This window comes from Lynx rufus, unplaced genomic scaffold (genome assembly GCF_022079265.1).
Source record: "Lynx rufus isolate CCGP_SWC_20201006 ecotype Redwood Valley unplaced genomic scaffold, mLynRuf1.p SCAF_36, whole genome shotgun sequence".
Classification (NCBI taxonomy): domain Eukaryota; kingdom Metazoa; phylum Chordata; class Mammalia; order Carnivora; family Felidae; genus Lynx; species Lynx rufus.
The window spans coordinates 3,683,005-3,752,570 of record NW_025814852.1 but is presented as its reverse complement, the minus strand read 5'-3'; the positions used below and the strand labels follow the sequence as shown (position 1 = coordinate 3,752,570).

The 69,566-nt window shown below is 61.0% G+C and overlaps 1 protein-coding gene across 1 annotated transcript; it reads right to left on the bottom strand.

The window, feature by feature from the left end:
* Positions 1-19,300: 19,300 nt before the first annotated feature.
* On the bottom strand, positions 19,301-63,421 carry LOC124522446 (histo-blood group ABO system transferase-like). Its single transcript, XM_047093893.1, has 3 exons — positions 63,387-63,421; positions 62,781-62,915; positions 19,301-19,988 (listed from the first exon to the last, which is right to left on the bottom strand). Exons 1-3 carry the CDS (start codon positions 63,419-63,421, stop codon positions 19,301-19,303), a joined length of 858 nt encoding a protein of 285 aa, XP_046949849.1.
* Positions 63,422-69,566: the final 6,145 nt, after the last annotated feature.

Here is a 69,566-nt window from a genome sequence, read left to right as displayed (position 1 = left end):
CAGCGCTGACCTTCCTCCACGTGGGACCTGCTGACCTCCTGGATCATCTTCACCTCCTCCGCAAACAACGCTGAGTGTTCCCAGAAGGGGGACAGCGGGCAGGGGCCAAGGAGGGGCTTCCGGAATCCTGTGCCCTGGGGGACTCTGGGACAGCCTTCCAGGTGGCCCTTTGTGTCCTGCAGGCACCAGGCCACGATTCCACCTCATCTCTCAGGGAATGCACCAACCCATCTAGAAGGCCCGTTACGTCCCCATGTCACAGATGGGGACACCGAGGCTAATAGCACAGCCTGGGTCACTAGTAAGATGACCTGGGTCAGGAAGCCCATCTCCTTGACTTTGGATTGTCCTACCCGCAGGCGTGCATCTTGGCGTCCTGGGGCTCGGGGTCCCTCTTCCTGGGGGACCCCACCACCCCCCGAGGGCCCCCAAGGAACTCAGGGGAGCAGAGCTGACCAACCTGCCTGGGGCCCCACATGGGGCTGGGGAAGGGTCGACCGGGGCTCTGTGGGCTCTCCCAGTACTGGGCCAGCCGGTCCCCTGCAGGATGAGGACTTCTTGCTGGGGATCGGCTGGGGCCTCTGCTTCCTCACGTGGATACCTAGGCTGCCAGTCCCCAGACCAGAAACCTGCCCGGCTGAAGGTGACCAGGGCTGCCTCCCTCGGGTCTCACTTACCCAAGTCCCACCCCGGGACGGCCCACATCTCTGACGCCTGCTCCCACGGGGGTCGCCTCCCCTTGGACTGGGACGGGTCTGGCCTCCATCCCGGGGAACGCACTGATTTGGAGCATTATTTGGCCCAGAGGCCTGTGAACCGTTCTGGCCCTGGGTCGTGAGGGATGCTCTCCTCTGTGTGGTGTGACCGTCCGGCCTTCTGCATCTCCCGGTTTCTGTTTGGGCCACGGGAGGACCCGCCGTGTCCTGTCTGGCTTCAGGCTGTGGTGTCACAGCACGCACAGGGGTCTCCACCCCGAGACCGTACCCATGGTCACCGAAGGGGCCTCTTTTTTCCCACCTAATCCTTAATCCATTGTGATTTCAATGTCAATGGAGAAAAAGTCTATTACAAACGGCCACAAAGTACAAAAATGAATCTGTCTCGTCTGAAAATTCGGTGCAGACCCAAAGGTATCTCTTGTGAGATTCCACTTGAAGGAAACCTCCAGAGGAGGTAACAGAACATGGAGAGAAAGCAGACTGGGGGTTCCCAGGGGCTGGCGGGGGCACGAATGGGGAATGAGGGCTCCGGATACACAGTGACCCTTGGGGACCGAGATATTCTGCAGCAAAATTCTGTGGCGTGGTTCACGGCGTTGTGAGCATACCCAGTGCTCAGGAATTGCACAATGTAAAATAAATAAAACTTTTTATTGAAGATTAATATAGATTATAACTAATGAACAAATAAAGTAACAGCTATGAAGTAGAAGAGAAAAAGTATAAGGGAGAAGAGGAAGAGATATTCTGGTGGGGGGTCGGGGTCAGGGATTGGAGAATAAATTTGAAATAAAATATAACAAAAATAAAGTAAACACCCCGTGTAGGCCTTCAGGCCCTTGATTTGTGACTGCCATCCATGTGGGAGCAAGGGCGGGGGCAGGGGCGGGAAGAAGGGCGTTGACAGGGGCGGGGACAGGGGCGGGGAGAAGGGCAGTGGCAGGAACAGTGTTGGGATCAGAAGCAGGAAAGGCGGAACCAGGAGAAGCGGGAGCAGAAGCAGGACCCAGCTCACTCTGCTCAGGTGCCCGCTGTCCCTGCACAGGTCCCAGGTCACCTGCTGGCTTTCCGGCCCCTGCAGGAGTCGCTCCAGGCACCACCCCTGCTTGCAGAGCCCCCGAGGCACACGATGCTGTTGGGTTGATCTCTGGAGCTGCACCAGCTTCTGCTCCTGTCCCAGACACTTGAGAAGGAAACAGAGTGATGGTTGCAGCGGCTCCAAGGCCTCAGGGTGAGAGGAGGGAAGGTCGCTCCCTCCACCCAGCGCCAGCCTCTCCAGGGGCCTTTGCAGAGACACAACTCACCCCGGAGCCTCCCCGAGAAGCCACGGCCAGGAACCCACACCAGGACCTCTGCCCCCCTGCAGGCCGCAGCCCGGGGCTCTCAGTCTCTGCTCCTGGCCTCACACCAGCCCCCGGGGGCTCCTCCATTGGTGGTCCGGCACCGCCCTGGCCCCGTGCACCCCCATCGCCCTCCCCCAGCCTTCTCACCCTCGGGCTCTGGCTCCGGGGGCTCCGGGTCCTCATCCCAGGACCGGTGAACCAGGACCCTGTGGAGGGGCCAGGGCGGTGAAGGAGGCCTTCCCAGGCCAACTCCCGGCCCTGCTTCCGGAGACCTCCGTGTGGCCACTCTCTCCCTGGGTCCAGGGTGGCCCTCCTGGGCGACGGGGCACTCGCACAACTCTGTAGGACAGGTGAATCGGGATTCCGACAGTCGCCTCCCGATTTCATCGGTTGATTTCTGTAAAGACAGTGACCCGCGGACGGCCCGGAGACATCACAGCCCCGCCCAGCCATCCTCAGTGTCCTTCCACCCTCCCTCCCCGCCGCTCCCAGTTCGCACACAGACCTGAGTGTGCACAGACCTGCCCCTGGGACACAGTGACATCCACCAGCAGGGCTTGGGATGAACCTTGGGGACGGGAGGGCCACCCCTGCACAACCTGTCCCTCCAAGCCAGCCTTGACAGGGGTGTGAGCCTGACCCGCCCACCAGGCATCTAACCATTTCATCAGCCTGCATGTGCTCAGTTGGGCCTTCCACACACGACCCCTCCTTCCACGCACACACACACACACACACACAGACACACACACGGGAGGGGACGTGGGGCCGCTCAGGTCAGATCAGAGCGGTATCAGGCTGGACTGGATGTCTCTGGGTCTCCTGTGTTACCTTTGGGTCCCTGCGAGCTAGAGACCTGAGGCGTCCTGTGCACGACCTGACCCACTGTCTCCAGGGTCGGGAAGCGTCGCAGCCACGGGCTCCCCTGAGCCGGCAGCCGCGGGACACGGGCACACAACAGGAGAACATGTTCGTCAGGCAAAGGTGTCCCAACGAATGAGCCCAGTCGGGCGCTGTCTCCAGAGTGTGTGTGCCTGGTGACCCGGGTTCCGAGTTCTGTTGGGGTCTGTTACCAGGGAGGTGAGGTCACTTCCTGGGGTCCCCTTACCCGGCTTCCTGCTCCTACAAGAGCCCCTCCCAGGCGGCAAAGGAGTCCCCTCCACCCCATGCCCTGTCCCTACAGTGACACCAACACAGCCCAGACACGTCCCCGCGAGGCCTGGTGCGGCCGGTGCCGCGGCTTTGGGGCCACAGAGCTGGGTTCAGACCTGGGTTTTCCCCCTGACCAGTGCTGGGACCCTGCACTGTGCCTCCCGGGGCCCCCGGTCACCCGTCTGCACAGTGGGGTCCTTGTGGCATCTACTTGTAGGGGCGCCATCAGGGAGCCACCTGTAGACACGTCCCGTGCCTGCTATCCCGTGAGGCTCGTGGGCACACGTGGCCGTAGAAGGACGAGGAAGGGGTCGGCCTGGCACGGAACACACTCACGCGGGCCTGGGTCCTCTCTGGGTCCAGGCACAGCCACCCCTCCTGCCTGGGTCCCAGGCCCAGGGAAGGTGGAGGTGAACTCGTTCACACCCTGTGCCCACCAGACACGCATGCCAGGGGCTCCATTACGTTTGGGCTCGGGTCTCAGAGCCTGGTCTGGGCCTACGTGCTGGGCGGTCCCCACTGTTGCTCCCAGCCTCCCGATTCCTGGTCCTACGTGCCTCTGTCACCCCCTCCCCTCCCGGGTGGATGGCCCATGTGACCGGGTTCTAAGGGCTAGAATATGATGACCGGGTGTCATTTCTGAGCCGATTCATGGAATTTCTGGTTTCCTCTCTCGTGGGTCCATTCTCTGCCTCGGACTCTGTCTCTCTCTTTGTGTCTCATAGGCGCAGGTCCTGTGGGCTCCAGGGTCCAGGTGACAACCCTCCCTTGTGAAGCCTCCCTTGTGGCCCGTGTCCCTCCCCTGGCCCAGTGCTGAGGTCCCTCACGAGGCCTCCTCGCCCCAGCCAGGGTTCTGCCTGGGGAACCACTTCCTAATGAGGACCCGAGGCTCCAACAAGGAGGCTCTTGACCTCGGTGTCCACACCAGGGTCCACTGCTTGGCCACGTGCTGCCAACCCAGGTCCTCGGTCCTCCAGGCCCCCAGGCTGCCCTCCGCTCTGAAGGACCTTGAGGCAGTAGGAAGCATTTTCCCAGCAGGGGAGAACAGAGGGCCAAGGATGAAGATCCCAGGACACAGAGTCGTCTATGAGCCTGTGGGACCCTTGGGACACTGTCTATGCAGCCCAGTTCAGGAGGAGGAGGCTGAGTCCTTCTGTGCCGTAGCCCCGTCCACACTTCCTAGTTCCATGGGCTCAGCGTCGTCGACACAGGACCCCAGGCCCCGTCCTCCCCTAGTTCCTGGCAATCCCCCCGGACACCTTGGGGACCCCCTGACCCTCAGCCGGCATGTCTCCCTCCCCGTGCTGTGGGTCCCGGGCTATTGCCAGGAATCCTGATGTCCCTGCCCCATGGCCCCACTGCCTCCAGCCTTTCTCTTCTTTCCCCCTATTACCCACCCCCTCCCAGTGTGGACTCCCCTCTGATCTCCAGTGGGACAGTCAGAATGTGTGTGTGTGCGTGTGTGTGTGTGTGCACGTGCCTTTCTGGAGATGCCCAGAGGTCACAGCCTCACACGGATGGGGTGCATAGGGACCCCCGAGCATCTCAGGGGCTCTCATTCCCAGGGAGAACCCCATGTGGGGGTAGAGGCTGGCCTAGGATTGGAGACCAGCCCTGCTCCTTGGACTCTGCACACCTCACTTGTCCTAGGACAGTCCTTGCCTCTCCTGACCTCAGTGTCCCCCCTCTCCCTGAGGGTCAGACGGGGAAGTGCATCAGCGTGGCCGTGGCCCAGGCTCGCCCCCGGGGGTAGGTGGATGGGAGGTGCCCCGGGTACACAGGCCTCCCTCTCCAGGGTCAGCCGGGTCTGTGTCATGGCCAGGTATGCCCAGGGACCGGCACTCAACACCTGTGGATGATCCAGAGGTGACGCTGACGTGCATGACTGCAACCGCTCCCCACCTGGCTGGTCCCCCATGTTCCCACCTCTGCCAACTACTCTGGAACCCCAACCTTCCTGAGCCCCAGAACCATGCCCTCCCCATCCAGGCAAGCCTCAGGGTGTGAGGCCAGGTGGGTTGGACATCTGGGGACACGACAGCCAGTGACTACACCCATCCCACCCAGCTGGCCTGGACCGCAGACTCCACCCCGGGGTCCAGGTGCTTGGACCCTGTGGCATGACTTGGCCAGGGCTCCTGGAGGCAGCAGTGGAGGCCGACTCAGGGCAGGGAGAAGTCGGTCCGCCCCTTGCCCTTCTCCTTTCCTCCTTCCGCCTTGTCTTCCTGACAGGACCTTGGACAGAGGGCCGGCCTGTGCCTGGCTGCAGCCCTGGGCGGAGTCAGAGGGTGGGAAGAGGCCCGTGGAGGCCAGGGGGCACCTCCAGGAAAACCCAGTGTCAGGGGGCTACTTTAACTGGCCATCCCCCGGGCACTCAGTGATTTCAGCCCTTTGTATACATGAGCCGTGACCCCGGGACCAGGTCCTGGCCTCTTCCTCACCCCAAGAGGGCCGCATCCTCCCCAGCTGAGGCCCCGTCGGTGGCCGGCCCTCCCTCCAGCCCCGACAAGACCAGCTGCTCCAGAGGCTCTACATCTTTCCCGGATGGAGCCCGAGCAGCCATCAGGGGCCTGGATCCGGGCCCTGGAGCCCCTCAGGGAGGACAGGTGAGACCGGGCAGGAGCCAGGAGAGGGCCGAGTGGAGGCTCCTTGAGGTCATGGCCTCCTGCTCAGCCCAGACCCTGGTGTGTGCTGACCCCTATGGCACCTGGACCCCAGCTGCCGGGCAGGCTCGGGGACAGAGACCACAATGTGGCTCCTGGTAGCTCACAGGTGTCCCTGTGTCCTGTAGCTAGACCTGTCCTACCAGCTGGACTCCCTCCTGGTCGGCCAGCAATATCTGTGGCCAAGAGGAACAGGCCACCGTCAAGGTCTGGGAAGAATGAGTGACCAGGCAGAAGGGGAAGGCTCGCCCTCAGCTCGGGTGGTCCCTGCCGGGATGGCGGGGGCTCCGGAGGTGGTTTTCCAGCTCTCTGCTGACCAGCCCTGTGCCCAGAAACAGCTGCCTCCCTTCTCTGGGCCTCACTCTCCTGCTCTGTGAAATGGGTGATGCAGAGCGATCACTCCCACGGCAGGAACAAGGTGGGACCCCAGGGCCCGGGATGTCCTCCCGATCCTTCCCAGAGACCCCAGGGCCCAGGCTGTCCTCCCGGTCCCTCCCGGAGACCCCAGGGCCCTGGCTGTCCTCCCGGTCCCTCCCGGAGACCCCAGGGCCCGGGCTGTCCTCCCGGTCCCTCCCGGAGACCCCAGGGCCCGGGCTGTCCTCCCCGTCCCTCCCGGGAACCCCAGGGCCCGGGCTGTCCTCCCCGTCCCTCCCGGAGACCCCAGGGCCCTGGCTGTCCTCCTGGTCCCTCCCGGAGACCCCAGGGCCCTGGCTGTCCTCCCGATCCTTCCCAGAGACTCCAGGGCCCTGGCTGTCCTCCCGAACCTTCCCGGAGACCCCAGGGCCCGGGCTGTCCTCCTGGTCCCTCCCAGAGACCCCAGGGCCCGGGCTCTCCTCCTGGTCCTTCCCAGAGACATCAGGTGTCAACCTAGCCTCAGCCTCCACACGCCCCGGGGCAGCCTTGGGCGCTCACGAGCTCTGTGTCTCAGGGTCCGCAAGCACAGCTCCTCACTGCCCCTGTCCCCCCAGCCGGCGGGCGACACCGCATCACCGGTGCCGGCCTGGACGTGAGGATCAGCAGCTTAGACGAGAGCATCCGCCGAACTGGCAGGGGGAACGCCCCTTGGTCCCCTCTCCGAGACCCCTCCGGGTACAGAACTCACTTGAACAACTCCTCTGACAGGAGACCATCTGTGGACCTGACGGGGAATCCAGCCCCGGGAGGAGGCGACGACCTGCTCTGCTCTACAGAGGAGGAGACTGAGGCAACATCATCCTCCCAGGCCGGTGCCTGGGAATCCATGCTTGCCTGGGGGCAAATACCAAGCCCGCGAGCTCCCTCCACATCTAGGATGCCGTGGCTCTGACGACACTGCCTGGTCACGTCCCCTGCACCTGGCAAGCTGCGGTGACCCCCGACTCCTTACCTGACGTCCGAGCCCCGTGTGAACTGGGCCAGATGTCCTCCCCAGGGTGTTCCCCTCCCCCCTCCCTAGTGTTTTCCTCCCCCAAGGAGCCCACCATCCCTGCCCCTCGAGCCCCCTGCTACCACCGCCCCGCTCCATGGCTCCCATCCAGAACACCCTCATCTCTAAGGCTGGCTTCGGAGGTCACCTCCTCGGGGTCCTGTCAAAGCCCAGGCTTCGGGTCAGAGCGACCCGGGCTCACACCCACAGGGGGACCACGTCAGAGTCCTGTGACACGCAAGCTCTATGCCAGCTTCTGGGACCTCGGTGTTCTTTTTGAGATGGGGTCGGCGGCTCCCACCTCCGGTGGGTGTGTGGGGGATGAAAGCAGGGAGGTGAAGGTGTCCAAAGTGGGGAGCTTGTGGGGGGAGGGGCTCTCGGGAAGGCAGGGGGAGGAGATGGGGAAGAAGGAAAGGCGGCCTGACCTCTCCCTGCCCAGACTGGTGTCCACCTCCCCCTCCCCCTGCTCAGCCAGGCGCCCGGATGAACAGTGGAGTGGAGTGTGGGGGCCAGGTCAGCAGGGTGGGGGTCTGTCTCGTTTCCCTCTTGACCCGGGTCTCCATACCCGCTGCGTCCAGCCGCCCTGCCTGGGTGGAGTGGCCGCGGCCCCAGGCCTAAGAGGATATGAGGGTCACTGAGCGGGCGGTGGAGATCGGATACGTGCGACCCCAGGAGTCGTGGGCTCCTGCCGCGAGGTGGTCCCGTGCGCGCAGTCCCATGGTCCCGGCGCACCTGCGCAGGCTCCACCTGCCTCGACCTTTGGTGGGAGCACCTCCCCGCCCCCAAGGCTCTCCCGCCACATCCTGCCCGAAGGTGGGAGCCAGGGGCCACTCTAGCCGGACTGGTGAAGCTCCTCCTCCAAGCGCTCAGGGAACAGTCGGGAAACTGAGGCCAGGAGAGGCAGGGACTGGCCGGGGACCCACCGGGTGAGCAGAGCCTAGAGGGGCTGGGGGAGGTTTCGGGCTCCTAGGCCAGGGCTTCACTTTCCCAGGGGGTTTTCGAGGGAATGAGAGCCTCTAAGATCCTGGAGGACCACTGAACCCATCCCGTGTGGGGTCCTTTCCTCTGGGCATCCCCGAGTGGGCAAAGGGCCACGCAATTGCATGGAAACACAGTCCCCCGCCCCCCAGTAACTAACCACCCGCGTGGGGGTCAAAGGATGAGTGGACCCTGGAGGTGACAGGCGTTGGGGGAGAGACGAGGTGTGGGGCGGGGACATTGTCTCCAGGGAACATGCCCAGGAGGGGAGCCACGCCAGGCCGAAGGCCAGGGGATCCCCAAGATGCCCCCGTGTGTATCACAGGCACCCCCATTCTAGAGAAGCACCCCACTCAGCTCCCGTGGTTGGAGACCTTCGAATGCGCAACGTGTTCTCATGCTGTGTCCTGATATCTCGAGGCCGTGGTCTCAGGAAAGCCCACAGGGAGAGCCTTTTCCCACTTGCAGATGGTGGGTCCGGTCTCACCCCGAAGCCTCTGGTCACGTGCCCGGAGGGACGCAAAGGTGACACCGGGAGGCCCAGGACTGGCCGGTCTAGCCTGACACGGCCCTGATCCGACTGGTGAGTCGCACGAGCCTCCCTGTGTCTGTGAGTGTGTGTGAGGCTGTGTGTGTGTGTAAGGATGGGACGTGGGGGGGAAGCCACCCAGAGCAGGAGCAGGCTGATGGGAGGGTCACGTCCACACCCCAGGTCAAGGGTGACTGGGAGGGACAGGGTGAGTTGTGTAGAGCTACAGGACACAGGGACACACTCTGGTGTCCGTCCCCGAGCCCGGCCGGCAGCTGGGGTCCAGGTGCCCTAGGGGTCGGCACACACCAGGGTCTAGGCTGAGGAGGAGGCCATGACCTCAAGGAGACTCCACTCGGCCCTCTCCTGTGTTCCGTGCCAGGCCCACCCCTTCCTCATCCTCCACGGCCACGTGTGCGCACGAGCCTCATGGGATAGCAGGCACGGGACGTGTCTACAGGTGGCTCCCTGATGGCGCCCCTACCAGTAGATGCCACAAGGACCCCAATGTGCAGACGGGGAGACCGGGGGGCTCCGGGAGGCCCGGGATCTGTGAGGGGTCCCAGCACTGGTCAGGAGGAAAACCCAGGTCTGAACCCAGCTCTGTGGCCCCAAAGCCGTGGCACCAGGCCTCGCGGGGACGTGTCTGGGCTGTGTTGGTGTCACTGTAGGGTCAGGGCATGGGGTGGAGGGGAGCCCTTTGCAGCCTGGGAGGGGCTCTTGTAGGAGCAGGAAGCCGGGTGAGGGGACCCCAGGAAGTGACCTCACCTCCCTGGTCACAGAGCCCAACAGAACTCGGAACCCGGGTCACCAGGCACCCACATTCTGGAGACAGTGCCCGACTGGGCTCATTCGTTGGGACACCTTCGCCTGACCAACATGTTCTCCTGTTGTGTGCCCGTGTCCTGCGGCTGCCGGCTCGGGGGAGCCTGTGGCCGCGACGCTTCCCGACCCTGGAGACAGTGGGTCAGGTCGTGCACAGGACGCCTCAGGTCTCTAGCTCGCAGGGACCCAAAGGTAACACAGGAGACCCAGAGACAGCCAGTCCAGCCCGACACCGCTCTGATCTGACCTGTGCGGCCCCACGTCCCCTCCCGTGTGTGTGAGTGTGTGTGTGTGTGTGTATGTGTGTGTGTGGAAGGAGGGGTCGTGTGTGGAGGGCCCACCTGAGCAGGTGCAGGCAGATGAAGGGGTCAGATGCCTGGTGGGTGGGTCATGCTCACACCCCAGGTCAAGGCTGGCTAGGAGGGACAGGGTGTGCCGGGGGGGCCCTCTTGTCCCCAACGTTCATCCCGAGCCCTGTAGGTGGATGTCACTGTGCTCCGGGTGCAGGTCTGTGCACACTCAGGTCTGTGTCCGATCTGAGAGCTGAAGGGGAAAGGGCGGAAGGACACTGAGGATGGCCGGGCGGGTCTGTGAAGTCTCCGGGCCGTCCGCGGGTCACTGTCTTTACAGAAATCAACCGATGAAATCGGGAAACGATTGGCGGAATCCCGATTCACCCGCCCTACAGAGTTGTGTGTGTGCCCCGTCGCCCAGGAGGGCCACGCTGGACCCGTGGAGACAGTGGCTGAAGTGAGGTTTTGAGAAGCAGGGCCTGGAGTTGGCCTGGGAAGGCCTCCTCCAGCGCCCCGGCCCCGCCGTAAGGTCTTCGTTCACCGGTCCTGGGACCAGTACTTGGAGTCCCCGGAGTCAGAGCCCGAGGGTGAGAAGGCTGGGGGAGGGCGATGGGGGTGCACGGGGCCCGGGTGGTGCTGGGCCACCCTGGGAGGAGCCCCCGCGGGCTGGTGTGGGGCCAGGAGCGGACTGAGAGCCCCGGGCTGCGGACTGCAGGGTGCAGAGGTCCTCGTGTGGGTTCCTGGCCGCGGCTTCTCGGGGAGGCTCCGGGGTGAGTTGTGTCTCTGCCAAGGCCCCTGGAGAGGCCGGCGCTGGGTGGGGTGGGGGACCTTCCCTCCTCTCACCCTGAGGCCTTGGAGCCGCTGCAACCATCACTCTGTTTTCTTCTCAAGAGTCCGGGGCAGGAGCAAAAGCCGGGTCGGCCCCAGAGCCCTGCCCAAAGGCATAAGGGGCCTCGGCGTATCTGCAGGCAGGCGAGGTATCTGGAGCGACCCCTGCAGGGGCCCGGGAGCCAGCAGGGGACCTGGGACCTGTGCGGGGACAGCGGGCACCTGAGCAGAGTCAGCTGGGTCCTGCTTCTGCTGGTTCCACTGTTCCCGCTTTTGCTCCCAACACTGCTCCTGCCATCGCCCTTCTCCCCGCCCCTGCCACTGTCCTTGATCCCGCATGGATGTCGGCCAAAAACCAAGGGGTTGAAGACCTATACAGGGTGCTTTTTTTATCTTATTTTATTTTTTGTTTATTATATTTTATTTCAAATTCATTCTCCAATCCCTGACCCCGACCCCCACCAAAATGTCTCTTCCTCTTCTCCCTTATCCTTTTTCTCTTCTATTTTTTAGCTGTTATGTTAGTTGTTCATTAGTTATAATCTATATTAATCTTCAATAAAACGTTTTATTTATTTTACGCTGCGCAATTCCTGAGCACTGGGTACGCTCACAATGCTGTGAACCGCGCCACAGAATTTTGCTGCAGAATATCTCGATCCCCAAGGGTCACCGTGTACCCAGAGCCCTCACTCCCCTTTCGTGCCCCCTCCAGCCCCTGGGAACCCCCAGTCTGCTTTCTCTCCGTGTTCCGTTACCTAGTCTGGAGGTTTCCTTCAAGTGGAATGTCACCAGAGATACCTTTGGGTCCGCACCGACTTTTCAGATGGGACACATTCATTTTTGTACTTTGTGGTCGTTTGAAGGAGACTTTTTCTCCTTTGATATTGAAATCACAATGGATTAAAGATTAGGGGGGGAAAAGGAGGCCCCTTCGGTGACAATGGTCTCGGGGTGGAGACCCCTGTTTGTGCCGTGACTCCATAGCCTGACGCCAGAGAGGACACTGCTGGTCCTCCCGTGGCCCAAACAGAAACCGGGAGATGCAGAAGGCTGGACGGTCACACCACACAGGGGAGAGCATCCCTCACGACCCAGGGCCAGAAGGTTCACAGGCCTCTGGGCCAAATAATGCGCCAAAGCCAGTGCGTTCCCCGGGACGGAGGCCAGACCCGTCCCAGTCCAAGGGGAGGCGACCCCCACGGGAGCAGGCGTCAGAGATGCGGGGGGTCCCGGGGAGGGACTCGGGCAAGTGAAACCCGAGGGAGGCAGCGGTGGTCACCTTCAGACGGGCAGGTGTCTGGTCTGGGGACCGGCAGCCCAGGTGACAACGTGAGGAAGCAGAGGCCCCAGCCGATCCCCAGCGAGAAGTCCTCGTCCTGCAGGGGACCGGCTGGCCCAGTACTGGGAGAGCCCACAGAGCCCGGAGTCGGCCCTTCCCCAGCCCCATGTGGGGCCCCAGGCAGGTTGGTCAGCTCTGCTCCCCTGAGTTCAGTGGGTGGGGGGGCCCTCGGCTGGTGGTGGGATCCCCCAAGGAGGAGGGACTCGAGCCCCAGGACGCCAAGATTCACGCCTGCTGGTAGGACAATCCAAAGTCAGGGAGATAGGCTTCCTGACCCAGCTCGTCTTACTAGTGACTCAGGCTGTGCTATTAGCCTCGGTGCCCCCATCTGTGACATGGGGACGTAACGGGCCTTCTAGATGGGTTGGCGCATTCCCTGAGACATGAGGTGGAATCGTGGCCTGGTGCCTGCAGGACATAAAGGGCCACCTGGAAGGCTGTCCCAGAGTCCCCCAGGGCACAGGATTCCGGAAGCCCGTCCTTGGCCCCTGCCTGCTGTCCCCCTTCTGGGAACACTCAGCGTTGTTTGCGGAGGAGGTGAAGATGATCCAGGAGGTCAGCAGGTCCCACGTGGAGGAAGGTCAGCGCTGGAGGGACAGAAGGACGTGTCCCGTGCCCCCTTCCAGGGCCCGAGCTGTGACGCCCTCTGACCTGACCTGGTGTGGACCCCGCTTCTGTGGTTTCACTCCCTCCCTCCATCTCTCCCTCCTTCCCTCCCTCCTTCCGTAATTCAGCCGGGGATCTCAGGTGCCTGCTGTGTGCCGACCACCGTGACCTCATCGGTTTGCACAACCCAACGGGGTCCCCCACGTGGCATCTTCCTTGGCCCGGTCTCAATGTTCCTGGACGTGTTCCCTCTGGCGAGTCTGGGAGGGAAGCCTCTGCCCATGTTCCCGGCAAGGAAACACGAGTCCAGAAGGTCCAGACGACCTGCCCCAAGTGCCAGCGTGTGGAGCCTGGACAGAGGGTGGTCCCTGAGCAGAGGAGGACTTGGGCCCACGCAGCCCGGAGGAGGAGGGGGAGCACCGTGGCGGCCTGGAGCTCAGGGCTTCTGGGAGACGGTGTCCTAACCAGACTGGCTCTGTCCCCAGCGCCGTCGGGGTACCCGCGCTCCCTGGGGCACGTGGCCCTGGCTGGCAGGAGAGGAGGTGCCTCTGGGGCAGGACAGAGCCCTCAGGCAGAGCGGAGGGTCGCAAGTGCTCCCAAGGGGCAGGTGGACTCGGGCGCCCTGAGGTGGCATCACCGGGACAGCGGTGCCTGCGGCTGGGGTCCCATACCTGTCCCCTCCTCGGGCCCAGCAAAGGCCCGTCTGCGTGGCGTTTACCCCCAAACACAAAGTCTGGGCCGGGAACCACCCTCTTCAAGGCCTTGCCCCCATTCTCTCTGCCCACCTCAAGTTACAAAAATGGACAAGAGTTCAGGTGGTGGTGGATGCCCAGAGATGTTTGTCTTTCTGACCCAGGTTGTGACGTCGCTGTGTCCGGCCGGCCGTAGAGTCGCGGAGCAGCAGGTGGAACATCTGGCAGCCACCAGGACCCGGCCCTGCAGGGGGCGGGGCTTGGCTCCAGTGGAAGGTTGGCGACCCGCCCACCGTTCAGTTCTGCAGCCCCCGCTCCCCGAGCCTCATCATTGCTGCTCCGTGAAGCTGCTACTGTTTGCTTCTCGGGGCTGTGACTTGTCTGAACCGCGTGAGGTCTGTTTCCTTTGTTGTGTGTGGCCCCTGGAGTCTCTGTGTGGCCAACTCAGGGGTCACTCAGCGGCCGGGCAGAGAGGTCGCCCGCGTCTCTAAGTTATAGAGAGGAGGTTCCCACAACCTTGCCCTCGGGTTCGAATAACGTTGGAGCGGCTCAGAGAACTCAGACAAGCCTGTCACCTCCTAGATCGCCCGTTTGTCACACGGGACAGCACTCGGGACCAGCCGGGCGGAAGGGATGGGGAGCACAGGGCAAGGTGGAGCGGAGGCTCGGAGCCCCCCTGCTCTCTGCCCATCATCTGTGCTTCCTGACCGATCGGGTCCTTCCTCCCAGCTCATCTCGTAACGCCAGCCAAAGACCCTGAGGGCAGCCAAACTAACCCTCAAGCAACAGGGACGGACGTCCCTGACGTCAGCAAGACCCCGCGGGTTTGAACCCAAGACAGCGATCGGCCCGACCTTCACTGTCCACCTCAAGTACCCACTGACCGTTGTCCTAGATTGTCCTCATGTAAAATCCTAGGAAACAAATAAAACTTCACAAGGGGGGGGGCACCTGTCATGATCTCGCAGCTTGTGAGTTCGAGCCCCGCATCAGGCTCTGTACTAACAGCTCCGAGCCTGGATCCTGCTTCCGATTCTGTGTCTCCCTCTCTCTCTGCCCCTCCCCTGCTCGTACTCTGTCTCTCCTGTCTCAAAAATAAATAAACATTAAAAAATTTTTAAAAATTAAAAAAAGAAAGAAAAAGAGAGAGAACCACCACCAGGACTGTCTGCAGCACCTTGACATGTCAGCCCCCGTCTTCCCAGCGCCGGCCTCACCGAAATGGATCCTTTCTTGAGTCACCACCCTTTCCTGTGTCTCTCTGCCCTTGGCTTTTGTCAGCGGTGAGTGGCCGAACCTGGTCTGTTGGGACCCTCGAAGCCAGTGCCCAGCACACTCGGGCCCCGTGACAGTAACCGAGCATGTCACACTCTCTGCTATCTCCACGTGTTCACCAGTCGGATGGGCGTTCGGGGAGGCTTCATTACACGGGCACGATTGATTGGATCACTGGTCACTGGGGACCGAACGCCGTCTCCGGCCCCTCTCCCTCCCCGGAGGTGGGGGGAGGGGATGGAAAGTTCCAGCCATCTAATCACAGGGTTGGCTCCCCCAGCAGCCAGCCTCCCCCCTCAGGTAGAGTCCAAAAGCCACCCATGAACACAGCGAAGTCAGTGTCACGGTTTACATCACTCAGGAAATTGGGGAAATCTGTGCCAGAAACAGGGGCGAAGACCAAATATATATTTACCGTGAAGCACAGTATCACGGTGCGTATTCAGTGGTGCACAACCGATGCCCGGATCTTTTGCATCTTGCAGAACCGGAACTCTATACCCGGTGGACAACTCCCGGTCTCCCTCTCCTGCCCAGCTCCCCAAAACCACCCTGCTCCTTCTGCTTCTGTGAGGCCGACCACCCTACATGCCTCATCTCATAGAAGTGGAACCATGCAACGTTTGTGTTTTTGTGACCTGCTTAGTTCACTTAGCATCCTGTCCTCAAGGTTCACCCACATGGCAGGTGTCAGCAATTCCTTCCCGCTGAAGGCTGGGTGATGTACCAATGCACGTTCCTACCACATTTTGTTCATCCATCACCCACTGGTGGAGGTGGACACTGGGGGGTGCTCCTGCCTCTTGGCTGCTGGGAATTGTGCTGCTGCAAACTTGGGTGTGCAAATAACTCTTCACAATCCTGCTTTCAATTCTTTGAATGTGTATCCCGAAGTGGAATGGCTGCATCCTATGGCGGTTCCATTTTTAATGCTTGAGGAAACACCACACTGCTTTCCAGAGTGGTGGCAGATTTTACTTTCCCACCAACAGGGCACGAGGGTTCTGATTTCTCCACATCCTCACCAATACTGGTTATTTTCTGGTTTTTCTCTTTGCTGTTTATAATAGTAGCCCCATCCTAGCCTGATCGGGGTTGGGGGGGAAGTAGACTTAAATTGTTAAAATCAGGAATGAACATGGAGACATCACTACCAACCTTACAGAAATAAAAAGGATTATAAGACGATACCACAAAGAGTTTTCCACCAGCACATCAGACAGCCTAGATAAAACCGGTAAATTTCTGGGCGCCTGGGTGGCTCATTCATTAAGACTGACTTCGGCTCAGGTCACGATCTCACAATTTGTGTGTTCAAGTCCCACATCAGGTGAGCTCAAGCCCCACTTCAGGTAAAACACAAGTTCCGGTGAGCCCCACTTCTCCGTCTCTCTCTCTCTCTCTCTCTCTCTCAAAAAAAAAAAAAAAAAAAAACAACAGGGGCGCCTGGGTGGCGCAGTCGGTTAAGCGTCCGACTTCAGCTCAGGTCACGATCTCGCGGTCCGTGGGTTCGAGCCCCGTGTCGGGCTCTGGGCTGATGGCTCAGAGCCTGGAGCCTGCTTCCGATTCTGTGTCTCCCTCTCTCTCTGCCCCTCCCCCGTTCATGCTCTGTCTCTCTCTGTCCCAAAAATAAATAAACGTTGAAAAAAAAAACAACAACAACGATAAATTCCTAGAACTAAAAACACTACCAAAAGCAACTCAAGAATAAATAATAAATCTGAATAGACCTCTAGTAAGAGATTGAATCAGGAATCAAAACCCTCCCAACAAAGAAAATCTCAGTGACAGGATTCACTGCTGGTTAATTCTACCAACCATCTGACAAAGAATTAACACGACTTGTCCCCAAATTCCTCAAAAAGAGAGGAGGGGACACTTCCTAATGCATTCACCATTGTTATCTTCTCCCTGGGGGATATTGTTCTCGTGGTTTCCTTTAGGTATTTGTGCATATTTGAAATAGTTGGTTTTAAGTAAGTCTAGAGAGTCTAATGCATGAGCTTCCTCAGGAACGGTTTCTGTCAATTGCTTTGTTTTCAACAGTCTACAGGGTCCATGTTCCTGTTTCTTTGCACACCTCAAAAGTGTTTTTTAGTTGGGGTGCCCGGGTGGCTCAGTTGGTTAAGCATCCGACTTCAGCTCAGGTCACGATCTCATGATTTGTGAGTTTTGGCCCCGCATCAGGCTCTCTGCCGTCAGCACAGAGCCCACGTAGGATCCTCTGTCCCCCTCTCTCTCTGCCCCCCATTCATTCTTTCTCTCTCTCAAAATAAATAAATAAACTTTTTGTAAAAAGTGTTTTGGGGGAGGCACCTGGGTGGCTCCGTCGGTTAAGCGTCTGACTTCAGCTCAGGTCATGATCTCATGGTTTGTGGCTTCGGGCCCCACGTCGGGCTCTGTGCTGACAGCTGGAGCCTGGAGCCTGCTTTGGATTCTGTGTCTCCCTCTCTCTCTGCCCCTCCCTACTTGCTCTCTGTCTCTGTCTCTGTCTCTCTGTCTCTCAAATAAACATTAAAAATTTTTAAATGTTTTTGTTGAAAATTGACATTTTGAATAGTATAATGTACAACTCAAATATCAGTCTTCCCCTCCAGGGTTTACTGGCACAGCTCGCAGTAGTTGCTACTGTAGTGACTTTTCTGAACTAATTGTGTAAAATCTGTATGCCTTGTCGTGTGTGGTCACCGAAGTGTCTGTTCTGTGAATGTAGTGCTCATTGGGCAGACATTTCCTTAAACACGCGGAACCACCGCCCCTCCCCCCCAAAGAAGAAAACAACCTCCAGTCTTTACAGATGGGGAGGAGATGGTCTGCAAAGATCAGGATACACCTTCCACACCACCCAGGCTGTTTACTACTCTGCCTTGACCTTTACTTCCTAATTGCAGAGTCTGACAGTCACCAGAGGGGAGAGCCGGGGCCCTTCTCAGGTCTTTCCTGAACATGCACCCAGCCCATGCACGCAAGCGTCCTAGAGGCTCAGGAATAATGGGCCAGAGGTTCTAGGTCCTTATTCCCTAAAGCTCCTCACCACTCGGCCTTTCTTCCAGTCGTTCTGCTCGGTTCAGCCATTGCCTTAGGCAGCCGAGACTAACATATGCCTTGAAATGTTTTGAACATTTAGTGCCCTCCGGTAGCCACCTCACCACTGGGAGAGTTGGTGGCCAGCAAGAAGTCACAGATGACACCAAGGGTCTGGACTTGGTGTCTCTCTCCTGACATGGGGACACCTGCGGGAGGAGCAGATACCTGACACGGACGGGTGGGCAGGGGAGGCCCGAGGCCCCCAGGGGTGTGTGTCTGGCATCTGGACTGAACAGTTCGGTTCGGATGGGGTGGGATCGGTGAGGCCCAAGGGACGGGGCCCCGGGGTCCTTCAGGCTGAGGAGGAAGATGAGGGGAGCACAGGGGACTGAGGAGGCTCAGGTTAGACAAGACAGAGCTGAGCAACTCCTCTGGGGGAAAAGTGGGTCAGGTCCAGGCTCACGGGGACAGACCTTGAGGCCACTGTGCTACGGGAAATAAGCCAGTCCCTAAAGGACCGATATTGGAGGACCCCGCTCATGACGGACCGAGAACAGTCAGATTCAGAGGGGTGGGAGGAGCAGTGGGTGCCGGGCCTGGGGAGGGGGATGGGTGTGGGAGGGTTAGGGTCTAGTGGGCAGACACAGGGTTTGGGGTGACGAGAAAGTCGTGAAGATGGACGGAGGGGACAGTTGCAGAACAGTGAATGTACCTATTGCCACTGAATTGGACACCTGGACATGGTTAACATTATCAAGGTTTAGGGGCGCCTGGGGGGCTCAGTCGGTTGAGCGTCCAACTTCGGCCCACGGTTCGTGGGTTCGAGCCCCGCGTCGGGCTCTGTGCTGACGGCTCGGAGCCTGGAGCCTGCTTCGGGTGCTGTGTCTCCCTCTGTCTCTGCCCCTCCCCGCTAGCTCATGGTCTCTCTCTCTCTCAAAAATAAATAAACCTTAAAAAAAATAAAAAAATAAAAATAAAAAGCATCCGACATAAAATTGGAGCCGTTTACGGCGGCAAGTGACCCAGAAATTGTAACAGTTGGCCAACGTCACGGAGAAATAGCAGTGGCAACGCGGACCGCCCTGTCCTTGATGTGAGAAGGGAGACGCGAGGCGGAGAGACTGCAGCACTCAGGCCTGGCCGGGGCCTCGAGGAAGCGCACAAGGCAGGTTTCCGGGACAACCCGCAATTCCCGTCATCCGCCAGAAACATTTTAGTGGCAGTGACAGGGCAAGCGTGACACCCACAACACCACAGTGACTGAGGGAGGCCAGGGGGTGGGGGGGCTGTCCTGCCCCAGCGGGCGGCGGGCTGTGCCCCAGGCTGCCGGGAAGCCAGGCGCCAGCCAAGGGGGTCCTGATCCGGCCTCACCTTCACGTCCTGCCCGCGGCTGCAAGCGACCTTTCAACTCTGACCAGGAACCCGAAGAGCAAGGGGTCTTGCTGGAGCCGCGCCCCCCGGCAGGCCCCCGGTCAAGCCTAACTGTGCCCGTGCCCGATGCGGGCGGCGCCGGGCCTCGGCGATGTCCCGCGACCGGACAGAGAAAGGGAGCGGCGACAGGCCATCCGCTCTGACGGCTGGGGTCAGGGTGGCACCCCTGACGGACACTAGGCCAGCCCGTCATCAGTCCCGGATGCCCCGGTGACTCTTGGGCACGGTCACATACCTCAGCTTCTTCACGACGGCGGGCCAGCCCAGCAGTTGTTCGTCCCACAGGTACTCGGGGGACAGCACCTTGGTGGGCTTGTGGTCCAGCGGGTACCTGTTCAGGTGGCTCTCGTCGTGCCACACCGCCTCGATGCCGTGGGCCCGGTCGACCACCGTGGCCTGGTGACAGACTGACGTGAGCCTCAGAACCTCGGCCACCGACCCCCCGAAAAAGCCTCCCGCGTAGTAAAAGTCGCCCTCGTCCCTGGGGACGTGCGCCTGGGACTGCGGCCGGCGCTCGTAGGTGAAGGCCTCGCGGGCCGCCCCGTAGAAGCCGGGGTGCAGGGTGCCGAAGAGCGGGGACGGGATCTCCACGCCCACGTGGTCGCGGAACCTCACGTCCACGTCCGCGCACACCGGAGAGTCCACCTCGTGGAGGAAGCGCCGCCGGGAGAAGTTGCGGATCATCTCCACGCGGTGCACGGACACGTCCTGCCGGCGCGAGTAGCTCCGGACCTCCAGGACCCCCACCTGCCTCCCTTCCCCGAGGGGCACGCGGGGCACATCCCCCGGCCGGTCGGTGAACACGTAGCAGGTGACCCTGTGTCCCGCCATGAAGTGCTTCTCCGCCGTCTGCAGGAGCAGCTCCAGGAAGGCCACGTATCTACAGGGACAGGGGACAGGGCGGGAGGAGGGTCGCTGCCAGAGGCTGGCGGCAGGAGCCCAAAGCCGGGGGCCGCGGACCTGTGCGCCTTATCGAGGAGGCAGACCCTGGGCTGCTTAAGGAACAGCCGCTGTCCTGGCCTGTCCTGGGCGAGTGTGCCCGCGGCGCCTCCCTAACCTCTGCCCCGGGGGACGGGGGACCACCAGCGCCCCATCTTACAAAGGGGAGCGAGCCTGAGGCGGAGGAGGCTGGAAACCCGTGCAGCCTCGAGTCAGCATGCTGGAGCCAGCAGCGCACCCCCGTGCCGAGCTCCCCTGGCAGACCCCCTCCACCCGCAGGACCCGCCCCTGGCAAATCCCCTGCAGGTTCCCCCCTGCTGTGAGGGAGTCGAGACCCTCCGGGCGGGCACAGCTCTGGTCAACGTGCCCTCGCAGACTTCGCAGAACCTGCAGGGCCGGCCACCTGCCCCTCTTGGCTCAGTGGTCGGTCCCTGGCCCCCCAGGACTGTGTCTGCCCCTGCAGGGCCCTCCCTTGAAGGCTACTGGGCCCTCAGCCAACGGCGGGTATTCCGAGGAGGGGTCACCCCCCATCTCCCCCAGATCAGGACTCAGGCCCAGCCTGTGGCCAGGGGAGGCCAAAGAGGGCCCCTGGAGGAAGAGGGGGCTTGCTCGCGCCCCAGCACTGAACCCGAGCGTGTAAGCTTCCGGGTCCAGGTCTGTATCTCCCCAACCCCAAGAGGTTGGAAGTCTTCTCCAACCGCCTCCCATGGCTGGTCCCTCTTCGAGGGGGCTCGCTGCTCCCCACCCTGCACACAGCAGCTCCCCCGTCATCGGGCAAGTGCGGTGAGCCCCTCGGTGACAGTGTTTTGAGCAGGCCCTAAGGCTACTTCCCGGTGCCTGGCCCAGAAACCCCTCCCACAGGGAAGGTGGGCACTCCGTGTCAATAGGGGACATGCACACACACACACACACACACACACACACTCACACACACACACCCCTGCCCAGCCACCAGTCAGGTCACCAGGGGCAAGTCCAGACCCAGCCGATGTGATCGTGGGTTCACAGCTCGACTCGGGGAGTCTGGTTTCCTCTGAGGACATGCCCACCACCTGCCCACCTGTGCGCTCACTCCTCTGTCCCGGCTGTTACTGGCCATGTGAAATTCTGGAACGAAAGGTTGGGCCAGTTTCAGGTGGAATACAAAATGTAGACACTGCGGGGAGGGCTGAGACCCAAGTAACACAGCAGCTTTCCGGGGGAGATGTGCGTCCCCCAACATCCCCGCCCCCGCCAGGCGGCCCTGCCGACCCACACCCTGCACGCCAGCCACGGTGTCTCCCGCCGGGGTGCTGGTCGGGGTCCAGCGTCTGCCATGATCCTAATTGTAGAGGACCTTGTTTCAGATAATCTAGAACAGGGTGTTATGCAGACATCGTGTGTGATACCTTGTTCCAGTTACTGGCATGTTTCCTACAGGATGTAGAAATGAGAAAGAGAACAGTGATGGGCCCGGAGACACCCCATAATCCCACCGCTGACCTCCACCTCCCCTGGCTCCCAGGTGGGTCCTGGGCGTTTGAGTCGGCATCAAAGTGGGAAAAGGGTGCTTGGCTTTCCGCGGCATCGCCCTCGGACGCCCCGGTGTCGGGGCTCCAGGACTGACCGGCTAGAGGTCACCTGCTTAGCCCACACGCGTGTCCAGACGGGCAGGCTGCAGGCCCCGGGCGCTTCTCCCTGCCCCTCCGCGTCAGCTCTGTGCTGCCCCTGCCCCTCGCCTGGGGGCCGTGTGGACTCCGCTCCCTCCCGCTGCTCCCTCTGCCGCAGGCCGGCGGCCACCACGTCCCCAGCCGGAGAGGGAGGGCCGACGAGAACACCCGCAAGCGACGTATTTCTGGCGTCTGTGCCCGGCTCGAGTGGCACCCGCTCCGGTCAGCTCCATGCGCACACACCCCGTCCCGTGCCCTGCTGAATTCTCAGCCCTCAAACTGTGCCGGGTGAGGAATAACACTTCACGTCTCTCTGACTCACGGGACCGTCCCAGAGCCGCATGACGCGGGCCCCACTGTTTACAGCGACAGATGGGAGCCGCGGCCCGGTGTCCGTTCACTCATCCCCGCACGCGTCAGCACCCGTGTCTGTCTGCTGCCGTGTGCAGGCACCCGCACACGACGGTGAAGCCCAGTCACCACCCCGCCCTCGAGCTCACAGCCTAGGCGGTGGGACGGCGTCTCCCCCACAGTGAGCAGCTGGGGGCCACAGAGGCAGAGCATCCCCACCCTCCCCAACCTGCAGTGCCCCCCGACTCCTGGCCCGACATCCGGCGCCCTGCGTGAGCTGGTCCAGACGCCCTCCCCTGTGGGCACCCCTCACCCCACTCCGGCCTCCCTAGGGCCTTCCTCCAGGGAGGCCATGGAGCCCCGGCCCCTCAGAGGCCCCTGCCGCCACCGCCCCTCCCATGGCCCCCACCCAGGACGTCCTCATCTCCAGGGTTGGAGCCTCCTCAGGCTCCCGTGCGAGCTCAGGCTTTGGGTCGGATTGTCCGGGGGACAAACCCACAATAGGGCCATGCGGCACGGATCAGCGGCACGGACTCCCCCGGGGAGGGCACACAGCCGTGCCAGGCCGAGGACACGAGGCCCAGCTGCCCTTTGCTAGGGAGGCCTGTGTGCCTTTCACATCTCCTCTCCATCCACCCAGGAGGAGAGCCTGGGCCCTGTCCACGCTGACGTCACTCCACGCCCAACCTCAGGGCCAGGTGGGAGACTGAGGCCAGGGACCGGCCCAGGATACGTGAAGTGGGCAGAGTCCAAGCAGTGGGGGTCTCCGTCCTAGGCCAAACTCAGTCCTCCCCTGGGGTTCGCCCTGGGAATGAGACCCCTGAGATCCCGTCGGATCCCTATCAACCCCATACGAGGTGGGGCTGTTATATCTGGATGTCCCCAGACCGTACAGGCAAGCAGACGCACACACACACAGACACACACACACACAGACACACACACACACACAGACACACACACACAGACACACACGCACACAGACACACACACACACACACACACGCACACTGACCACCCGGCAGCGGCTCAAGGGGAGTCCACCCTGGAGGGGGGAGGTGACACCGGGGCAAGAAGAAGGGGCCTGGAGGCAGCTCTGCCACGGGGCAGGGGCGCCCAGTGTGCTGGCAGCATGACCAGGGCTCATACGTGGGGTGGGGAGACGTGCCAGCCTGATGGCCAGCAGGGTCTCCCGGGTACCCAGGGGGCTGCCTGGGCTGGGCACTTTCCCGGGGCACCCGGAGAAGTCGGGGTCTGGGGTCTTGTATCCGCCACCAGCCTGGAGCTAGAAGGAGACACCCCCCTAGTGGGAGGGGGCTACGGGACAGGCTTCAGCTTACTCCTGTGTAAATTGGGCTGCATAGACGTGGTGTCCCAAGGGTCCCACAGGCTTGTCTGCTGGCCCTGGACCTCCACCCCTGCCCCAAGATGCTCCTGGTCCTGGGAAAATGCTTTCTCCTCCCTCAAGGTCCTTCTGAGCGGAGGGCAGCCTGGGGGCTTGGAGGACCGAGGACCTGGGTGGGCAGCACGTGGCCGAGCATGGACCCTGGTGTGGACACCGAGGTCAAGACCCTCCTTATCGGAGCCCCGGGGCCTCATTAGGAAGGGCTTCCAGAGGTAGTGCCCTGACTGGGGTGAGGAAGCCTTAGGAATGAACGGGGCACCGGGCCGGGAGAGGTGGAACGGGGGACAAGGGAGGCTCCTGAAGTCCTCACACCGCCCCTGGAGCCCGCAGGTCCTGCCCCTGTGCCCCCCTAGGGCCAGGGAGGGCTGCTGCCTTGACTACACCCAAAGATGTGTGTTTTGTTTTCTGGTTTCCAAGCCTGGGGCTGTCATGCCGGTGCTGACCACCAGGGGGCAGGCTGTGTCCACTGTGCTCAGTGTAAGCCTCTGGAGCGGGAAGGGACGCTCAGTGGTCAAGCTAGGCGTCCCCTGCCCCTAACCCAACATGTACCTCTTACTATTAGTCTGCATGTCCACAGCATGAGCTGCTCAGAGGCAGGTAGGGACTCTGAGATCCTCTCTGGACACATCAGCTCCTGTGCCTCTCACCCTGCGCAGGGCATGTGTTGGGCCCGGGGGCCGGAATCAAAGGTCCCGTGAGGTCCCAGCCCTGCAGGAGCTCACAGCCCAGAGGGGGAGGTGGGTCAAGGCACAAGAGGGAATCCGTGTGAAAGGAAAGACCAACACTGTCGGGAAATGAAGCAGGGTGAAGGAGGGCGGCCAGGGGCCCCTGGGTTGGGGGGGGGGTGTCTCACAGGCCTCCAGGGTGGCCCTGATGCTGGGACCCAGAAGGACAAGAGGAGCCAGTCCCGCACACGTCTGCAAGCAGTGTGCTGTGTGCTGCGGGGACGAGCAAAGCTGCAGAGACTCGGAGGCACAGAGGGTTTGTCTGGAGAGGAGCTGAGAGGAGCCAGTGTGGCCGGAGAGAGCTCGGGAGGGAAGAGGGCGGGCCCGGGCCCCAACCTGGAGGATGGGCTGTTGTCTGTGCTGGGGGACACATTCACCTTACTTGGACCACATCACACTTTCTGTGCCAGTCTCCCGGCTCGGCTCGGCTGGGAGCCTCAGCCCCACGGTCACCCAGGCCAGGGCTGCAGGCTCAGCTGAGGCTCGACGGGGGCAGGGTCCGCCTCCAAGACCGCGACCGGGTACGTGCTCTTGGCAGGATTCGGCTGGGACTGGGGGGGTCTCGGGACTTCTGTGTCTCAGCCCGGAGCCTCTGCAGGTTCTTGGCACTGGGCCTCCTGGGGCAGCTCATGTTATCTGCTCTTGCTTCGTCAGAGAGAGACGCACACACAGACACACACACTGACACAGAGCCAGAGAATGGACCCGGGAGAAAAGGAACCCAGAGACACCACAGGCTTTCATGAACCAGCTTGGAAGCGACACCCATCGTTATATTCTCTCCCTCAGAACCGGTCACACGGGCCTTCCACCGGGAGGGGTGGGGAGGGTTTGTTGCAAGGATACAAGAGGCTATGTTAGTAAAAGAGGACACATGTCAGAGAGAGAGACCCCTGTGCATGCTGTGACACCACAGCCTGACGCCAGCCAGGACACGGCCGGTCCTCCCGTGGCCCAATGAGAAACCGGGAGATGCAGAAGGCCGGACGGTCACACCACACAGGGGAGAGCATCCCTCACGACCCAGGGCCAGAACGGTTCACAGGCCTCTGGGCCAAATTTTGCGCCAAAGCCAGTGCTTTCCCCGGGATGGAGACGAGACCCGTCCCAGTCCAAGGGGAGGCGACCCCCATGGCAGCAGGTGTCAGAGATGCAGGACCTCCCAGGGTGGGACTCGGGCAAGTGAGACCCGAGGGAGGCAGCGGTGGTCGCCTTCAGAGGGGCAGGTTTCTGCTCTGGGGACCAGCCGCCCTGGTGACAAGGTGAGGAAGCAGAGGTCCCCAGAGACAGCTGTGACGGGCTCCCGTCTCCGGGAGAGAGTCCTCACGCAGAGAGGAGGGACCGGGGGCTCCTGGGGGACGCTGCCAGCCTGCCGGGAGCCAGCCCCTCCGCTGCAGGTGCACCCAGGTGGCAGAGGGGCCTGAACGGGACAGCGGTGCATGGCCGGCCTCGCTTTCCCCATCCAAGGCCAACGTCCTCTGCAGCCCTTGCCACTCCACCCCGCGCCTCAAAGCAAAGTGGTCTCTTCACTCAGGTTCCCTGGTGCCCGTTCAGGACAAGGATGCCTCCCGGGAAGAAAGAGGAGAACCGGCGGGGCTCACCCAGCCCGGGGGCCCTGGCAGACAAGCCGGCACTCGGCCTGTGGGCCACGGCCCTCTCCTGCCCCCACCGGCACCGTCTGCCCTCTGTCCCCTGACCCCACCTCCCAGGAGACGAATCCAGCCCGAGGACCGCCTCGGGGCCGGCCTGGGAAGAGCTGGGTGGAAGGACAGGTGAGGGAAGACACAAGGGGTGTTCTCGACTCCCAAATCTGACGAGCGAAGTCTGGGAGGCGAGAGGAAGATGGGAGGAAATGCAGGGTGCGCATTTGCACGTCTTCCTAAGAGGAGAGGTGGGTGGGTGACCCAGGGACTCGGGCAGAGACCTGACGCCTTCAAGGGAGCGGGGAGAAGGATCCGAGAGAACCAGAGCAAACCCACAAAAGCACAGGGGCGGCGGAAGGAGCCGGAGACATCCGTGTGCAGGTCCTCCAGGGCCCCCACCCTTCGCTCTATGTGTGTGTGTCTGTGTGTGTGTGTGTGTGTGCGTGTGTGTGTGTGATGGTTAAAAACCTTGGTGAATATGGCTTACGTGTCTTCTTAGGGTGAGGAGGGCCATGGGGACGGCGCTCCCCCTTGCTGGCTGCGGGTCAGAGGCCGCACCACCTCCTGGGTGGGTCCGGGGCTCGCTTTTGGGATCCAGGTGCGTGCACACAGCGGGGAGCAGACAGGGTGCTGAGGGCAGGCATGGACGCATCCACAAAGGAACAAGGACAGCAGCGGTTTCTGTCTGGGGGGTGGGGCAGAGGCTGTTAGGGTCTTGTGCTTGGATTTGGGGAACTGGGGCTGGCAAGGCACAGCTGTCCCGGTGACGCCCCCTCAGGGCGCCCGAGTCCACCTGCCCCTGGGGGAGCACCTGCGACCCTCCTCTCTGCCTGAGGGCTCTGTCCTGCCCCAGGGGCGCCTCCTCTCCTGCCAGCCGGGGCCAGCCTGCCACCTGGGAGCGCAGGTACCCCGAATGCCCTGGGGACAGGGCCGGTCCGGGTAGGACACCGTCTCCCAGCGGACTTGAGCGCCAGGCCGCCACGGTGCTCCCCCTCCTCCTCCGGGCTGCGTGGGCCCAGGTCCTCCTCTGCTCAGGGACCACCCTCTGTCCAGACTCCACACGCTGGCAATTGGGGCAGGTCGTCTGGACCTTCTGGACTCGTGCTTCCTTGTCGGGAACGTGGGCAGAGCCCTCCTCCCAGACTCACCAGAGGGGACACGGCCAGGAACATTCAGACCCTGCAAAGGAAGATGCCACGTGGGGGACCTATCGGGTCGTGCTCACTGGAGAGGTCACGGTGCTCAGCACACAGCAGGCACCTGAGTTCCCCAGCTGAATTAGGGAAGGAGGAAGGGAAGGAGGGAGGGAGGGAAACCATAGAAGTGGGGTCCACACCAGGTCAGGTCAGAGGTCCGGTCAGAGGGCGTCACAGCTCGGGCCCTGGAAGGGGGCACGGGACACGTCCTTCTGTCCCTCCAGCGCTGACCTTCCTCCACGTGGGACCTGCTGACCTCCTGGATCGTCTCTACCTCCTCCACAAACAACGCTGAGTGTTCCCAGAAGGGGGACAGCGGGCAGGGGCCAAGGAGGGGCTTCCGGAATCCTGTGCCCTGGGGGACTCTGGGACAGCCTTCCAGGTGGCCCTTTTATGTCCTCCAGGCACCAGGCCACGATTCTACCTCATCTCTCAGGGAATGCGCCAACCCATCTAGAAGGCCCGTTACGTCCCCATGTCACAGATGGGGACACCGAGGCTAATAGCACAGCCTGGGTCACTAGTAAGACGAACTGGGTCAGGAATCCTTGACTTTGGATTGTTCTACCCGCGGGCCTGCATCTTGGCGTCCTGGGGCTCGGGGTCCCTCTTCCTGGGAAACCCCACCACCTGCCGAGGGTCCCCACCGAACTCATGGGAGCAGAGCTGACCAACCTGCCTGGGGCCCCACATGGGGCTGGGGAAGGGCCGACTCCGGGCTCTGGGGGCTCTCCCAGTACTGGGCCAGCCGGTCCCCTGCAGGACGAGGACTTCTTGCTGGGGATCGGCTGGGGCCTCTGCTTCCTCACGTGGATACCTAGGCTGCCAGTCCCCAGACCAGAAACCTGCCCGTCTGAAGGTGACCAGGGCTGCCTCCCTCGGGTCTCACTTGCCCAAGTCCCACCCCGGGACGGCCCACATCTCTGACGCCTGCTCCCACGGGGGTCGCCTCCCCTTGGACTGGGACGGGTCTGGCCTCCATCCCGGGGAACGCACTGGCTTTGGCGCATTATTTGGCCCAGAGGCCTGTGAACCTTTCTGGCCCTGGGTCGTGAGGGATGCTCTCCCCTGTGTGGTGTGACCATCCGGCCTTCTGCATCTCCCGGTTTCTGTTTGGGCCACGGGAGGACCCGCCGTGTCCTGTCTGGCTTCAGGCTGTGGTGTCACAGCACGCACAGGGGTCTCCACCCCGAGACCATTGTCACCGAAGGGGCCTCCATTTTCCCACCTAATCCTTAATCCATTGTGATTTCAATGTCAATGGAGAAAAAGTCTATTTCAAACGGCCACAAAGTACAAAAATGAATCTGTCTCGTCTGAAAATTCGGTACAGACCCAAAAGTATCTCTTGTGAGATTGCACTTGAAAGAAACCTCCAGAGGAGGTAACAGAACATGGAGAGAAAGCAGACTGGGGGTTCCCAGGGGCTGGCGAGGGCACGAATGGGGAGCGAGGGGTCCGGATACACGGTGACCCTTGGGGACCGAGATATTCTGCCGCAAAATTCTGTGGCGTGGTTCACGGCGTTGTGAGCGTACCCAGTGCTCAGGAATTGCACAATGTAAAATAAATAAAACGTTTTATTGAAGATTAATATAGATTATAACTAATGAACAAATAAAGTAACAGCTATGAAGTAGAAGAGAACAAGTATAAGGGAGAAGAGGAAGAGATATTCTGGTGGGGGGGTCGGGGTCAGGGATTGGAGAATAAATTTGAAATAAAATATAACAAAAATAAAGTAAACACCCCGTGTAGGCCTTCAGGCCCTTGATTTGTGACTGCCATCCATGTGGGAGCAAGGGCGGGGGCAGGGGTGGGAAGAAGGGCATTGACAGGGGCGGGGGCAGGGGCGGGGAGAAGGGCAGTGGCAGGAACAGTGTTGGGATCAGAAGCAGGAAAGGCGGAACCAGGAGAAGCGGGAGAAGAAGCAGGGCCCAGCTCACTCTGCTCAGGTGCCCGCTGTCCCCGCACAGGTCCCAGGTCACCTGCTGGCTCTCCGGCCCCTGCAGGAGTCGCTCCAGGCACCACCCCTGCCTGCAGAGCCCCCGAGGCACACGATGCTGTTGGGTTGATCTCTGGAGCTGCACCAGCTTCTGCTCCTGTCCCAGACACTTGAGAAGGAAACAGAGTGATGGTTGCAGGGGCTCCAAGGCCTCAGGGTGAGAGGAGGGAAGGTCCCCCACCCCACCCAGTGCCGGCCTCTCCAGGGGCCTTTGCAGACACACAACTCACCCCGGAGCCTCCCCGAGAAGCCGCGGCCAGGAAGCCACACCAGGACCTCTGCCCCCTGCAGTCCGCAGGCCGGGGCTCTCAGTCTCTGCTCCTGGCCCCTCACCAGCCCCCGGGCGCTCCTCCCTGGGTGGCCCAGCACCGCCTGGGCCCCGTGAACACACATCTCCCACCCCAGCCTTCTCACCCTCGGGCTCTGGCTCCGGGGGCTCCGGGTCCTGATCCCAGGACCGGTGAACCAGGACCCTGTGGAGGGGCCAAGGCGGTGAAGGAGGCCTTCCCAGGCCAACTCCAGGCCTTGCTTCCTGAGACCTCCGTGCGGCCACTCTCTCCCTCGGTCCAGGGTGGCCCTCCTGGGCGACGGGACACTCGCACAACTCTGTAGGACAGGTGAATCGGGATTCCGACAGTCGCCTCCCGATTTCATCGGTTGATTTCTGTAAAGACAGTGACCCGCGGACGGCCCGGAGACATCACAGCCCCGCCCAGCCATCCTCAGTGTCCTTCAGCCTTCTCTCCCCACTGCTCCCAGTTCGGACACAGACCTGAGTGTGCACAGCCCTGCGCCTGGGACACAGTAACATCCACCAGCAGGGTTTGGGATGAACCTTGGGGACGAGAGGACCACCCCAGCACAACCTGTCCCTCCAAGCCAGCCTTGACAGGGGTGTGAGCCTGACCCGCCCACCAGGCATCTATCCCTTTCATCAGCCTGCATGTGCTCAGGTGGGCCCTCCACACACGACCCCTCCTTCCACGCACACACACACACACACACACACACACACACGGGAGGGGAGGTGCGGCCGCACTGGTCAGATCAGAGCGGTGTCGGGCTGGACTGGATGTCTCTGGGTCTCCTGTGTTACCTTTGGGTCCCTGCGAGCTAGAGACCTGAGGCGTCCTGTGCACGACCTGACCCACTGTCTCCAGGGTCGGGAAGCGTTGCAGCCACGGGCTCCCCCGAGCCGGCAGCCGCGGGACACGGGCACACAACAGGAGAACATGTTCGTCAGGCAAAGGTGTCCCAACGAATGAGCCCAGTCGGGCGCTGTCTCCAGAATGTGGGTGCCTGGTGACCTGGGTTCCGAGTTCTGTTGGGGTCTGTGACCAGGGAGGTGAGGTCACTTCCTGGGGTCCCCTTACCCGGCTTCCTGCTCCTACAAGAGCCCCTCCCAGGCGGCAAAGGAGTCCCCTCCACCCCATGCCCTGTCCCTACAGTGACACCAACACAGGCCAGACATGTCCCCGCGAGGCCTGGTGCGGCCGGTGGGCGGCTTTGGGGCCACAGAGCTGGGTTCAGACCTGGGTTTTCCCCCTGACCAGTGCTGGGACCCTGCACTGTGCCTCCCGGGGCCCCCGGTCACCCGTCTGCACAGTGGGGTCCTTGTGGCATCTACTTGTAGGGGCGCCATCAGGGAGCCACCTGTAGACATGTCCCGTGCCTGCTATCCCATGAGGCTCGTGGGCACACGTGGCCGTGGAAGGACGAGGAAGGGGTCGGCCTGGCACGGAACACACTCACGCGGGCCTGGGTCCTCTCTGGGTCCAGGCACAGCCACCCCTCCTGCCTGGGTCCCAGGCCCAGGGAAGGTGGAGGTGAACTCGTTCAGACCCTGTGCCCACCAGACACGCATGCCATGGGCTCCATTACGTTTGGGCTCGGGTCTCAGAGCCTGGTCTGGGCCTACGTGCTGGGCGGTCCCCACTGTGGCTCCCAGCCTTCCCGATTCCTGGTCCCACGTGCCTCTGTCACCCCCTCCCCTCCCGGGTGGATGGCCCATGTGACCGGGTTCTAAGGGCTAGAATATGATGACCGGGTGTCATTTCTGGGCCGATTCATGGAATTTCTGGTTTCCTCTCTCGTGGGTCCATTCTCTGCCTCGGACTCTGTCTCTCTCTTTGTGTCTCATAGGCGCAGGTCCTGTGGGCTCCAGGGTCCAGGTGACAACCCTCAGAAGCCTCCCTTGTGGCCCGTGTCCCTCCCCTGGCCCGGTGCTCAGGTCCCTCACGAGGCCTCCTCGCCCCAGCCAGGGCTCTGCCTGGGGAACCACTTCCTAATGAGGACCCGAGGCTCCAACAAGGAGGCTCTTGACCTCGGTGTCCACACCAGGGTCCACTGCTTGGCCATGTGCTGCCAACCCAGGTCCTCGGTCCTCCAGGTCCCCAGGCTGCCCTCCGCTCTGAAGGACCTTGAGGCAGTAGGAAGCATTTTCCCAGGAGGGGAGAACAGAGGGCCAGGGATGAAGATCCCAGGACACAGAGTCGTCTATGAGCCTGTGGGACCCTTGGGACACTGTCTATGCAGCCCAGTTCAGGAGGAGGAGGCTGAGTCCTTCTGTGCCGTAGCCCCATCCACACTTCTTAGTTCCATGGGCTCAGCGTGGTGGACACAGGACCCCAGGCCCCGTCCTCCCCTAGTTCCTGGCAATCCCCCCGGACACCTTGGGGACCCCCTGACCCTCAGCCGGCACATATCCCCTCCCAGGGAGAACCCCATGTGGGGGTAGAGGCTGGCCTAGGATTGGAGACCAGCTCTGCTCCTTGGACCCTGCACACCTCATTTGTCCTAGGCCAATCCTTGCCTCTCCTGACCTCAGTGTCCCCCTGTCCCTGAGGGTCAGACGGGGAAGTGCATCAGCGTGGCCGTGGCCCAGGCTCGCCCCCGGGGGTAGGTGGATGGGAGGTGCCCCGGGTACACAGGCCTCCCTCTCCAGGGTCAGCCGGGTCTGTGTCATGGCCAGGTTTGCCCAGGGACCGGCACTCAACACCTGTGGATGATCCAGAGGTGACGCTGACGTGCATGACTGCAACCGCTCCCCACCTGGCTGGTCCCCCATGTTCCCACCTCCGCCAACTACTCTGGAACCCCAACCTTCCTGAGCCCCAGAACCATGCCCTCCCCATCCAGGCAAGCCTCAGGGTGTGAGGCCAGGTGGGTTGGACATCTGGGGACACGACAGCCAGTGACTACACCCATCCCACCCAGCTGGCCTGGACCGCAGACCACCCCAGGGTCCAGGTGCTTGGACCCTGGGGCATGGCTGGGCCAGGGCTCCTGGAGGCAGCAGTGGAGGCCGACTCAGGGCAGGGAGAAGTCGGTCCTCCCCTTGCCCTTATCCTTTCCTCCTTCCGCCTTGTCTTCCTGGCAGGACCTTGGACAGAGGGCCGGCCTGTGCCTGGCTGCAGCCCTGGGCGGAGTCAGAGGGTGGGAAGAGGCCCCTGGAGGCCAGGGGGCACCTCCAGGAAAACCAACTGTCAGGGGGCTACTTTAACTGGCCATCTCCCGGGCACTCAGTGATTTCAGCCCTTTGTATACATGAGCCATGACCCCGGGACCAGGTCCTGGCCTCTTCCTCACCCCAAGAGGGCCGCATCCTCCCCAGCTGAGGCCCCGTCGGTGGCCGGCCCTCCCTCCAGCCCCAAGAGGTCCAGCTGCTCCACAGGCTCTACATCTTTCCCGGCTGGAGCCCGAGCAGCCATCAGGGGCCGGGATCTGGGCCCTGGAGCCCCTCAGGGAGGACAGGTGAGACCGGGCAGGAGCCAGGAGAGGGCCGAGTGGAGGCTCCTTGAGGTCATGGCCTCCTGCTCAGCCCAGACCCTGGTGTGTGCTGACCCCTAGGGCGCCTGGACCCCAGCTGCCGGGCCGGCTCGGGGACACAGACCACAATGTGGTTCCTGGTAGCTCACAGGTGTCCCTGTGTCCTGTAGTTAGACCTGTCCTACCAGCTGGACTCCTTCCTGGTCGGCCAGCAATATCTGTGGTCTAAAGGAACAGGCCACCGCCAAGGTCTGGGAAGAATGAGTGGCCAGGCACAAGGGGAGGGATCACCCTCGACTCGGGGGGTCCCTGCCGGGCTGGCAGGGGCTCCGGAGGTGGTATTCCAGCACTCTGCTGACGAGCCCTGTGCCCAGAAACACCTGCCTCCCTTCTCTGGGCCTCACTCTCCTGCTCTGTGAAATGAGTGATGCAGACTGACCCCTCCCATGGCAGGAACAAGGCGGGACCCCAGGGCCTGGGCTGTCCTCCCAGTCCCTCCCAGAGACCACAGGGCCCGGGCTGTCCTCCCAGTCCCCCCCGGAGTCCCCAGGGCCCAGGCTGTCCTCCCGGTCCCTCCCGGAGACCCCAGGGCCCGGGCTGTCCTCCCCGTCCCTCCCGGAGACCCCAGGGCCCGGGCTCTCCTCCTGGTCCTTCCCAGAGACCCCAGGGCACGGGCTCTCCTCCTGGTCCTTCCCAGAGACATCAGGTGTCAGCTCAGCCTCAGCCTCCACACGCCCCGGGGCAGCCTTGGGCGCACACGAGCTCTGTGTCTCAGTGTCCGCAGGCACAGCTCCTCACTGCCCCTGTCCCCCCAGCCGGCGGGCGACACCGCATCACCGGTGCCGGCCTGGACGTGAGGATCAGCAGCTTGGACGAGAACATCCGCCGAGCTGGCAGGGGGCACGTCCCTTGGTCCCCTCTCCGAGACCCCTCCGGGTACAGAACTCACTTGAACAACTCCTCTGACAGGAGACCATCTGTGGACCTGCCGGGGAATCCAGCCCGGGGGGAGGCGACGACCTGCTCTGCTCTACAGAGGAGGAGACTGAGGCAACATCATCCTCCCAGGCCGGTGCCTGGGAATCCATGCTTGTCTGGGGGCAAATACCAAGCCCGGGAGCTCCCTCCACATCTAGGATGCCGTGGCTCTGACGACACTGCCTGGTCATGTCCCCTGCGACTGGCAAGCTGCGGTGACCCCCGACTCCTTACCTGACGTCCGAGCCCCGTGTGAACTGGGACAGATGCCCTGCCCTGGGTGTTCCCCTCCCCCCTCCCTAGTGTTTTCCTCCCCCAGGGAGCCCACCATCCCTGCCCCTCAAGCCCCCTGCTACCACCGCCCCGCTCCACGGCTCCCATCCAGAACACCCTCATCTCTAAGGCTGGCTTCAGAGGTTACCTCCTCGGGGTCATGCCAAAGCCCAGGCTTCGGGTCAGAGCGACCCGGGCTCACACTCACAGCGGGGCCACGTCAGAGTCCTGTGACACGCAAGCTCTATGCCAGCTTCTGGGACCTCGGTGCTCTTTTTGAGATGGGGTCAGCGGCTCCGACCTCCGGTGGGTGTGTGGGGGATGAAAGCAGGGAGGTGAAGGTGTCCGAAGTGGGGGAGCATTGGGGGTGGGGCTTTCGGGAAGGCAGGGGGAGGTGATGGGGAGGAGGGAAAGGCGGCCTGACCTCTCCCTGCCCAGACTGGTGTCCACCTCCCTCTCCCCCTGCTCAGCCAGACGCCCGGATGAACAGCGGAGTGGAGTGGGGGGGCCAGGTCAGCAGGGTGGGGGTCTGTCTCGTTTCCTCTTGCCCCCGTGTCTCCATACCCGCTGCGTCCAGCCGCCCTGACTGAGTGGAGTGGCCGCGGCCCCAGGCCTAAGAGGATATGAGGGTCACTGAGCGGGCGGTGGAGATCGGATACGTGCGACCCCAGGTGTCGTGGGCTCCTGCCGCGAGGTGGTCCCGTGCGCGCAGTCCCATGGTCCCGGCGCACCTGCGCAGGCTCCACCTGCCTCGACCTTTGGTGGGAGCACCTCCCCGCCCCCAAGGCTCCCGCGCCACATCCTGCCCGAAGGTGGGAGCCAGGGGCCACTCTAGCCGGACTGGCGAAGCTCCTCCTCCAAGCGCTCATGGAACAGTCGGGAACCTGAGGCCAGGAGAGGCAGGGACTGGCCGGGGACCCACCGGGTGAGCAGAGCCTAGAGGGGCTGGGGGAGGTTTCGGGCTCCTAGGCCAGGGCTTCACTTTCCCAGGGGGTTTTCGAGGGAATGAGAGCCTCTAAGATCCTGGAGGACCACTGAACCCATCCCGTGTGGGGTCCTTTCCTCTGGGCATCCCCGAGTGGGCACAGGTCCACGCAATTGCATGGAAACACAGTCCCCCGCCCCCCAGTAACTAACCACCCGCGTGGGGGTCAAAGGATGAGTGGACCCTGGAGGTGACAGGCGTTGGGGGAGAGACGAGGTGTGGGGCGGGGACATTGTCTCCAGGGAACATGCCCAGGAGGGGAGCCACGCCAGGCCGATGGCCAGGGGATCCCCAAGATGCCCCCGTGTGTATCACAGGCACCCCCATTCTAGAGAAGCACCCCACTCAGCTCCCGTGGTTGGAGACCTTCGAATGCGCAACGTGTTCTCATGCTGTGTCCTGATATCTCGAGGCCGTGGTCTCAGGAAAGCCCACAGGGAGAGCCTTTTCCCACGTGCAGACGGTGGGTCCGGTCTCACCCCCGAAGCCTCTGGTCACGTGCCCGGAGGGACGCAAAGGTGACACCGGGAGGCCCAGGCCTGGCCGGTCTAGCCTGACACGGCCCTGATCCGACTGGTGAGTCGCACGAGCCTCCCTGTGTCTGTGAGTGTGTGTGAGGCTGTGTGTGTGTGTAAGGATGGGACGTGGGGGGGAAGCCACCCAGAGCAGGAGCAGGCTGATGGGAGGGTCACGTCCACACCCCAGGTCAAAGGTGACTGGGAGGGACAGGGTGAGTTGTGTAGAGCTACAGGACACAGGGACACATTCTGGTGTCCGTCCACGAGCCCGGCCGGCAGCTGGGGTCCAGGTGCCCTAGGGGTCGGCACACACCAGGGTCTGGGCTGAGCAGGAGGCCATGACCTCAAGGAGACTCCACTCGGCCCTCCCCTGTGTTCCGTGTCAGGCCCACCCCTTCCTCATCCTTCCACGGCCACGTGTGCCCACGAGCCTCACGGGATAGCAGGCACGGGACGTGTCTACAGGTGGCTCCCTGATGGCGCCCCTACAAGTAGATGCCACAAGGACCCCACTGTGCAGACGGGTGACCGGGTGCCCCGAGAGGCACAATGCAGGGTCTCAGCACTGGTCAGGAGGAAAACCCAGGTCTGAACCCAGCTCTGTGGCCCCAAAGCGCGGCACCGGCTCCACCGGGCCTCGCGGGGACGTGTCTGGCCTGTGTTGGTGTCACTGTAGGGACAGGGCATGGGGTGGAGGGGAGCCCTTTGCCGCCTGGGAGGGGCTGTTGTAGGAGCAGGAAGCCGGGTAAGGGGACCCCAGGAAGTGACCTCACCTCCCTGGTCACAGAGCCCAATTGAACTCAGAACCCGGGTCACCAGGCACCCACGTTCTGGAGACAGCGCCCGACTGGGCTCATTCGTTGGGACACCTTTGCCTGACGAACATGTTCTCCTGTTGTGTGCCCATGTCCCGCGGCTGCCGGCTCAGGGGAGCCCGCGGCCGTGACGCTTCCCGACCCTGGAGACAGTGGGTCAGGTCGTGCACAGGACGCCTCAGGTCTCTAGCTCGCAGGGAACCAAAGGTAACACAGGGAAACCCAGAGACATCCAGTCAAGCCCGACACCACTCTGATCTGACTTGTGCGGCCCCATGTCCCCCCCCGTGTGTCTGTGTGTCTGTGTGTGTATGTCTGTGTGGAAGGAGGGGTCGTGTGTGGAGGGCCCACCCGAGCAGGTGCAGGCTGATGAAGGGGTCAGATGCCTGGTGGGCGGGTCAGGCTCACACCCCCGTCAAGGCTGGAGGGCAGGGACAGGGTGTGCTGGGGTGGCCCTCTCGTCCCCGATGTTCATCCCGAGCCCTGTAGGTGGATGTCACTATGTCCCAGGCGCAGGGCTGTGCACACTCAGGTCTGTGTCCAATCTGGGAGCCACAGGTGGAGAGGGTGGAAGGACACTGAGGATGGCCGGGCACGGCTGTGATGTCTCCGGGACGGCCGCGGGTCACTGTGTTTACAGAAATCAACCGATGAAATCGGGAAACGTCTGGCCGAGTCCCGATACACCTGCCCTACAGAGTTGTCCGTGTGCCCTGTCGGCCAAGAGGGCCACCCTGGACCGAGGGAAAGAGTGGCTGCAGGGAGGTCTTCGGAAGCAGAGCCTGGAGATGACCTGGGAACGCCTCCTTCACCGCCCTGGCCCCTCCACAGGGTCCTGGTTCACCGGTCCTGGGATCAGGACCCGGAGCCCCCGGAGCCAGAGCCCGAGGGTGAGAAGGCTGGGGGAGGGCGATGGGGGTGCACGGGGCCCGGGCGGTGCTGGGCCACCCAGGGAGGAGCGCCCGGGGGCTGGTGAGGGGCCAGGAGCAGAGACTGAGAGCCCCGGCCTGCGGACTGCAGGGGGCAGAGGTCCTGGTGTGGGTTCCTGGCCGCGGCTTCTCGGGGAGGCTCCGGGGTGAGTTGTGTCTCTGCCAAGGCCCCTGGAGAGGCCATCGCTGGGTGGGGGGGGGACCTTCCCTCCTCTCACCCTGAGGCCTTGGAGCCGCTGCAGCCATCTCTCTGTTTCCTTCTCAAGAGTCCGGGGCAAGAGCGGAAGCCGGTGCGACTCCAGAGCCCGACCCAAGGGCATCGGGGACCTCGGCGTCTCTGCGGCAGGGGTGGAGTCTGGGGCGACTCCTGCAGGGGCCGGAGAGCCAGCAGGTGACCTGGGACCTGTGCAGGGACAGCGGGCACCTGAGCAGAGTCAGCTGGGCCCTGCTTCTGCTCCCGACACCGTTCCTGCCACCGCCCTTGTTCCCCTATGGATTCCGGCCACAAATCAAGGGCTCAAAGGCCTTCGAGGGGTGTTTATTGTATTTCTAATTGTTGCTCCAGTCCCAGTCCCCGGACCCTCCACCAGAATGACTGTTCCTCTTCTCCCTTATCCTTTCTCTCCTCTACTTTTTAGCTGGTACATTATTGGTTCATGGTATGTTTAAAATCCACATTAATCTTCAATAAAAATTTATTTATTTTACGTTGTGCAATTCCTAAGCACTGGGCACGCTCACGACGCTGTGAACCACGCCACGGAATATTGTTGCAGAATATCTCGGTCCCCAAGGGTCACCGTGTACCCGGAGCCCTCACTCCCCATTCGTGCCCCGCCAGCCCCTGGGAACCCCCAGTCTGCTTTCTCTCCATGTTCCGTTACCTACTCTGGAGGGTTCCTTCAAGTGGAATCTCGCCAGAGATACCTTTGGGTCCGCACCGACTTTTCAGACGAGACAGATTCATTTTTGTACTTTGTGGTCGTTTGAAATAGACTTTTTCTCCTTTGATATTGAAATCACAATGGATTAAAGATTAGGTGGGAAAAAGTGGACCCTTCGGTGACAATGGTCTCGGGGTGGAGACCCCTTTTTGTGCCGTGACACCACAGCCTGACACCAGAGAGGACACAGCTGGTCCTCCCGTGGCCCAAACAGAAACCGGGAGATGCAGACGGCTGGACGGTCACACCACACAGAGGAGAGCATCCCTCACGACCCAGGGCCAGGACGGTTCACAGGCCTGTGGCCCAAATAATGCTCAAATCAGTGCGTTCCCCGGGATGGAGGCCAGACCCGTCCCAGTCCAAGGGGAGGAGACCCCCACGGGAGCAGGCGTCAGAGATGTGGGGCATCCCGGGGAGGGACTCGGGCAAGTGAGACCCGAGGGAGGCAGCGGTGGTCACCTTCAGACGGGCAGGTTTCTGGTCTGGGGACCGGCAGCCCAGGTGACAACGTGAGGAAGCAGAGGCCCCATCAGATCCCCAGCGAGAAGTGTGACGGGCACCCCTCTCTGGGACAACAGAGCCCAGACCCCACCCACGGCCTCAGGCGCGGACCCTCCCCCAGCAGGGCTCGTCCCAGGACCAGCGGAGAAACTCTGGTGCAGCGTGTGGGGTGAGGCGGGTGCCGGGTGTGTGCTCTTCCCGAACCAGCTTTCCCCGGGGCTGGGTGCTGGCCACTCAAGTCTCTTCCTCTGCATCCTGTGTCCCCACATCAGAATTTCCAAAGCGCCCAGGCCCTGGAACATGGGCCGCCTCTGAGTTTTCACTCCCAGCTTCCTCAAGGGATCAACCGTGTCCATAAATCTCTCCTTTTTCAGGGCACAAGCCGTCAAGTGGAGTTTCTGGGTCAAATTTTATATCATTTGTCAGGGACAAGCCTCGGCTTTCAACCTCCACGGTCTCCTGGTCCACTGAGAGCCTTGCTTCGGAAAACGGGGGTGCAGAGCCCCCGGGACCATGATCTCCAGGAGGGATCGGGCAGGCGAGCTCTGAGTGGAGTGACCAGGGTACCTGGGGTGGCCGGCCCAGCAAGGACCGTCCTGACCCCGGCCCCATACCGCCCCACGACGGTGGCGGTTGACGAGGAAGGAGCGGACCCTCGTATGGGTAGTTCCACAGCTGGTGCTGGAGCTGCTCTGGCTCGAACGGGGGCTCTAATCCCGGAACTGGCCCCAGGGCTGAAGCTGGAGCTGGCCCCATCTCTGCAGCTGGGGCAAGAGGCGGTGCTGGACGTGGCTCCAGCTCTAGGGAAGGTGCTAGAGCGGCGGGCACCTCCAGAGAGGACCCAGACCTGCTTCTGCAGCCGGATACAGCTCTGGAGCTGAAGCTAGAGCCTCTGCTGTAGACTCTGGCTCTGGCCCTGGCTCCCGAGTGGGTGCTGAAGCGGCTTCAGCTTTGGCCCTGGAAGTGCAGCTGGCCGTGCAGCCAGTGCGAGCGACACAGCTGGTGCCAGAGTCCCGGGGGGTCCAATCCCGGAACCGCTGCGGGAGCTGTCCATGGTGCTGGAGCTGCTGTGGTTCGGAGCTGGCTCTCGTCGCGGCTGCCATGCTGGACCCGGTGCCGGGGGCCCTGCTTGCATCGCCGGTCCTGGATCTGGCCCTCCGGCTGGTGGGGAGACCGGCGGGGGAGCTGGTCGGAGCCCCGGCGTGGGCTCCACCTGCGGAACCGGTGTCCGGGCGGACGCCGACACCAGAGCCGGCGCTGGAGTCGACACGGGCCGTGATGGAGCCGGTGCCAGAGCGGGATGTGGCTGGGATGTCGGCGCCAGAGCTGGTTCTTTGTCCGGAGGTGGCGTCGGCTCTGCGTCTACCACTGGTGCCCAAGGCAGCTTTCGCTCTGGAGCTGGCGCAGCAGCTGGCACTTGCGGGGGCTTCTGCTCCGGATCCGGTATGAGAACTGCTGCTGTCGCAGGCTCTGGCCCTGAACTCGGCCCTGACTCTAGTTCTGGAGCCGATGCTGGAGCCGATGCTGGAGCTGGCTCTTCCTTGCAACCTGGCACCGGCGCTACATGGGGCTCGAGCAGCTTCTCTCTCTAACGTGGGCACTGGAACGACCACCGGGGCTGACACCGCAGTTGGCGAGAGAGCGGCCGCCGTCTCTGGAGGCAGCGCTACAGCCGGCATCGAGCCAGGGCTGGCTGGTGGGAGAACACCGACCCTGACCTTGGAGCTAAAGCTGGAGCGGCCTCGATCTCGGCAGTTGAATCATGCCGGACCTGGAGTTGACTCGAGCTGGCAAGTGGCTTGACCTCGGGCTCTGGAGCCGGTTCTGGCTCTGGTTCTGAGCTGGTGACGGAACCTGCTGTGGCAGTGGCTCAGACGCAGAGGCCGGGGCTCAGACTGACTCTGGGTCTGGAGCTTCGGCGGGAGCTGGCTGGCTCTGCAGGTCTCTCAAGCTCTTGAGCCGGTGCCGGAGCTGACTCTAGGGCGGGATCTGGCGCTGAGGCCACTTCCGGTGCTGACGCTGGCTCTGGAGACGGTTCCAGCCCTAGAGATGCCCGTAGCTCTAGTCGTGCTGCCGGAAGCGATGAGGACCAGGTCTAGTTCACTCCTGCCTTGTCCGTTGCTCTGGAAAGTACGTCGGTCCGACCCACACTCCAGAGCTGGCTGGTGCCAGACCTGGCAAGTCGGTTGACGACAGAGCTGCCTCTGTCTCTGCAGCCGGTGATACCGCGGGTGCCTGTGCTGGTTCCAGCCCTTCCGCTGGTCCTGGAGCCGGTGCTGGAGCTGGCTGTGGTTCCGGGGCTCTCACGTGAGCCGATGTGAGAACAACGGCTCTGGACTTGACACTGGATCAGGTGAGAGAGCCGGCGCGCGCTCCGTACCTGCCGCTCTATCTGCTGCTGGGCTTGTGCCGGAGAGGGCTCTAACTCCGGATTCGGTACCAGAGCTGGGGCAAGAGCTGGCCCTGAAGGCTTTGGAGCCAGGGGTCGAGCCGGCACCGTGGTCGGCACTGGTCCCGCAAGAGGACGAAAATTGGCCACGCGAGCGCCTTCCCACGTGCCTTTGCAAAACCAGAAAACGTTCCAGCGCCACGCATAGAAGCCCCAGCCCGAGGATCCACCCCAGGGCGTCTTCCTCACCTGTAGACCGTATGCGTCAATATCAAATACCTCTCTTTTCTTCCCTTCCTTGTCTTCTTATCTTGTAACATAAGATGCATACATTAATAACGGCTCACTTCACATCATAGGATGTAAGTCACGGGATATCAAAGACAAGCGTGGACGTCCCCTGAGAGCTCAGCATCCTCCTCAGGGAGAGGATTTGTATGGTTTGCAGTGTCTGTGGGACAGCTGTGCTACGTTAGGAGGGAGGATGACTTTCTCACTCTCTTTATTTGGAGCTTAACCTGGAGAACCTCAACTACCACAGCGCTAAACTACATTCCCGTTCCCACTTTAAGAGTCTCTGTCACTTGCGGGCCTTAGAGACCGAGTGCCACATAGCGTAGCGTGCAAAGTGCCTCCCCGGTCCAGGCCTCGCGCTGCGTACTGGGCTCTGCGGGCCCCTCCTGGGAATGCCGAGAAGTGCGAGGCTGATGCTTTCCTGGCTGAGGACACAGGTGACCCCCCAAGCCCTCTTACCTGGAAGAGGCCACACTGTGGGCTCAAGCTGTCGCTCCTGAGACCGGCCAGAAACACACCGTCAGCACGCAGACTCCCGGAAGAGAAAAGCGGGCCTCCCGACGCGAGGCCTCAGAAAACAAGCCAGAAACGGTCTTTTTGGAAGGTGGACTTCCACAAAAGAAGTCAGTACAGAAGATGCGGTCTTCCCTCTGACATGCGTCTCGGGTGAGCAGGGGTTTTTGCCTCCTGGTCATTACCCGTTAGGACACATGCTTGATATGCTCTGTTTCCCGTACAGTCGTCTCCTTTAATGCTAAAAGTTCTCACTCTACAGTCGGGACAGAGAAGAGGAAATCATGGCATACGCATGCGAGAGGCAGCCACCACCTGGAAGATTATCATTCCTGTTTTGATTTCTAGTTGTCCCTTGTGGGGCGTGTCCTCTGAACGGGCCCAGCCCCAGGCACACAGCGGCCCGAACGAGGCTAACCAGGACCAAAGAGCTCCCATCCGGATCTGATGAGCTTCCAGAGAAGTTCTGTGGGTTTGTGTGAGGGAGAAAGACAGAAGAAGAGGGAAAGCGACACGACTTTGTGGTTTTCAAGTTGCTGTAAAATCCGATCGCCACTGAGTACAGAAAACCCTTGACAGAATCCAACACCATTTCGTGATACGAACGCTCAAAGCAGGAACAGAAGGGAACTTCCTGCGCGCTCCTACAGGCCACCTGCGAACAAGCCACAGCTCCCGTCACCCGGAAAGGAGAAAAGACTGGAAGCCTTGTCCCTGAGTTCAGGAGCAAGACGGACGAGGCCCAGGCCCCCGGCAGCAGCCCACGCTGTCCTAGAGGTCTCAGCCGTGTCGACGAGGCAAGAAAGGGGGATAACAGACATCTACATTGGAGGGAATGAAGGAAAGCCGTCTCTACTTGCAAACAACATGACTGGGTATACAGGAAATCGTACAGAATACACAGAAAAGCTTCCGGAAGTAATAAAATAGTTCAGCAAGGCTGCAGGATACAAGCACGGTACCAAGAAAGAAATTGTACGAGACAGTAAACTGGTGCAGCCAATGCGGAAAGCAGCATGGAAACTCCTCAAGACATCGAAAATAGAAACACCATGTAACCCGGCAATTCCACTTTCGGGTATTTACAGGAAGAAAACGAAACACTCACGCCAAAAGATATGTTACCCCCGCCCCCCAGCATTACTTACAGAGTCAAGACATGGAAGGAACCCAAGCGTCGACGATGGATGGACGGAAAAAGAGGATGTGGGAGTGTGCGCACACAGAAACGTACATATCATAGAATACTAGTCAGTCATAAACAAGGAGGAAACCCATTTGTGACAACACAGACGAGGATATTATGCTAAGTGAAATAAGTCCGACAGAGAAAAACAAATATCATATCTCCTTTGTAAGCAGGATCTTAAAAACAGAGCTCAAAGAACTCACAGATCGAGCGATCACACCGCTGGTTGCCAGAGGCAGGGGCTAAGGGATGAGCGAACCGGGGAAGGTGGTCGAAAGGTACAATCTGCCGGTGATAAAAGAAATAAGTCTAGGGACGTGATGTGCAGCGCGGTCACTATAGATAATACTGCATTGCACGTGTGGAAACTGCCAAGGGGTAAATCTGAAAAGTCTCTGTAACAAGAAAACATGTGCAACCACGTGTGCAGATGGACGTTAACAGGACCTGCTGTGGGATCACTCGGCCATACACACAGCTACCCAATCATCGAGGTATATACGGAACTGACTGAATGCCACGCGTCAGTTAAACAAAATCAGGGGCGCCCGGGGGCCCAGTCGGTTAAGCGGCTGACTTGAGCTCAGCTCATGATCTCACAGTTCGTGGGTTCAAGCCCCGCATCGGGCTCTGTGCTGATGGCTCAGAGCTGGAGCTGCTTCGGATTCCCTGTCTCCCTCTCTCTCTGCCCCTCCCCCACTTGCACTCTGTCTTTCTCTCTCTCTCTCAAAAAGAAACACTGCAAGTAGGTGAACCGAAAGACAGCATCACGAAGGCTAGAAGGCACCCTACTGAATGGGACAATGAATCGGCTAAGGACATATATCCTAAGAGACTTGCATGTGGAATGCATATTAAATCTTACAACTCAATAGGAAGAAACTACGCATCCAATTTAAAAATGGGAAATGCAGGGGCGCCTGGGTGGCTCGGTCGGTTGAGCGTCCGACTTCGGCTCAGGTCATGATCTCACAGCTCGTGAGTTCGAGCCCCGCGTCGGGCTCTGTGCTGACCGCTCGGAGCCTGGAGCCTGCTTCTGCTTCTGTGTCTCCCTCTCTCTCTGCCCGTGACCCACTCACATTCTGTCTCTGTCTCTCTCAATAATAAATAAACATTAAAAAATATTTAAAAAAACGGGAAATGCAGCTGAGGAGACATTTCTCGACAAACGATAAACAAGTGACCAACAATGTTCCACATCGTTCTTTAGGATGGAAATCCAATCAAGGCCACAATGAGATACAAGTTCACATCCACCAGGACGGCTGTCATTAAAAAGATAGATATTAAGAAGTGTTGGCAAGGATCCGTAGAAGGATCCCCCTCAGAGGCCCCTGCCGCCACCGCCCCTCCCATGGCCCCCACCCAGGACGTCCTCATCTCCGGGGTTGGAGCCTCCTCAGGCTCCCTTGCGAGCTCAGGCTTTGGGTCGGATTGTCTGGGGGGCAAACCCACAATAGGGCCATGTCCCAGCCCTGTGACCCACAAGCTCACGTGGTGGGTGTCAGAGCCTCATTTTCTTCGTTGAAAATGGGGTCTGTGACTCCCATCTCAGGAAGGTGAGCAGGAGGCACGGGGGTCACCTGGCTGGGGGAGCCCCAACCCAGGACAAGACCTGTGATGGTCAGGGCAGGGCTCCATGAGGGTGAAGACTGAGTCCCTCGTTCCCGTTCACGGCTGGACTTGGTCACTCAGAGCTGAGTGCCCTTGATCCCGGGGCCGCAGTTCATGTATAAGAAGGGGTGAAGTCAGTGAGCACCCCGGGTTGTCCCTAGCAACTCTAACCACCCCCAACACTCAGACATCCCCACGATGTGCCCCCTCCTTCCTGGGCTCCCTCCCACCCCTCTGACCCGGCCAGGGCCGCAGCCAGGGACAGGCTGCCCCTTGTGTCCCGGGTTCTGGCAGGAAGACCGTGGGAGGAGGTGGAGAGAAGGAGGGGGAGGGGGGAGGGGACAGGCCGATCCTCTCCTTGCCCATACTTGGTGTCCACCGTCTCCTCCAGGCCCCCTGCCCTGGCCGTGCACCCAGCTGGACCCTGGGGGGAGCGTGGGGTCTGTGACAGCTGGGACGGTATAGGTACATTCGGCGACCCTCGTGTACCCGCGTGTCCAACCCACCCGGCCCTCAAGTCTGCAGCCCACTGGCTGGGGTGAGGCTGATCCGAGGGCTCACAGGATTTGGGGTTACAGGGCAGCGGTCTGGAGGCAGGGCGCACACGGGATCAGCGGCACGGAGCCGAGTACACGAGTACACGAGACCCAGCTGCCCTTTGCTAGGGAGGCCTGTGTGCCTGGCACATCTCCTCTCCATCCACCCAGGAGGAGAGCCTGGGCCCTGTCCACGCTGACGTCACTCCACGCCCAACCTCAGGGCCAGGTGGGAGACTGAGGCCAGGGACCGGCCCAGGATACGTGAGGTGGGCAGAGTCCAAGCAGTGGGGGTCTCCGTCCTAGGCCAAACTCAGTCTTCCCCTGGGGTTCGCCATGGGAATGAGACCCCTGAGATCCCGTCGGATCCCTATCAACCCCATACGAGGTGGGGCTGTTATATCTGGATGTCCCCAGACCGTACAGGCAAGCAGACGCACACACACACAGACACACACGCACACTGACCACCTGGCAGCGGCTCAAGGGGAGTCCACCCTGGAGGGGGGAGGTGACACCGGGGCAAGAAGAAGGGGACTGGAGGCAGCTCTGCCACGGGGCAGGGGCGCCCAATGTGCTGGCAGCATGACCAGGGCTCATACGTGGGGTGGGGAGATGTGCCAGCCTGATGGCCAGCGGGGTCTCCCGGGTACCCAGGGGGCTGCCTGGGTTGGGCACTTTCCCGGGGAACCCGGAGAAGTCGGGGTCTGGGGTCCTGTGTCCACCACCAGCCTGGAGCTAGAAGGAGACACCCCCCTAGTGGGAGTGGGGAGTGGCCAGGGCTCCTGGAGGCAGCAGTGGAGGCCGACTCAGGGCAGGGAGAAGTCGGTCCGCCCCTTGCCCTTCTCCTTTCCTCCTTCCGCCTTGTCTTCCTGACAGGACCTTGGACAGAGGGCCGGCCTGTGCCTGGCTGCAGCCCTGGGCGGAGTCAGAGGGTGGGAAGAGGCCCCTGGAGGCCAGGGGGCACCTCCAGGAAAACCAAGCGTCAGGGGGCTACTTTAACTGGCCATCCCCCGGGCACTCAGTGATTTCAGCCCTTTGTATACATGAGCCGTGACCCCGGGACCAGGTCCTGGCCTCTTCCTCACCCCAAGAGGGCCGCATCCTCCCCAGCTGAGGCCCCGTCGGTGGCCGGCCCTCCCTCCAGCCCCGACAAGACCAGCTGCTCCAAAGGCTCTACATCTTTCCCGGCTGGAGCCCGAGCAGCCATCAGGGGCCTGGATCCGGGCCCTGGAGCCCCTCAGGGAGGGCAGGTGAGACCGGGCAGGAGCCAGGAGAGGGCCGAGTGGAGGCTCCTTGAGGTCATGGCCTCCTGCTCAGCCCAGACCCTCTTGTTTGCCGACCCCTATGGCACCTGGACCCCAGCTGCCGGGCCGGCTCAGGGACAGAGACCACAATGTGGCTCCTGGTAGCTCACAGGTGTCCCTGTGTCCTGTAGTTAGACCTGTCCTACCAGCTGGACTCCCTCCTGGTCGGCCAGCAATATCTGTGGCCTAAAGGAACAGGCCACCGCCAAGGTCTGGGAAGAATGAGTGGCCAGGCACAAGGGGAAGGATCACCCTCGACTCGGGGGGTCCCTGCCGGGCTGGTGGGGGCTCCGGAGGTGGTATTCCAGCGCTCTGCTGACGAGCCCTGTGCCCAGAAACACCTGCCTCCCTTCTCTGGGCCTCACTCTCCTGCTCTGTGAAATGGGTGATGCAGAGCGATCACTCCCACGGCAGGAACAAGGCGGGACCCCAAAGCCCGGGCTGCCCTCCCAGTCCCTCCCAGAGACCACAGGGCCCGGGCTGTCCTCCCAGTCCCTCCCGGAGACCCCAGGGCCCAGGCTGTCCTCCCAGTCCCTCCCAGAGACCACAGGGCCCGGGCTGTACTCCCAGCCCCTCCCAGATACTCCTGGGCCTGGACTGTCCTCCCATTCACCCCCAGACCCCAGGGCCCAGGATGTCCTCCCGGTCCCTCCCGGAGACCCCAGGGCCCGGGCTGTCCTCCCCGTCCCTCCCGGAGACCCCAGGGCCCTGGCTGTCCTCCCGGTCCCTCCCGGAGACCCCAGGGCCCGGGCTCTCCTCCCCGTCCCTCCCGGAGACCCCAGGGCCCGGGCTGTCCTCCCGGTCCCTCCCGGAGACCCCAGGGCCCGGGCTGTCCTCCCCGTCCCTCCCGGAGACCCCAGGGCCCTGGCTGTCCTCCCGGTCCCTCCCGGAGACCCCAGGGCCCTGGCTGTCCTCCCGGTCCCTACGGAGACCCCAGAGCCCGGGCTGTCCTCCCCGTCCCTCCCGGAGAGCTCAGGGCCCGGGCTGTCCTCCCGGTCCCTCCCGGAGACCCCAGGGCACGGGCTGTCGTCCCCGTACCTCCCGGAGACCCCAGGGCCCTGGCTGTCCTCCCGGTCCCTCCCGGAGACCCCAGGGCCCTGGCTGTCCTCCCAGTCCCTCCCGGAGACCCCAGGGCCCTGGCTGTCCTCCTGGTCCCTCCCGGAGACCCCAGGGCACGGGCTCTCCCCCTGGTCCTTCCCAGAGACGTCACGCGTCAGCTCAGCCTCACCCTCCACACGCCCCGGGGCAGCCTTGGGCGCTCACGAGCTCTGTGTCTCAGGGTCCGCAAGCACAGCTCCTCACTGCCCCTGTCCCCCCAGCCGGCGGGCGACACCGCATCACCGGTGCAGGCCTGGATGTGAGGAACAGCAGCTTGGACGAGAACATCTGCCGAGCTGGCAGGGGGACGTCCCTTGGTCCCCTCTCCGAGACCCCTCTGGGTACAGAACTCACTTGAACAACTCCTCTGACAGGAGACCATCTGTGGACCTGCCGGGGAATCTAGCCCGGGGGGAGGCGACGACCTGCTCTGCTCTACAGAGGAGGAGACTGAGGCAACATCATCCTCCCAGGCCAGTGCTTGGGAATCCATTCTTGCTTGGGGACAAATACCAAGCCCGGGAGCTCCCTCCAGATCTAGGATGCCGTGGCTCTGACGACACTGCCTGGTCATGTCCCCTGCGACTGGCAAGCTGCGGTGACCCCCGACTCCTTACCTGACGTCCGAGCCCCGAGTGAACTGGGCCAGATGCCCTCCCCAGGGTGTTCCCCTCCCTCCCCCCTAGTGTTTTCCCCTCCCAGGCAGCCCACCATCCCTGCCCCTCGAGCCCCCTGCTACCACCGCCCCGCTCCATGGCTCCCATCCAGAACACCCTCATCTCTAAGGCTGGCTTCGGAGGTCACCTCCTCAGGGTCCTGAGAAAGCCCACGCTTCGGGTCAGAGCGACCAGGGCTCACACTCACAGCGGGGCCACGTCAGAGTCCTGTGACACGCAAGCTCTATGCCAGCTTCTGGGACCTCGGTGCTCTTTTTGAAGATGGGGTCGGTGGCTCCGACCTCCGGTGGGTGTGTGGGGGATGAAAGCAGGGAGGTGAAGGTGTCCGAAGTGGGGGAGGTTGTGGGGGGAGGGGGTCTCGGGAAGGCACGGGGAGGGGATGGGGAGGAGGGAAAGGCGGCCTGACCTCTCCCTGCCCAGACTGGTGTCCATCTCCCCCTCCCCCTGCTCAGCCAGGCGCCCGGATGAACAGTGGAGTGGAGTGGGGGGGCCAGGTCAGCAGGGTGGGGGTCTGTCTCTTTTCCCTCTTGCCCCCGTGTCTCCATACCCGCTGCGTCCAGCCGCCCTGCCTGGGTGGAGTGGCCGCGGCCCCAGGCCTAAGAGGATATGAGGGTCACTGAGCGGGCGGTGGAGATCGGATACGTGCGACCCCAGGTGTCGTGGGCTCCTGCCGCCAGGTGGTCCCGTGCGCGCAGTCCCATGGTCCCGGCGCACCTGCACAGGCTCCACCTGCCTCGACCTTTGGTGGGAGCACCTCCCCGCCCCCAAGGCTCCCGCGCCACATCCTGCCCGAAGGTGGGAGCCAGGGGCCACTCTAGCCGGACTGGCGAAGCTCCTCCTCCAAGCGCTCATGGAACAGTCGGGAACCTGAGGCCAGGAGAGGCAGGGACTGGCCGGGGACCCACCGGGTGAGCAGAGCCTAGAGGGGCTGGGGGAGGTTTCGGGCTCCTAGGCCAGGGCTTCACTTTCCCAGGGGGTTTTCGAGGGAATGAGAGCCTCTAAGATCCTGGAGGACCACTGAACCCATCCCGTGTGGGGTCCTTTCCTCTGGGCATCCCCGAGTGGGCACAGGTCCACGCAATTGCATGGAAACACAGTCTCCCGCCCCCCAGTAACTAACCACCCACGTGGGGGTCAAAGGATGAGTGGACCCTGGAGGTGACAGGCGTTGGGGGAGAGAAGAGGTGTGGGGCGGGGACATTGTCTCCAGGGAACATGCCCAGGAGGGGGGCCACGCCAGGCCGAAGGCCAGGGGATCCCCAAGATGCCGCCGTGTGTATCACAGGCACCCCCATTCTAGAGAAGCACCCCACTCAGCTCCCGTGGTTGGAGACCTTCGAATGCGCAACGTGTTCTCATGCTGTGTCCTGATATCTCGAGGCCGTGGTCTCAGGAAAGCCCACAGGGAGAGCCTTTTCCCACGTGCAGACGGTGGGTCCGGTCTCACCCCCGAAGCCTCTGGTCACGTGCCCGGAGGGACGCAAAGGTGACACCGGGAGGCCCAGGCCTGGCCGGTCTAGCCTGACACGGCCCTGATCCGACTGGTGAGTCGCACGAGCCTCCCTGTGTCTGTGAGTGTGTGTGAGGCTGTGTGTGTGTGTAAGGATGGGACGTGGGGGGGAAGCCACCCAGAGCAGGAGCAGGCTGATGGGAGGGTCACGTCCACACCCCAGGTCAAAGGTGACTGGGAGGGACAGGGTGAGTTGTGTAGAGCTACAGGACACAGGGACACATTCTGGTGTCCGTCCCCGAGCCCGGCCGGCAGCTGGGGTCCAGGTGCCCTAGGGGTCGGCACACACCAGGGTCTAGGCTGAGGAGGAGGCCATGACCTCAAGGAGACTCCACTCTGCCCTCTCCTGTGGTCCCTGCCAGGCGCGCCCCTTCCTCATCCTTCCACAGCCACGTGTGCCCACGAGCCTCACGGGATAGCAGGCACGGGACGTGTCTACAGGTGGCTCCCTGATGGCACCCCTACCAGTAGATGCCACAAGGACCCCAATGTGCAGACGGGTGACCGGGGGCCCCGGGAGGCACAGTGCAGGGTCCCAGCACTGGTCAGGGGGAAAACCCAGGTCTGAACCCAGCTCTGTGGCCCCAAAGCCGCGGCACTGACCGCACCAGGCCTCGCGGGGATGTGTCTGGGCTGTGTTGGTGTCACTGTAGGGACAGGGCATGGGGTGGAGGGGAGCCCTTTGCAGCCTGGGAGGGGCTCTTGTGGGAGGAGGAAGCCGGGTAAGGGGACCCCAGGAAGTGACCTCACCTCCCTGGTCACAGAGCCCAACAGAACTCGGAACCCGGGTCACCAGGCACCCACGTTGTGGGGACAGCGCCCGACTGTGCTCATTCGTTGGGACACCTTCGCCTGACCAACATGTTCTCCTGTTGTGTGCCCGTGTCCCGCGGCTGCCGGCTCAGGGGAGCCCGCGGCCGTGACGCTTCCCGACCCTGGAGACACTGGGTCAGGTCGTGCACAGGACGCCTCAGGTCTCTAGCTCGCAGGGACCCAAAGGTAACACAGGGAGACCCAGAGACAGCCAGTCCAGCCTGACACCGCTCTGATCTGACCTGTGTGGCCCCAGGTCCCCTCCCGTGTGTGTGTGTGTGTGTGTGTGTGTGTGTGTGTGTATGTGTGTGTGGAAGGAGGGGTCGTGTGTGGAGGGCCCACCTGAGCAGGTGCAGGCGGATGAAGGGGTCAGATGTCTGGTGGGTGGGTCATGCTCACACCCCAGGTCAAGGCTGGCTAGGAGGGACAGGGTGTGCCGGGGGGGCCCTCTTGTCCCCAACGTTCATCCCGAGCCCTGTAGGTGGATGTCACTGTGCTCCGGGTGCAGGTCTGTGCACACTCAGGTCTGTGTCCGATCTGAGAGCTGCAGGGGGAGAGGGTGGAAGGACACTGAGGATGGCCGGGCGGGTCTGTGAAGTCTCCGGGCCGTCCGCGGGTCACTGTCTTTACAGAAATCAACCGATGAAATCGGGAAACGATTGGCGGAATCCCGATTCACCCGCCCTTCAGAGTTGTGTGTGTGCCCCGTCGCCCAGGAGGGCCACCCTGGACCCGTGGAGAGAGTGGCTGAAGTGAGGTTTTGGGAAGCAGGGCCTGGAGTTGGCCTGGGAAGGCCTCCTCCAGCGCCCCGGCCCCGCCGTAAGGTCTTCGTTCACCGGTCCTGGGACCAGTACTTGGAGTCCCCGGAGTCAGAGCCCGAGGGTGAGAAGGCTGGGGCAGGGCGATGGGGGTGCACGGGGCCCGGGTGGTGCTGGGCCACCCTGGGAGGAGCCCCCGCGGGCTGGTGTGGGGCCAGGAGCGGACTGAGAGCCCCGGGCTGCGGACTGCAGGGGGCAGAGGTCCTCGTGTGGGTTCCTGGCCGCGGCTTCTCGGGGAGGCTCCGGGGTGAGTTGTGTCTCTGCCAAGGCCCCTGGAGAGGCCGGCGCTGGGTGGGGTGGGGGACCTTCCCTCCTCTCACCCTGAGGCCTTGGAGCCGCTGCAACCATCACTCTGTTTTCTTCTCAAGAGTCCGGGGCAGGAGCAAAAGCCGGGTCGGCCCCAGAGCCCGGCCCAAAGGCATCAGGGGCCTCGGCGTATCTGCAGGCAGGCGAGGTATCTGGAGCGACCCCTGCAGGGGCCCGGGAGCCAGCAGGGGACCTGGGACCTGTGCGGGGACAGCGGGCACCTGAGCAGAGTCAGCTGGGTCCTGCTTCTGCTGGTTCCACTGTTCCCGCTTTTGCTCCCAACACTGCTCCTGCCATCGCCCTTCTCCCCGCCCCTGCCACTGTCCTTGATCCCGCATGGATGTCGGCCAAAAACCAAGGGGTTGAAGACCTATACAGGGTGCTTTTTTTATCTTATTTTATTTTTTGTTTATTATATTTTATTTCAAATTCATTCTCCAATCCCTGACCCCGACCCCCACCAAAATGTCTCTTCCTCTTCTCCCTTATCCTTTTTCTCTTCTATTTTTTAGCTGTTATGTTAGTTGTTCATTAGTTATAATCTATATTAATCTTCAATAAAAAGTTTTATTTATTTTACGCTGCGCAATTCCTGAGCACTGGGTACGCTCACAACGCTGTGAACCGCGCCACAGAATTTTGCTGCAGAATATCTCGATCCCCAAGGGTCACCGTGTACCCAGAGCCCTCACTCCCCTTTCGTGCCCCCTCCAGCCCCTGGGAACCCCCAGTCTGCTTTCTCTCCGTGTTCCGTTACCTAGTCTGGAGGTTTCCTTCAAGTGGAATGTCGCCAGAGATACCTTTGGGTCCGCACCGACTTTTCAGATGGGACACATTCATTTTTGTACTTTGTGGTCGTTTGAAGGAGACTTTTTCTCGTTTGATATTGAAATCACAATGGATTAAAGATTAGGGGGGAAAAAGGAGGCCCCTTCGGTGACAATGATCTCGGGGTGGAGACCCCTGTTTGTGCCGTGACTCCACAGCCTGACGCCAGACAGGACACGGCTGGTCCTCCGGTGTCCCAAACAGAAACCGGGAGATGCAGAAGGCCGGACGGTCACACCACACAGGGGAGAGCATCCCTCACGACCCAGGGCCAGAAGGTTCACAGGCCTCTGGGCCAAATAATGCGCCAAAGCCAGTGCGTTCCCCGGGATGGAGGCCAGACCCGTCCCAGTCCAAGGGAGGCGACCCCCACGGGAGCAGGCGTCAGAGATGCGGGGGGTCCCGGGGAGGGACTCGGGCAAGTGAAACCCGAGGGAGGCAGCGGTGGTCACCTTCAGACGGGCAGGTGTCTGGTCTGGGGACCGGCAGCCCAGGTTACAACGTGAGGAAGCAGAGGCCCCAGCCGATCCCCAGCGAGAAGTCCTCGTCCTGCAGGGGACCGGCTGGCCCAGTACTGGGAAAGCCCCCAGAGCCCCAGTCGGCCCTTCCCCAGACCCATGCCCGGCCCCAGGCAGGTTGGTCAGCTCTGGTCCCCTGATTCAGTGGGTGGGGGGGCCCTCGGCGGGTGGTGGGATCCCCCAGGAGGAGGTACCCCGAGCCCCAGGACGCCAAGATGCACGCCTGCGGGTAGGACAATCCAAAGTCAAGGAGATGGGCTTCCTGACCCAGCTCGTCTTACTAGTGACTCAGGCTGTGCTATTAGCCTCGGTGTCCCCATCCGTGACATGGGGACGTAACGGGCCTTCTAGATGGGTTGGCGCATTCCCTGAGACATGAGGTGGAATCGTGGCCTGGTGCCTGGAGGACGTAAAGGGCCACCTGGAAGGCTGTCCCAGAGTCCCCCAGGGCACAGGATTCCGGAAGTCCCTCCTTGGCCCCTGCCTGCTGTCCCCCTTCTGGGAACACTCAGCGTTGTTTGCGGAGGAGGTGAAGATGATCCAGGAGGTCAGCAGGTCCCACGTGGAGGAAGGTCAGCGCTGGAGGGACAGAAGGACGTGTCCCGTGCCCCCTTCCAGGGCCCGAGCTGTGACGCCCTCTGACCTGACCTGGTGTGGACCCCGCTTCTGTGGTTTCACTCCCTCCCTCCATCTCTCCCTCCTTCCCTCCCTCCTTCCGTAATTCAGCCGGGGATCTCAGGTGCCTGCTGTGTGCCGACCACCGTGACCTCATCGGTTTGCACAACCCAACGGGGTCCCCCACGTGGCATCTTCCTTGGCACGGTCTCAATGTTCCTGGCCATGTTCCCTCTGGCGAGTCTGGGAGGGAAGCCTCTGCCCACGTTCCCGGCAAGGAAACACGAGTCCAGAAGGTCCAGACGACCTGCCCCAAGTGCCAGCGTGTGGAGCCTGGACAGAGGGTGGTCCCTGAGCAGAGGAGGACTTGGGCCCACGCAGCCCGGAGGAGGAGGGGGAGCACCGTGGCGGCCTGGAGCTCAGGGCTTCTGGGAGACGGTGTCCTAACCAGACTGGCTCTGTCCCCAGCGCCGTCGGGGTACCCGCGCTCCCTGGGGCACGTGGCCCTGGCTGGCAGGAGAGGAGGTGCCTCTGGGGCAGGACAGAGCCCTCAGGCAGAGCGGAGGGTCGCAAGTGCTCCCAAGGGGCAGGTGGACTCGGGCGCCCTGAGGTGGCATCACCGGGACAGCGGTGCCTGCGGCTGGGGTCCCCATACCTGTCCCCTCCTCGGGCCCAGCAAAGGCCCGTCTGCGTGGCGTTTACCCCCAAACACAAAGTCTGGGCCGGGAACCACCCTCTTCAAGGCCTTGCCCCCATTCTCTCTGCCCACCTCAAGTTACAAAAATGGACAATAGTTCAGGTGGTGGTGGATGCCCAGAGATGTTTGTCTTTCTGACCCAGGTTGTGACGTCGCTGTGTCCGGCCGGCCGTGGAGTCGCGGAGAAGCAGGTGGAACATCTGGCAGCCACCAGGACCCGGCCCTGCAGGGGGCGGGGCCTGGCTCCAGTGGAAGGTTGGCGACCCGCCCACCGTTCAGTTCTGCAGCCCCCGCTCCCCGAGCCTCATCATTGCTGCTCCGTGAAGCTGCTACTGTTTGCTTTTCGGGGCCGTGACTTGTCTGAACCGCGTGAGGTCTGTTTCCTTTGTTGTGTGTGGCCTCTGGAGTCTCTGTGCGGCCAACTCAGGGGTCACTCAGCGGCCGGGCAGAGAGGTCGCCCGCGTCTCTAAGTTATAGAGAGGAGGTTCCCACAACCTTGCCCTCGGGTTCGAATAACGTTGGAGCGGCTCAGAGAACTCAGACAAGCCTGTCACCTCCTAGATCGCCCGTTTGTCACACGGGACAGCACTCGGGACCAGCCGGGCGGAAGGGATGGGGAGCACAGGGCAAGGTGGAGCGGAGGCTCGGAGCCCCCCTGCTCTCTGCCCATCATCTGTGCTTCCTGACCGATCGGGTCCTTCCTCCCAGCTCATCTCGTAACGCCAGCCAAAGACCCTGAGGGCAGACAAACTAACCCTCAAGCAACAGGGACGGACGTCCCTGACGTCAGCAAGACCCCGCGGGTTTGACCCCAAGACAGCGATCGGCCCGACCTTCACTGTCCACCTCAAGTACCCACTGACCATTTTCCTAGATTGTCCTCATGTAAAATCCTAGGAAACAAATAAAACTTCACAAGGGGGGGGCACCTGTCATGATCTCGCAGCTTGTGAGTTCGAGCCCCGCATCAGGCTCTGTACTAACAGCTCCGAGCCTGGATCCTGCTTCCGATTCTGTGTCTCCCTCTCTCTCTGCCCCTCCCCTGCTCGTACTGTCTCTCCTGTCTCAAAAATAAATAAACATTAAAAAATTTTTAAAAATTAAAAAAAGAAAGAAAAAGAGAGAGAGAGAACCACCACCAGGACTGTCTGCAGCACCTTGAGATGTCAGGCCCCTGTCTTCCCAGCGCCGGCCTCACCGAAATGGATCCTTTCTTGAGTCACCACCCTTTCCTGTGCCTCTCTGCCCTTGGCTTTTGTCAGCGGTGAGTGGCCAAACCTGGTCTGTTGGGACCCTCAAAGCCAGTGCCCAGCACACTCGGGCCCCGTGACAGTAACTGAGCATGTCACACTCTCTGCTATCTCCACGTGTTCACCAGTCAGATGGGCGTTCGGGGAGGCTTCATTACACGGGCACGATTGATTGGATCACTGGTCACTGGGGACCAAACGCCGTCTCTGGCCCCTCTCCCTCCCCAGAGGTGGGGGGAGGGGATGGAAAGTTCCAGCCATCTAATCACAGGGTTGGCTCCCCCAGCAGCCACCCTCCCCCCTCAGGTAGAGTCCAAAAGCCACCCATGAACACAGCGAAAGGCAGTGTCACGGTTTTCATCACTCGGGAAATTGGGGAAATCTGTGCCAGAAACAGGGGTGAAGACCAAATATATATTTACCGTGAAGCACAGTGTCACGGTGCATATTCAGTGGTGCACAACCGATGCCCAGATCTTTTGCATCTTGTAGAACCGGAACTCTATACCCGGGGGACAGCAACTCCCGGTCTCCCTCTCCTGTTCAGCTTCCCAAAACCACCCTGCTCCTTCTGCTTCTGTGAGGCCGACCACCCTACATGCCTCATCTCATCGAAGTGGAACCATGCAACGTTTGTGTTTTTGTGACTTGCTTAGTTCACTTAGCATCCTGTCCTCAAGGTTCACCCACATGGCACGTGTCAGCAATTCCTTCCCGCTGAAGGCTGGGTGATGTACCAATGCACGTTCCTACCACATTTTGTTCATCCATCACCCACTGGTGGAGGTGGACACTGGGGGGTGCTCCTGCCTCTTGGCTGCTGGGAATTGTGCTGCTGCAAACTTGGGTGTGCAAATAACTCTTCACAATCCTGCTTTCAATTCTTTGAATGTGTATCCCGAAGTGGAATGGCTGCATCCTATGGCGGTTCCATTTTTAATGTTTGAGGAAACACCACACTACTTTCCAGAGCGGTGGCAGATTTTACTTTCCCACCAACAGGGCACGAGGGTTCTGATTTCTCCACATCCTCACCAATACTGGTTATTTTCTGGTTTTTCTCTTTGCTGTTTATAATAGTAGCCCCATCCTAGCCTGATCGGGGCTGGGGGGGAAGTAGACTCAAATTGTTAAAATCAGGAATGAACATGGAGACATCACTACCAACCTTACAGAAATAAAGAGGATTATAAGACGATACCACACAGAGTTTTCCACCAGCACATCAGACAGCCTAGATAAAACGGGTAAATTTCTGGGCGCCTGGGTGGCTCATTCATTAAGACTGACTTCGGCTCAGGTCACGATCTCACAATTTGTGTGTTCAAGTCCCACATCAGGTGAGCTCAAGCCCCACTTCAGGTAAAACACAAGTTCCAGTGAGCCCCACTTCTCCGTCTCTCTCTCTCTCTCTCTCTCGCTCTAAAAAAAAAAACAACAATAAATTCCTAGAACTAAAAACACTACCAAAAGCAACTCAAGAATAAATAATAAATCTGAATAGACCTCTAGTAAGAGTTTGAATCAGGAATCAAAACCCTCCCAACAAAGAAAATCTCAGTGCTAGGATTCACTGCTGGTTAATTCTACCAACCATCTGACAAAGAATTAACACGACTTGTCCCCAAATTCCTCAAAAAGAGAGGAGGGGACCCTTCCTAATGCATTCACCATTGTTATCTTCTCCCTGGGGGATATTGTTCTCATGGTTTCCTTTAGGTATTTGTACATATTTGAAATAGTTGGTTTTAAGTAAGTCTAGAGAGTCTAATGCATGAGCTTCCTCAGAAACGGTTTCTGTCAATTGCTTTGTTTTCAACAGTCTACAGGGTCCATGTTCCTGTTTCTTTGCACACCTCAAAAGTGTTTTTTAGTTGGGGTGCCCGGGTGGCTCAGTTGGTTAAGCATCCGACTTCAGCTCAGGTCACGACCTCATGATTTGTGAGTTTTGGCCCCGCATCAGGCTCTCTGCCGTCAGCACAGAGCCCACGTAGGATCCTCTGTCCCCCTCTCTCTCTGCCCCCCATTCATTCTTTCTCTCTCTCAAAATAAATAAATAAACTTTTTGTAAAAAGTGTTTTGGGGGAGGCACCTGGGTGGCTCAGTCGGTTAAGCGTCTGACTTCAGCTCAGGTCATGATCTCATGGTTTGTGGCTTCGGGCCCCACGTCGGGCTCTGTGCTGACAGCTGGAGCCTGGAGACTGCTTTGGATTCTGTGTCTCCCTCTCTCTCTGCCCCTCCCTACTTGCGCTCTGTCTCTGTCTCTGTCTCTCTGTCTCTCAAATAAACATTAAAAATTTTTTAAATGTTTTTGTTGAAAATTGACATTTTGAATAGTATAATGTACAACTCAAATATCAGTCTTCCCCTCCAGGGTTTCCTGGCACAGCTCGCAGTAGTTGCTACTGTAGTGACTTTTCTGAACTAATTGTGTAAAATCTGTATGCCTTGTCGTGTGTGGTCACCGAAGTGTCTGTTCTGTGAATGTAGTGCTCATTGGGCAGACATTTCCTTAAACACGCGGAACCACCGCCCCTCCCCCCCAAAGAAGAAAACAACCTCCAGTCTTTACAGATGGGGAGGAGATGGTCTGCAAAGATCAGGATACACCTTCCACACCACCCAGGCTGTTTACAACTCTGCCTTGACCTTTACTTCCTAATTGCAGAGTCTGACAGTCACCAGAGGGGAGAGCCGGGGCCCTTCTCAGGTCTTTCCTGAACATGCACCCAGCCCATGCACGCAAGCGTCCTAGAGGCTCAGGAATAATGGGCCAGAGGTTCTAGGTCCTTATTCCCTAAAGCTCCTCACCACTCGGCCTTTCTTCCAGTCGTTCTGCTCGGTTCAGCCATTGCCTTAGGCAGCCGAGACTAACATATGCCTTGAAATGTCTTGAACATTTAGTGCCCTCCGGTAGCCACCTCACCACTGGGAGAGTTGGTGGCCAGCAAGAAGTCACAGATGACACCAAGGGTCTGGACCTGGTGTCTCTCTCCTGACATGGGGACACCTGCGGGAGGAGCAGATACCTGACACGGACGGGTGGGCAGGGGAGGCCCGAGGCCCCCAGGGGTGTGTGTCTGGCATCTGGACTGAACAGTTCGGTTCGGATGGGGTGGGACCGGTGAGGCCCAAGGGACGGGGCCCCGGGGTCCTTCAGGCTGAGGAGGAAGATGAGGGGAGCACAGGGGAGTGAGGAGGCTCAGGTTAGACAAGACAGAGCTGAGCAACTCCTCTGGGGGAAAAGTGGGGCAGGTCCAGGCTCACGGGGACAGACCTTGAGGCCACTGTGCTACGGGAAATAAGCCAGTCCCTAAAGGACCGATATTGGAGGACCCCGCTCATGACGGACCGAGAACAGTCAGATTCAGAGGGGTGGGAGGAGCAGTGGGTGCCGGGCCTGGGGAGGGGGATGGGTGTGGGAGGGTTAGGGTCTAGTGGGCAGACACAGGGTTTGGGGGTGACGAAAAAGTCGTGAAGATGGACGGAGGGGACAGTTGCAGAACAGTGAATGTACCTATTGCCACTGAATTGGACACCTGAACATGGTTAACATTATCAAGGTTTAGGGGCGCCTGGGGGGCTCAGTCGGTTGAGCGTCCAACTTCGGCCCACGGTTCGTGGGTTCGAGCCCCGCGTCGGGCTCTGTGCTGACGGCTCGGAGCCTGGAGCCTGCTTCGGATGCTGTGTCTCCCTCTGTCTCTGCCCCTCCCCGCTAGCTCATGGTCTCTCTCTCTCTCTCTCTCAAAAATAAATAAACCTTAAAAAAAATAAAAAAATAAAAATAAAAAGCATCTGACATAAAATTGGAGCCGTTTATGGCGGCAAGTGACCCAGAAATTGTAACAGTTGGCCAACGTCACGGAAAAATAGCAGTGGCAACGCGGACCGCCCTGTCCTTGATGTGAGAAGGGAGACGCGAGGCGGAGAGACTGCAGCACTCAGGCCTGGCCGGGGCCTCGAGGAAGCGCACAAGGCAGGTTTCCGGGACAACCCGCAATTCCCGTCATCCGCCAGAAACATTTTAGTGGCAGTGACAGGGCAAGCGTGACACCCACAACACCGCAGTGACTGAGGGAGGCCAGGGGGTGGGGGGGCTGTCCTGCCCCAGCGGGCGGCGGGCTGTGCCCCAGGCTGCCGGGAAGCCAGGCGCCAGCCAAGGGGGTCCTGATCCGGCCTCACCTTCACATCCTGCCCGCGGCTGCAAGCGACCTTTCAACTCTGACCAGGAACCCGAAGAGCAAGGGGTCTTGCCGGAGCCGCGCCCCCCGGCAGGTCCCCGGTCAAGCCTAACTGTGCCCGTGCCCGATGCGGGCGGCGCCGGGCCTCGGCGATGTCCCGCGACCGGACAGAGAAAGGGAGCGGCGACAGGCCATCTGCTCTGACGGCTGGGGTCAGGGTGGCACCCCTGACGGACACTAGGCCAGCCCGTCATCAGTCCCGGATGCCCCGGTGACTCTTGGGCACAGTCACATACCTCAGCTTCTTCACGACGGCGGGCCAGCCCAGCAGTTGTTCGTCCCACAGGTACTCGGGGGACAGCACCTTGGTGGGCTTGTGGTCCAGCGGGTACCTGTTCAGGTGGCTCTCATCGTGCCACACGGCCTCGATGCCGTGGGCCCGGTCGACCACCGTGGCCTGGTGACAGACCGACCTCCAGGACCCCCACCTGCCTCCCTTCCCCGAGGGGCACGCGGGGCACATCCCCCGGCCGGTCGGTGAACACGTAGCAGGTGACCCTGTGTCCCGCCATGAAGTGCTTCTCCGCCGTCTGCAGGAACAGCTCCAGGAAGGCCACGTATCTACAGGGACAGGGGACAGGGCGGGAGGAGGGTCGCTGCCAGAGGCTGGCGGCAGGAGCCCAAAGCCGGGGGCCGCGGACCTGTGCGCCTTATCGAGGAGGCAGACCCTGGGCTGCTTAAGGAACAGCCGCTGTCCTGGCCTGTCCTGGGCGAGTGTGCCCGCGGCGCCTCCCTAACCTCTGCCCCGGGGGACGGGGGACCACCAGCGCCCCATCTTACAAAGGGGAGCGAGCCTGAGGCGGAGGAGGCTGGAAACCCGTGCAGCCTCGAGTCAGCATGCTGGAGCCAGCAGCGCACCCCCGTGCCGAGCTCCCCTGGCAGACCCCCTCCACCCGCAGGACCCGCCCCTGGCAAATCCCCTGCGGGTTCCCCCCTGCTGTGAGGGAGTCGAGACCCTCCGGGCACAGCTCTGGTCAACGTGCCCTCGCAGACTTCGCAGAACCTGCAGGGCCGGCCACCTGCCCCTCTTGGCTCAGTGGTCGGTCCCTGGCCCCCCAGGACTGTGTCTGCCCCTGCAGGGCCCTCCCTTGAAGGCTACTGGGCCCTCAGCCAACGGCGGGTATTCCGAGGAGGGGTCACCCCCCATCTCCCCCAGATCAGGACTCAGGCCCAGCCTGTGGCCAGGGGAGGCCAAAGAGGGCCCCTGGAGGAAGAGGGGGCTTGCTCGCGCCCCAGCACTGAACCCGAGCGTGTAAGCTTCCGGGTCCAGGTCTGTATCTCCCCAACCCCAAGAGGTTGGAAGTCTTCTCCAACCGCCTCCCATGGCTGGTCCCTCTTCGAGGGGGCTCGCTGCTCCCCACCCTGCACACAGCAGCTCCCCCGTCATCGGGCAAGTGCGGTGAGCCCCTCGGTGACAGTGTTTTGAGCAGGCCCTAAGGCTACTTCCCGGTGCCTTGCCCAGAAACCCCTCCCACAGGGAAGGTGGGCACTCCGTGTCAATAGGGGACATGCACACACACACACACACACACACCCCTGCCCAGCCACCAGTCAGGTCACCAGGGGCAAGTCCAGACCCAGCCGATGTGATCGTGGGTTCACAGCTCGACTCGGGGAGTCTGGTTTCCTCTGAGGACATGCCCACCACCTGCCCACCCCCTGGGGACTGCACTCGGAGCCCAGAGGGGACACACGCGGACAGCCAGCGCACGCGCAGCAGGCAGTGCTGCGTCAGAGCTACTGGCACTGGCCGAGGACCCTGGGCCGTGAAGCTTCTGGTTGGTGATTTCAGCCGCTTGTGTCCAGGGACTGGAGTAGGATTCTGAGGCGACCCTGTGCCCTTCTTACTCCCTGCACTTGGGGCCAAGACCCGGGAAAGGGGTTGCCAAGGCCTCAGGGCCATCCTCTGGGGTCTCGGGTGAGCTCTGCGGAGGGAGGAAGCCCCACCTGTCCACAAGCGGGCCCAGCACCTACGAGCTTTCACTTCCCCCATGGCGATCCCGAGAGAGGATGCTGTCGTCAGCCCCACTTTCCAGAGGCTCAGAGAGACCACGCCACTTACCTGCGGCTGCCCAGCTCATTCAGCGGAAGTCACCTGACCCTGGAGTCCCAGGGCCTCACTGCTCAGCTCCCTCACAGGAGCCTGGGGTCTGGCACCGAGTGCTGTGCCTCACCTGGCTGTCCCCCCTCCATGACCGTCACCCTATAAGGGAGCACACAGGAGCCCAGCTCCACAGGCACTGGCTTCCTACCCGTCCAGGGAAGCACACAGCCTCCTCCCTTCTGCTACTGTGGCTGGAGGAGGGCTCCCCTGCCGCCTGGATGTTGGGGTGCTCTGCCCCTTCCTTGACTCAGCAGGAGAGCAACCTGGGATCACTGCTGGGTCTGGAGCTGCCTTCCTGGGTGACGTGCAGCCTTTGGAAGGGGAGCCAGGTCGTGTCCACTCACTGAGCCCGGGAAGACTGCTGAACACATGGACTTTCACATTAACCCCTAGGAGGACAGGCTGGGTCCCCACCCACCGTGTGCTGAACACACAGCCAGACCTGATGTCCTCGGTCTCTCCTGCATCCCGGTCCCCACCCTCTGTCATCTCATCTACTTACTTTTTTTTTTTTTAATGTTTATTTATTTTTGAGACAGAGAGAGCATGAGCAGGGGAAGGGCAGAGAGAGACGGAGACACTGAATCCCAAGCAGGCTCCAGGCTCTGAACTGTCGGCACAGAGCCCGATGTGGTCGGGCGCCAACTCACGGACCGCGAGATTCTGATCTGAGCTGAAGTCGGATGCTGAACCGACTGGGCCACCCAGGCGCCCCGTCACCTACTTACTTTTTGATCGCAAACACCGTTAGTCCGATGGTGGTGTTCCGGAGCCGGAACTGCTCATTCAGGATGTCAATGTTGAAGGTCCCTTCCCAGACAGTGGGGGCCAGCCAAGGGGTGAGGACAAGGACATCTTTCCTACTGCAGCACAAGAGAGCCAGCCGGTGTCAGTAGCATGAGAGTGAACACACGGAGGGCCCTGGTGCAACACCACCCCCACCCGGGACCCCACCCCACCCACCCAGCCTGCACCCCATCAGGGACCCACAGGGCTGACCCTCCTTCCAGAAGGCCTTCACATGTGCGAGAAACAAATGACATGGAAATCAAAACTCAGACTCGTGCAAATCACTCGCAGCCCTTAGCGAACACTGGACCCTGCTGGACCTCAGCGTGGGAGCTGGGATTTGCCGGCGAGGGGCGGGGGCCGTCCTCCGGGAAGGAGGAGATGCCCCTTGGGCATTCTTTGGTGGAGAGAGAAAGGACGGAGAATAATGGGTGGGCTCCAAATTCAGACTCAGAAGCTGCCGAAGCAAGTTCCTGCCGAGTTTTCAGTGAAACCGCCTTTTAATGTACATGATGAGTCTGGGGGGTGTTCAGCAAGTTAGTGACGAGGGTGTTAGCACCTTGGGCTGGGGGTAAACCATCCTGAGATAAAACAACACGATGGGAGTGAGTCTGTAGGAAGATGGAGACCAGACACGTCCCAGTCCATGTGAGCAGGCGTCAGAGATGTGGGGCGTCCCGGGGAGGGACTCGGGCAAGTGAAACCCAAGGGACGCAGCGCTGGTCACCTTCAGACGGGCAGGTTTCTGGTCTGGGGACCGGCAGCCCAGGTGACAACGTGAGGAAGCACAGGCCCCAGCCGATCCCCAGCGAGAAGTGTGACGGGCACCCCTCTCTGGGACAACAGAGCCCAGACCCCACCCACGGCCTCAGGCGCGGACCCTCCCCCAGCAGGGCTCCTCCCAGGACCAGCGGAGAAACTCTGGTGCAGCATGTGGGGTGAGGCGGGTGCCGGGTGTGTGCTCTTCCCGAACCAGCTTTCCCCGGGGCTGGGTGCTGGCCACTCAAGTCTCTTCCTCTGCATCCTGTGTCCCCACATCAGAATTTCCAAAGCGCCCAGGCCCTGGAACATGGGCCGCCTCTGAGTTTTCACTCCCAGCTTCCTCAAGGGATCAACCGTGTCCATAAATCTCTCCTTTTTCAGGACACAAGCCATCAAGTGGAGTTTCTGGGTCAAATTTTATATCATTTGTCAGGGACAAGCCTCGGCTTTCAGCCTCCACGGTCTCCTGGTCCACTGAGAGCCTTGCTTGGGAAAACAGGGGTGCAGAGCGCCCGGGACCATGATCTCCAGGAGGGATCGGGCAGGCGAGCTCTGAGTGGAGTGACCAGGGTACCTGGGGTGGCCGGCCCAGCAAGGACCGTCCTGACCCCGGCCCCATACCGCCCCACGACGGTGGCGGTTGACGAGGAAGGAGCGGACCCTCGTATGGGTAGTTCCACAGCTGGTGCTGGAGCTGCTCTGGCTCGAACGGGGGCTCTAATCCCGGAACTGGCCCCAGGGCTGAAGCTGGAGCTGGCCCCATCTCTGCAGCTGGGGCAAGAGGTGGTGCTGGACGTGGCTCCAGCTCTAGGGAAGGTGCTAGAGCGGCAGGCACCTCCAGAGAGGACCCAGACCTGCTTCTGCAGCTGGATACAGCTCTGGAGCTGAAGCTAGAGCTTCTGCTGTAGACTGTGGCTCTGGCTCTGGCTCCCGAGTGGGTGCTGAAGCGGCTTCAGCTTTGGCCCTGGAACTGCAGCTGGCCGTGCAGCCAGTGCGAGCGACACAGCTGGTGCCAGAGTCCCGGGGGGTCCAATCCCGGAACCGCTGCGGGAGCTGTCCATGGTGCTGGAGCTGCTGTGGTTCGGAGCTGGCTCTCGTCGCGGCTGCCATGCTGGACCCGGTGCCGGGGGCCCTGCTTGCATCGCTGGTCCTGGATCTGGCCCTCCGGCTGGTGGGGAGACCGGCGGGGGAGCTGGTCGGAGCCCCGGCGTGGGCTCCACCTGCGGAACCGGTGTCCGGGCGGACGCCGACACCAGAGCCGGCGCTGGAGTCGACACGGGCCGTGATGGAGCCGGTGCCAGAGCGGGACGTGGCTGGGATGTCGGCGCCGGAGCTGGTTCTTTGTCCGGAGGTGGCGTCGGCTCTGCGTCTACCACTGGTGCCCAAGGCAGCTTTCGCTCTGGAGCTGGCGCAGCAGCTGGCACTTGCGGGGGCTTCTGCTCCGGATCCGGTATGAGAACTGCTGCTGTCGCAGGCTCTGGCCCTGAACTCGGCCCTGACTCCAGTTCTGGAGCCGATGCTGGAGCCGATGCTGGAGCTGGCTCTTCCTTGCATCCTGGCACCGGCGCTACATGGGGCTCGAGCAGCTTCTCTCTCTAACATGGACACTGGAACGACCACCGGGGCTGACACTGCAGTTGGCGAGAGAGCGGCCGCCGTCTCTGGAGGCAGCGCTACAGCCGGCATCGAGCCAGGGCTGGCTGGTGGGAGAACACCCACCCTGACCTTGGACCTGGTACCGGAGCTAAAGCTGGAGCGGCCTCGATCTCGGCAGTTGAATCAGTGCCGGACCTGGAGTTGACTCGAGCTGGCAAGTGGCTTGACCTCGGGCTCTGGAGCCGGTTCTGGCTCTGGTTCTGAGCTGGTGACAGAACCAGCTGTGGCAGTGGCTCAGACGCAGAGGCCGCGGCTCAGACTGACTCTGGGTCTGGAGCTTCGGCGGGAGCTGGCTGGCTCTGCAGGTCTCTCAAGCTCTTGAGCCGGTGCCGGAGCTGGCTCTAGGGCGGGGTCTGGCTCTGAGGCCACTTCCGGCGCTGACGCTGGCTCTGGAGACGGTTCCAGCCCTAGAGACGCCCGTAGCTCTAGTCGTGCTGCCGGAAGCGATGAGGACCAGGTCTAGTTCACTCCTGCCTTGTCCGTTGCTCTGGAAAGTACGTCGGTCCGACCCACACTCCAGAGCTGGCTGGTGCCGGACCTGGCAAGTCGGTTGACGACAGAGCTGCCTCTGTCTCTGCAGCCGGTGATACCGCGGGTGCCTGTGCTGGTTCCAGCCCTTCCGCTGGTCCTGGAGCCGGTGCTGGAGCTGGCTGTGGTTCCGGGGCTCTCACGTGAGCCGATGTTAGAACAACGGCTCTGGACTTGACACTGGATCGGGTGAGAGAGCTGGCCCGCGCTCCGTACCTGCCGCTCTATCTGCTGCTGGGCTTGTGCCGGAGACGGCTCTAACTCCGGGTTCGGTACCAGAGCTGGGGCAAGAGCTGGCCCTGAAGGCTTTGGAGCCGGGGGTCGAGCCGGCACCGTGGTCGGCACTGGTCCCGCAAGAGGACGAAAACTGGCCACGCGAGCGCCTTCCCATGTGCCTTTGCAAAACCAGAAAACGTTCCAGCGCCACGCATAGAAGCCCCAGCCCGAGGATCCACCCCAGGGCGTCTTCCTCACCTGTAGACCGTATGCGTGAATATCAAATACCTTTCTTTTCTTCCCTTCCTTGTCTTCTTATCGTGTAACATCATGGAAGATGCATTAATAACGGCTCACTTCACATCATAGGATGTAAGTCACAGGATATCAAAGACAAGCGTGGACGTCCCCTGAGAGCTCAGCATCCTCCTCGGGGAGAGGATTTGTATGGTTTGAACTGTACATGGGACAGGTGTGCTACGTTAGGAGGGAGGATGACCTGGAGAACCTCAACTACCACAGCGCTAAACTGCCTTCCCGTTCCCACTTTAAGAGTCTCTGTCTCTTGCGGGCCTTAGAGACCGAGCGCCACGTAGCGTGCAAAGTGCGTCCCCGGTCCAGGCCTCGCGCTGCGTACTGGGCTCTGCGGGCACCTCCTGGGAATGCCGAGAAGTGCGAGGCTGATGCTTTCTTGGCTGAGGACACAGGTGACCCCCCAAGCCCTCTTACCCGGAAGAGGCCACATTGTGGGCTCAAGCTGCCGCTCGTGAGACCGGCCAGAAACACCGTCAGCACGCAGACTCCCGGAAGAGAAAAGCAGGCCTCCCGACGCGAGGCCTCAGAAAACAAGCCAGAAACAGTCTTTTCGGAACGTGGACTTCCACAAAGGAAGTCAGTACAGAAGATGCTGTCTTCCCTCTGACATGCGTCTCGGGTGAGCAGGGGTTTTTGCCTCCTGGTCATTACCTGTTAGGACACATGCTTGATATGCTCTGTTTCCCGTACAGTCGTCTCCTTTAATGCTAAAAGTTCTCACTCTACAGTCGGGACATAGAAGAGGAAATCATGGCATACGCATGCGAGAGGCAGCCACCACCTGGAAGATTATCATTCCTATTTTGATTTCTAGTTGTCCCTTGTGGGGCGTGTCCTCTGAACGGGCCCAGCCCCAGGCACACAGCGGCCCGAACGAGGCTAACCAGGACCAAAGAGCTCCCGACCGCATCCTGATGAGCTTCCAGAGAAGTTCTGTGGGTTTGTGTGAGGGAGAAAGACAGAAGAAGAGGGAAAGCGACACGACTTCGTGGTTTTCAAGCTGCTGTAAAATCCGATCGCCACTGAGTACAGAAAACCCTTGACAGAATCCAACACCATTTCGTGATACGAACGCTCAAAGCAGGAACAGAAGGGAACTTCCTGAGCGCTCCTACAGGCCACCTGTGAACAAGCCACAGCTCCCGTCACCCGGAAAGGAGGAAAGACTGGAAGCCTTGGCCCTGAGTTCAGGAGCAAGACGGACGAGACCCAAGCCCCCGGCAGCAGCCCACGCTGTCCTAGAGGTCTCAGCCGTGTCGACGAGGCAAGAAAGGGGGATAACAGACATCTACATTGGAGGGAATGAAGGAAAGCCGTCTCTACTTGCGAACAACATGACTGGGTATACAGGAAATCGTACAGAATACACAGAAAAGCTTCCGGAATTAATAAAATAGTTCAGCAAGGCTGCAGGATACAAGCACAGTACCAAGAAAGAAATTGTACGAGACAGTAAACTGGTGCAGCCAATGTGGAAAGCAGCATGGAAGCTCCTCAAGACATCGAAAATAGAAACACCATGTAACCCGGCAATTCCACTTTTGGGTATTTATAGGAAGAAAACAAAACACTCACGCCAAAAGATATGTTACCCCCGCCCCCCAGCATTACTTACAGAGTCGAGACGTGGAAGGAACCCAAGCGTCAACGATGGATGGACGGAAAAAGAGGATGTGGGAGTGTGCGCACACAGAAATGTACGTATCATAGAATACTAGTCAGTCATAAACAAGGAGGAAACACATTTGTGACAACACAGACGAGGATATTATGCTAAGTAAAATAAGTCCGGCAGAGAGAAACAAATATCATATCTCCTTTGTAAGTGGGATCTTAAAAACAGAGCTCAAAGAACTCACAGATCGAGCGATCACACTGGTGGTTGCCAGAGGCAGGGGCTAAGGGATGAGCGAACCGGGGAAGGTGGTCGAAAGGTACAATGTGCCGGTGATAAAAGAAATAACTCTAGGGACGTGATGTGCAGCGTGGTCACTATAGTTAATACTGCATTGCACGTGTGGAAACTGCAAAGGGGTAAATCTGAAAAGTCTCTGTAACAAGAAAACATGTGCAACCACGTGTGCAGATGGACGTTAACAGGACCTGCTGTGGGATCACTCGGCCATGCACACAGCTACCCAATCATCGAGGTATGTACGGAACTGACTGAATGCCACGTGTCAGTTAAACAAAATCAGGGGCGCCCGGGGGCCCAGTCGGTTAAGCGGCCGACTTGAGCTCAGCTCATGATCTCACAGTTCGTGGGTTCAAGCCCCACATCGGGCTCTGCGCTGATGGCTCAGAGCTGGAGCTGCTTCGGATTCCCTGTCTCCCTCTCTCTCTGCCCCTCCCCCACTTGCACTCTGTCTTTCTCTCTCTCTCTCAAAAAGAAACACTACAAGTAGGTGAACTGAAAGACAGCATCACGAAGGCTAGAAGGCACCCTACTGAATGGGACAACGAATCGGCTAAGGACATATATCCTAAGAGACTTGCATGTGGAATGCATATTAAATCTTACAACTCAATAGGAAGAAACTACGCATCCAATTTAAAAATGGGAAATGCAGGGGCGCCTGGGTCGCTCGGTCGGTTGAGCGTCCGACTTCGGCTCAGGTCATGATCTCACAGCTCGTGAGTTCGAGCCCCGCGTCGGGCTCTGTGCTGACCGCTTAGAGCCTGGAGCCTGCTTCTGCTTCTGTGTCTCCCTCTCTCTCTGCCCGTGACCCACTCACATTCTGTCTCTGTCTCTCTCAATAATAAATAAACATTAAAAAATATTTAAAAAAACGGGAAATGCAGCTGAGGAGACATTTCTCGACAAACGATAAACAAGTGACCAACAATGTTCCACATCGTTCTTTAGGATGGAAATCCAATCAAGGCCACAATGAGATACAAGTTCACATCCACCAGGACGGCTGTCATTAAAAAGATAGATATTAAGAAGTGTTGGCAAGGATCCGTAGAAGGATCCCCCTCAGAGGCCCCTGCCGCCACCGCCCCTCCCATGGCCCCCACCCAGGACGTCCTCCTCTCCAGGGTTGGAGCCTCCTCAGGCTCCCGTGCGAGCTCAGGCTTTGGGTCGGATTGTCTGGGGGGCAAACCCACAATAGGGCCATGTCCCAGCCCTGTGACCCACAAGCTCACGTGGTGGGTGTCAGAGCCTCATTTTCTTCGTTGAAAATGGGGTCTGTCATTCCCAACTCAGGAAGGTGAGCAGGGGGCACGGGGGTCACCTGGCTGGG

Coding starts and splice junctions, on each gene's coding strand:
- LOC124522446 (XM_047093893.1), bottom strand. CDS start 63,421: ATGGTTTACCCCCAGCCCAAGGTGCTAACACCCTC. Junction 62,916..63,386: donor CCCAAGGTGCTAACACCCTC/GTCACTAACTTG, acceptor CTTGTGCTGCAG/TAGGAAAGATGTCCTTGTCC. Junction 19,989..62,780: donor ACGGTGTTTGCGATCAAAAA/GTAAGTAGGTGA, acceptor CTGTCCCTGTAG/ATACGTGGCCTTCCTGGAGC.